This window comes from Chrysoperla carnea, chromosome 2 (assembly GCF_905475395.1).
Source record: "Chrysoperla carnea chromosome 2, inChrCarn1.1, whole genome shotgun sequence".
Classification (NCBI taxonomy): Eukaryota; Metazoa; Arthropoda; class Insecta; order Neuroptera; family Chrysopidae; genus Chrysoperla; species Chrysoperla carnea.
In genome coordinates this window covers 48,296,046-48,368,134 of record NC_058338.1, presented here as the reverse complement: position 1 = coordinate 48,368,134, position 72,089 = coordinate 48,296,046, and the positions used below count along the sequence as shown (strand labels likewise).

At 29.4% G+C, this 72,089-nt stretch overlaps 1 protein-coding gene across 1 annotated transcript; it reads left to right on the top strand.

Annotated features, from left to right (window-relative positions):
• The first annotated feature begins 35,579 nt into the window (after nt 1-35,579).
• LOC123292736 (cationic amino acid transporter 2) lies at nt 35,580-71,837 on the top strand. Its single transcript, XM_044873449.1, has 13 exons — nt 35,580-35,744; nt 43,515-43,668; nt 53,998-54,228; nt 66,442-66,650; nt 67,896-68,067; nt 68,295-68,478; nt 68,543-68,884; nt 68,957-68,998; nt 69,109-69,215; nt 69,651-69,745; nt 69,805-70,043; nt 70,121-70,248; nt 71,314-71,837. Exons 1-13 carry the CDS (start codon nt 35,586-35,588, stop codon nt 71,835-71,837), a joined length of 2,586 nt encoding a protein of 861 aa, XP_044729384.1. The 5' UTR covers nt 35,580-35,585.
• Nucleotides 71,838-72,089: the final 252 nt, after the last annotated feature.

Sequence of the window (72,089 nt, the reverse complement as noted above, 5' to 3'; positions counted from 1 at the left end):
GTGATTTAGAGAGTATATTATGTCCATAAATTAAGTTCCTAGTTCAAAATGTCTTATTTCATGGTTCTAAATTGAATCCAGTTATTTATCGAATTGAAAAAATTTGAAAATATATTTCAACCGTATAATCAGCAATCAGCATCATATAGTATGTTTTGTCTGATGATATGGTCTGACTCTATCAACGATCTTTTTAGCTGAAAAAAAAAAAAACTTCTGAAACAATCGAACAAAATTAGATCAACTTCTTTGCTGAAACTAATGATACAATTAACAAATTTCGAGTAAAAAAATTATTATCAGGAGTACTTTTTCTGTAGTAAATAATTTACTGATTCTAAATTCAATACGTTCAATTCTTTACCATCAAGGACGTAGGAATTCGAGAAATATGCAATTTTAAAATCCTACGTTCTACACCAATGTATGGCTGATAAACTTAATTTTCATGGGAACTTTTTTGTCCTATAAAACATTGTCAGCATACCCAATTTTAGCAAAATAGGATATCGCATTTGGATCTAAGTTAAAAAAACGATTTAAAAATTTTAAAGGTAAGGATGTCTAGTTCCAAAATGAAACAAGTTAGAACCAGGCAAGTTTAACTGCTTCGTCTTATATTTAGCTATAGCAAAACTGGTGGAGCGTTGCTCAGTAAATAGTTCGAAATACAGATTGAGCCATTTAAATATATTATGGCTAATAGCTCGTTTTGTATTTAATCAATCACAAAAGAACTTAAACAAAAGTTGCTGAATTTGATGGGGGACATCTGATATATCAGATTGGACGTAGTTCTCCAGGTCGCTTTAATAATAAATGCAGATCCTTGAAAGGTAAGAGATAGTATAACACTTTAAATTAGAAACTTCATCCTCATGAAAAAAGTAACTAAAACATTTTTTTTCGAAAATCGTTAGCTTTTGGATGAGAAAAAATGATATTTGTCTGCGTTTATAACTTTTAAGTTCAGTTAAATTTTCAAAATCATCTGAAAATCAAGGTCAAATGACCTTGAAACTTAGCTTTCATGTCAATTTCATGGACACAGGTGAATGTCCTTGACAACTTTAGTTGAAGTATTTTTTCGATTGTTTTTGATTAAACGAAATAATGACGTATTTTTACGTCATATTTCCTACGAAAGCTAACGATTTCGAACAAATTTTTTAATAAAATCACTACCACTTACCTATTAGGATCTTAATTTACTATTAAAGCAACCTGAAGAAGTTAACCCAATCTGATGTCAAAAATGATAAACCATGGACGTCTTTCAGTCGTGCACCAAATAGCCTAACTGCGATAAGACGAGTGACCGTGGTGCCCATTTAACAAGTCCAGATATATTATTATAAGACCTTATTTGCTTATTTTGATCTAGAGAATACAATGCATACCTAAAATAGTGCCGTGCACACATTAATTCATCTATTAATTTACACAATAGGAAAATGACTAAATTATTTTTTTTTTTCGTGAAATCTGACATTTTAAAAAAATATGTAAAAGTTGGATTTTAAACTAAATTTTTTTTAACTTAAAAATGAAAAGTCTGAACTATTTTTTTTAATATTATGTAATAAACATAAAAAAAAAAGAATATAAAATCTTCATACAAGAAAAATCGTGGGAGTTTTCATTGATATTTATATAACATATAACATATAGGTAAAAGCAACACCTACACCGTTTTTTTTTACATTTAAATTATTTTAGATACATCAACTTTTTTGTTGTAAAAATCAAAACTCGACTGTCATTTTTTATTTACATTTTATTGAAGAAACTAAGTATAAATAATAAATTAAATAAAACGACAGAAAAAATCTCAATGCGGTGAAGGTTTTTCATTAAATTGAATCAATTCTCGCCATCCAATTTCAATAATTCAATGAAATATTGGATTTTAAAAATTGTATTTTGTTTTATTTCATCTTTCTGCATTCATGTATTTTTTTTGCGGCTTTTAGGAATTTATTAATTATTCTATACCTTAATATTATTTAAGAAATAGGATAAATTTTTCTTTCATCCAATTTTTTGTTTTAAAGAAACTCTTATAAATGAGTATACTTGAACACTTATAAATGAGTATACCGATACTTGAATCAGTGACAAATTATTTTTACTTTTCAGAACAATAAAAGCTTGTTCTGTAAAAAGTATTTTTAATCCAATTTTTCGATTAAAAGTATTTTTAACCGACTTCAAATAAAAAAAGAGGAGGGTATCAATTCGACTGTATTTTTTTTATGTGTGTTACCTCAAAACTTTTGACTAGGTGAACCGATTTTGATGATTCTTTATCTGTTTAGAAGCTGATGCTTCCCGTGTGGTCCCATTTCATTTTGATCCAGTTCTGATAGCGGAATGCATGAGAAAACCATAAAAGTCTTAAATTTTCATTAAGTACGTACGACAAGAGGATGAATGACTCAATATCTCGCCAATCGATTACGATGATTCCCTTTTTAGTGACAAATTAGTTAGTGTACTTCAGATTCAGTAAAAATCACAAAATAAAAAAAAACTTTTCCAAAATAACATAATATGCACTAAAAAGTAAAAAAATAACGAAAATATATGTAGTTAAAATTATTGTTATTTTTGGAGTCGGTGTCAGCCAAGCTAATGTTCTGTCTCTGTAAATTGTTCTGTCTTTCAGACTCCAAAAACAATAATAATTTGAACAGCATTATATTATGGTTATTTTTTTACTTATTATTTTATTTTGGAAACTTTTTTCTTTTAAAGTCGGTTTTCTTTTTGTTAAAAGTTTTGTTTATTCGAATTTGCAAACATATGTCGATATCAAAAAACCACCCTATATATGGTCATAAAGGTATATGACTCGCATATTATTGAGTTCCTGTTTCAGAGAAATATCTATATGCATAGTTTATATATGTTACGAAAATATATATTTGTGGATATTTTCATTAATATTTATAAAAGAATCTACATAAAGCTAAAAAACCACCTACTCTGTTTTTTATTTATTTTTGTTTTATTACATCACCATTTTTGGGTTTAAAATCAAAACTTCGATATCATTTAACATATAGCTGTCTTTACGGCCGAATAATTATTAAGAAAATTAAAACAACTTCCTGGTTGAAATATTTCAGGTTTTTAGAAATGAGCAGAAGTAGGAGCAAGTTTTTAAATTATTTTGAGTCTTTTGTTAATCAAGGTTATACGAACGCTGCCATTTATATATAAGTGATGGACATTATGAACTTTTAATGTATCGATAATAAAATTAAATCAATACATCTTTTAAATAAAATATTTCTATTTAATCTTGTGTAAAACTCTTAAACTGAATTTAGGTGAAAATTTTAGCCTCTCTTTCATGAAAATAAAATAATAATGAATAAAAGTTAGTAATGAATAAATTTGACCAGTTCCTAATTTAATTTATGTACAGTGAGATAAAAACTACTTTCCTTACTCACTTTGCGTTTGTAAAATAGGTCCATGCTCTCAGTGTGGCAACACTTATTTTTTCATTACTGACTGTTTCAACCAATCAAATTAGCTTAAAAAAGAGATACATCATTTCCAACGAATCAAATTAGCCAAATTTCTGTCAAAATCTAAACTAATAACAAGTTACTATAGAAACTTTTTTAATGTTTTTATTTTTCAAACTTTAAATTATAATTATCGTTTCTTTTCACATTTAAGAGGCGTAGATAAAATTTTTTACGTCTTTGATTTCCTACCTCGTGTAACGCATTCGTTGTACAAATTTTCTCATGCGTACGTTAATAATTCTCTTTACCCATTTAGAAAACTATTAGGACGCTGCTGTTCAGCTAATTTGAAGCAAACAGCAAATTATTAACATTTTTAGTATAATAAATTATTAACAATAAATTTAATTTAATTTCAACGAATTATTCTGAACGACAAAGTTCAAAGAGTCAAATAGCAAATGAGATTAAAAAATAATCAAGTTACTAATTTGTTCTGATATATTTACTACATTATAGTTTGTTATTGATTTGTTTACACTAAACTGAACATTAATTTAGATAAAAATCGAAAAAAATTATTTACGTGGGAGCTGCATAAACTAAAAGAATAACATCTTGAAAGTAATTAAAAATAAAATTGTGACTTACTGTGCAAACTTTAACAGCTCAAATCTATAAGTTTAGCATCGTAAGGGGTATTAAAAAATTAAATTGCTTAGAGAAATGGCATTAAAGAGAATGAAAATTGAAGTGCTACAAAGTTCTTTCGAAAAACAAGATTAGAAAAAAATTAAAGTCAAATTAGTAACATTAGTGGTTTTTTTAAATTATTTTGCACAATTCACTCCTGTGGCTTAGTTCTTTTCTCTTGACGCCACCTGCAAATGAAAGTTTAACGAAGGTAATTTTCGGTCATTTATTACGTAAAATCGATTGTTCTTTCAAAATAATTTTACAAAATTGTGTCATTGGTACAAAGGAAAAAGCTAATTTTCGTTGAATAGGAAAGTCCCTAAAAACGAACTTATATGTAAAAACTAATAATTAATAAAATTACATGTTTTATTTACATCATGTAATGTCTAATGAAGAGAGTTGACAATTTTTGTATACCATTTATAGATGGTGAAAACAAACAATTGACTGAGTTAATTGTTGAAATACCATGCAAAGACAGTGTTGATTACTCTATCACATTACACATACATACATGTCACATATACATAACTGATATTCATAACTGATATATAATAAATTATATACAATTTACGCCTAATTTGCGCCCTCACGTGTAAACAGTGATGTTTACGAAAAATGTGTAAAACAAAAGTTGGGTAAAAGTCTATAAGAAATATTTTTTACATTTAAACTTCTGCTCTATCTCTAATGGTTTACAAGATGGGTCCTACGGACCCAAGACCCAATTGACCTATGTTGCTCATTTACGAACTCGACCTCACTTTTTACTTCCTGAGTACGATGCAAAAATTTCAGCTTGGTATATTTGTCGTTTTTGAGTTATCTTGTTGACAGACAGACGGACAGACAACCGAAAATGGACTCATAAGGTGATTTTATAAACAGCTATACCAAAATTTTGTTCATAGTATCAAAATTTTTAAGCGTTACAAACTTGGGATTAAACTTAGTATACCTTGCATATTACATATATGCAAGGTATAATAAACTTAGTATACCTTGCATATTACATATATGCATGGTATAAAAACATATAAGAAGTGGTAGATAAAAATTATTTTCATGTATCTTATGGCCCGGGAGTTATATGCGAAAATCCTTGCAAGATGCTCTAGTTGCAGTTTTAATACGAGTCACGATCAGCAAGACATATAAATCCCCTAAATGGACATAAGAATGCTTTGTTTACCATCGAAAAACACTTATCAGTAACAATGGACCTATACTTTATATCAAATTTTGTCTACTAAATCAGAGAGGAGTTTTATGAAAGTAAGTGGACGATTTGATCGTTGTGTCCGTAGTCATGGTAGGGACAATAAAATTGATGCCAGCGCTTCCAGTGAAAAATTTTGGCATTAAAGGAGGCTGTTATGACTAATTTGCAATTCTTTAGATGTAAATGTTATAGGGAATGTCAAATTAAAATTATTGAAAAACACTAATTAATTATACTTAATGCATAAAAAATTGTGAAAATAAGAAATCAAATTGCATAAATATTATTTTTTAAATATAAATTATCATAATTATTTATTTAAATTTGTGAGACAATAATATAAAATTTTAAATGTTCGTTATAAATGCAATCCATATATAAAAAAAAAAAAAAAAACTTTCAGCAAAAAGAAAACCCACTTCAAAAGATAAACTTTTCCAAAATAAATTAATACGCACTAAAAAGTAAAAAATAACGTAGTTAAAATTATTGTTACTTTTAGAGTCGGTGTCAACCAAGCTAATGTAGCAAACTGTTCTGTCAGAGTTGTTTCCTTGGCTGACACCGACTCCAAAAATAACAATAATTTTAAATACGTAATTTGTAAATTCGATATCTGTATTGTAATATGAGAAAAAACAAGACAGCAGCAAAATAACGAAAGAATTTGCCAAAAATGTTTTGATTGATCAAGAACGAAAGTTATAGAGGTTCTAGCCATAAACGATGTCAGTTAGCGTATTGCTTCAGCTCTAAGTCAGTCTTAGCCTACATTAAAATGCTTTTCCATTTGGTCCAGTTTTTTCTTCTTACCCTCCCAATTATCCTTCATATATTTTATTATAATATTTTTTTCGTATAACTCTCAGTTAATCCATAGAAACGACCACCTGCAACATTGAATATTGAATAAAATTTATTGCTATCTATTCCTGTTTATGTATAAATAGTCATCGAACAGTTAGGCGGTTTTCGGCATTCGATTCGTTAGAGCATCAGGAAATTTTGTGACCTAAATTGATCTATAAGAACTCGGTTTATAGAACTTCCTCGACATTATCTAATTTTTTTCTTCATATCCACATTTAATACAAGTGCTACTCAGGTAATACATACCCTATTATTTTGGAGACGAAATTTGTTCATTGTTTGTGAACAGATCTACCAAGTATATAAAGTTACAAATATTAAGCTTTGTCATTCAATTGGTATTCTAAATAAATTATCCTTATTTCCTCGAAACTATAAATTATATGGATAATTTTCTACCCAGTTTGTATGTTAAGTGAATATCAATTGAATTTTGTGTTTTTTTTTTATATTTTATTCAGTCGACGTTTCTGAAGAATGAGAATGTTGTATAAGGAAAAATAATTTTTTTTTCTATTCCATTGAACAATTTAATTTGGTTACACAAAAAAGTACATACATTTTTTATTTCAAAATATTTTAATCAATTATTTGGTTGATTAAATTAAGTTAGAATGATTAAATTCAAGGGTGGCTTTTGAATGTTTTCAAATGAAGGCAAAAAGGTGTGGTATTGATCTTTCAGAAAAAAAAAGGTTTTTAAAACTGAATAATTATTTTTGAAGAAAATAATTATTTTGGAGCTTCAAAGACCTTTAACTCGGCTAGATGGCATGTGGTAGCAAAAAGTTGCCTTTTTTATTATTATTAAGACGTTTTGTATATCTTAATGTTATTATGCAACCATTGGAACAAACAAGAGATTACTATCACTTTTCATTCATGAGAAATAGTGAATAAAAACACGTCGCCGAACGCACGTATTGGACATGCGCACATAAAGCCATCAGTATAAAAGTAGTCTAAGATTTTCGGACCTCGACAATTACTTTTCTCTATACTGAGTTAAAAACAATGCTTAATATTGGAATTTTTGAAGCATATTTCAAAAACTTGTTAGTTTTTCTTAATTTAAAAATGGATTTTTGACGTATGAAAGTCAAAACTTTATTTCATAACGTTAGTATAATCAATTTTTTCTGTTATTCCATTCTACAGAAAATAAATTTATATCTACAGAAAAACAATAAAATTGTATAGTGTACCTAACAAAAGTACTGCTTTGGTTAAGTTCCTTCCTAACAAAATCCTTCATTATACTCAAGGGTATACAACTATTACAAAAATTGTTATTACGAGATTTAAAACAAAGAAAACTTTTTTAAGAATACACATTCATGTACAATATGTTTCAGAAGTCCTTAGCTACCCTTCAAACAGAAATATTTGGTTAAGTAAGGTACACAAAATTGTTTCATACAAAAGTAAGAGGCGTCTTAGAAACACCTATAATTTAAGTTTGAGTCTGAAAAACATCTATAAGTCTATATGAGCCCGTAACTGTTAAATAATGACTAAATAATAAATTAAAAAGATTTAGCCTAAATGGGATTGGTGCCAGCTGTAGGCCTACGTCCACAATCTTTTTATAGCGGAAAATTGTGTTACAAGCACAAAATCATGTAAAATTGCTCTTAAGACCATTTTAAAATTATCTTAAAACTCACCACGGGTCGTTGTTTATACTGAGTTGACTAAAAGTTATTCAAGAAAAGACCAGATACTTGGAATTCTCCTTACACTGCAGACTTTTAATAAACCGAGTGCATCTTGTTGTTTGGAGTATTTTTTAAATTGTCTGATATTAATGGAAATCTGCGCCCTTTTTTTTAAGGGACAAATGGAGTTATTTTGATCCCAACCGATTAGACATGATAACTATGCGTTAAATGAAAAAAAGAAAGATTTCTAAAATTTAAGAGTGCGTAATTTTACATATTTTCATTTTTTATACGACATTTATTTATCATGAAAATAGATATAATACTTTTTCAAAAGTTTTTTTCGAAGATCCAACGGATTTGGCACAAATTCTAAATGATAAACAAAATTCGTGAGGACTGCAACTACCGAGTCTTTATGAATAAGACTTATAAATTATCACTAAGCGACTTAATTACTACAATTCACAATTTTTAAAGATTAAATCAGTTTTATTTGGCCGAAAACTAGTCGGAATTGATACTCCACATGATATATTCGAAAAATTAAGTATTTCTAAAATCAAATAATAATTACTTCGATCTTATATCGATTAAAATGGTCTAAAGAGCAACTGTGCAAAATTTCATACTTGCAACACAGTCAGCCCTCACGTTTAGATCATTCTTCATTTTTCTTATAACAAAATTAGTAAAATCTTCTGGAACATTCTATACATATTTTGAAGATTTAATATTTTAATACAGTATAAAATAACTTTTAAAACTGAACATTATAAAACCACTTCATTTCTTAACAACCTCATTCTGAATAATTTCGAGTTTCCATGTTTAAATTTCACAAGATATATCAAGTGAAAAATTTCATATAGACTATTAAAGTGCACGCAAAAAAAAATGACTTAACAAAACAAATGAGCATATCTCTCAAAAATTACATTTAAACTATAGCAGACCCGACAGACATTGTCGTGCCTTTAAATATTGAATTCGAATTGGTATAATTAATATTTAAAAAATTTTTATTCAAATCATGAAAGATACTATAATAAATGACCCTCGATGGGTCATTAATTATAGTAGGTGAACTCTAACTGAACTGTAGGGGATATAATAGGTGAACTTCTTAATTTATTTAATTGTAACTATTGATCAGCGATTATTAATCTGAATTAAGCTGCAGCTCCAAGTTCCGCCCGCTAAGTTCGATAAGCCCACTCGCAATCTCGTTCTCTCCTTAGCCCCCCTCCCGCTAGTCACAAATTTTACTACTTCCTCTTGGCCAGGCCTTCGACATGGCTGTAGCCTTCGGCAGTTGAACTCGTTGCGCTAGCATTTAACTCTAATAAATATGGTGGGAGCGCAAATAAATACATTGTACATAATACATGCAATATAATGATTTATTTATATGCGTTTCCACCATTTATTGCATTTAATTTTTTTTTCTTAAATTTCCTAATGTTCCACTCTACTTTCTTCATTTTTTCTCTCATTGACACATTGTATATTATTCCTCGGAATTCATCATTTTGATTTTTGGTTTGTTTGAAAAGTTATTTTATTAATAGGTATGTTTCAAGAAAATCAGCCGTTTATCCAAGATTATCGTGTTTTTTCTCTGTGAAACAAGTAGTAAAGAGGTGATGATCTTCAAACGGCTCCACAGATTTTGGTGAAACATAGCTCAGAGCACACTCAATAAAACTATGATGCTACAGACAAATACACAAACAACGTTAAACTGACAAACCACACTTTGTTACTCGAGGTTAAAAAATATAATACAGAGGTAATCAATTAATTTTCGAAAGAGTAGTTCATGTGGTTATAATAATTAGTTATAAAACATACAATTCGGAATATCTAAATCCGTATTAGTAAAACGAAAAGCATTTTCTGTACGCAAAGTTGTTAAATATAATTTATAATGAAGGTCATCAATTAATGAAATCAATAACTTCGGCTTGTTTAAAGTTGGGCTAAACTAAAATCTGCATTTAACTTTTTGAGGCATTTATTTTGTCTTTTTAAGGCCTTTATTTATTTTTATTATCTAGTTCATTTTAAGCGAATAGAATTTGTTTGGTGTATCATGTTGGGAGATACAGATTCCAAAATTTGATTTGCAAATGGATCACTATATTTTTTTGTGCAAATTTAAAGTTTTTGTGCTTCTGTAAATAACAACAAACAATTTTTCAAAATCCTTTATGTGTTTCAAAATTAATGACAATTTTAAATGTGAAAATAAATCTTCAAACTAACTCAGTTTATTATCAAAATTACATTTTTTAAAGAAGCTGACTGTTCAAACTGTGCTTCAATCACGCTCAGGCAAGCCTTGAGACTTCCACAGTCGAATAGGGCAAAAAAATTCCAAGGAGGGTGCTTAACGTAGCCCAATCCAATATAGTTTATTTCGTAGATTTTTAGTTGGGGATCTCTGTAGATGAAGTAAGAGAAAATTTGACTATTGTGCATACGGTAAAAATTTTTTTGTGGATATCACTTTGCCCGTATCATTGTGAATGCCATACTGTGTACTGTATTGAAGGGAGAGTAACATTAGCAATAGTTATGGCGGATAATGCAATATGGGCGTCCAGCTCATACTGTTCGACAATACCCACAATACTTCTGGTGGATTGCCCTATCAATACTGAAATATTATATATGCTAACATAGATACTATATTATCTATCTCTATACTAAACCAGCATTGTAGTAAACGTCATGCCTTTATTATCGTATAAATATACCGGCATAGAATTTCGCTCAGAGCTAATTATCAAAACATTGTCGTAATTTCAGATACCTGTATTCCCCCAGAAAAAATCCGGTATTGTCAGTATTCATCTCAGTTTTTTTAGCAGTTTTAGATAATTTTTCATACAGATATAGATATTTGAATCTGAAATGGTAAGTTTTTGGATAATTCTATCTGGTAGGAATTTCAAGTCTGTGAGAGCATTGCTTTTATTTATAAATAAGCTTACAAATTCATTCGTCAAAAACAATCACTAATTTTATAAAATGAAATTTAAGCAAAATAGCATACACATCGATAGGTATATCAGTCAAAAATTATGTTAACTCATGAAAACATTATATTCTTTTATTTTTTTGCAATAATTTTATTCAACAGGTTAGAAAAATATTTACACGTCAAGAGTTTTACTAATTTAAAAAACAAAAATAAAATCGTACAAAGCAGAGTGAACTTGCGTGCTTTTTTAAAGTTTACTGGCAATGAAAAATATAAAAAATGCTATATCGTGCATCGTATTTAAATGCCTTTGATGCTTTTGTATTTTTTTTTATTTTTTAAACATTTTCAAAGGATTTCTTTTTGCATTTTTAAATGCTTTGTATTAGATTAAATAATTGTGATGTTTAATTTTGATAGTAAACATATCTACTGTCTGAACTAGCTTTTATCGCTAGAGATTTGGCACGTAGCCCAAATTTAAGCTCATTTTTTACTGTATTGTTCTTGATATTTCAACGGAAAAGGTAGTAAAACACATATGTGGTATCACAATGGGCCTTTGACCTAAGTGTGTCTCTCATGGACAGCCAATATAACCTAACCTATGATTTACTAGATCCATTTAACCTATATTGCTCATTTATGAGGTCAAACTCACTTTTAATGTCCTTAGTAAGCTATAAAAATTTCAGATTATTTTTTTGTCGCTTTTATCGTGTAAAAGAAAGGGCAAAAATGGGCTAATTAAGTGTTTTTATGATAATTTTGTTCGTATATACCAAAATTTTGTTCGTATTATCAATATTTCTAAGTGTTACAAACTTAAGACTAAACTTAATATATACTCTGATATATTGCATATATAGGACATTAAAACTTATGACCGAGTTTCTACAATCATGTGAATAATGAAGACGGGTAGTCCAGCGATATGAAGAATTTGTATTCATTTTAAGCATCCGACTAAATTACTATTTTACGGAACCAACAAATGATCTTTAAAGTATATGGGCAAAGAATAAAGTATAACATCATGCATATTTGACTGCTGTCATAATAGACTGAACTGAATATTATTTCAAACTGTATGTAATGTGAACTCAATATTATTTCGAATATAATAGAGTAAGTTAATAATAGTTTTATTTAGAATTATTTTTGATATCACTTTTTTTTCAAACACGGATGTTTTATATATTTTAATGAATATTTCATATTTTTATTGTTTTTCGAGATATGTAAAATAATATTGTTACTGGTAGCTTATTTACTGTAAGTATAAATAGACCAGGTATATATAATGCAAACATTCAAACTGTCGCATTATAAAGCAATAAAATACACGGAAACAACTTTAAAATTCAAAACGTAAAAAGGTCTTAAAACGTACACAAAATTCATAAAATTTTACACATACAATATTTTTTTTTAAATTGAGTCTTCTTCAAATACATACACTAATTGTAAAAAGTCTCGGGATTACGATTTTCAATTTCCCCAATTTCTTTTATATAATGTTCCTCTTTTGTTTTGTCCCCGAACACTGAAAATGCCATTTTTGGACCTCCAAATATGTATTAATACTCTTGAAAGTCTTTTTGGAAAAAGCAGGGATTCGAAGTTTTTTATTCTTGATTTAAAATTATGAAAATGGGCAGTGCTCTTTCTCCAAAGTATCTGACAAAAATATTTTTACGGATTTCACGCTCCAAATATTCCATTTTTAGGATTGACGAACTAAACATGGAAATTGGAAATAGGCTTGGCAAAAAAGAACACAAAAGGGACCAAAGAAGGTAAATGTTAATACGAACTTTTGTTCATTAAATTGGCTCAAGAATATGTTCTTAAACTTTTTCTTATACTTTCTTAGGAATCACTCTGTATACACTACGTGAACTTACAGCGTGTTTTATTTTAAACCTCACATTTTTCTCCAAGCTCTTACAAAATGTTGATTTACTTGAACAGGAAATAATATTACACGTATCAGTTTTTCATTAGAGATGCGGAGTGAATGTAGGTAAACTTCATTATTTTAAAAGAAAACCATTTTCTTAAATTTTTATCCTAAACTTGAATTTTTTATTTATTTTTTATTTAATATTAATGTTTTTTCCTACGGGTTTTTACAACTCGAAGGTTTGAGAAACTTAGTAAAAGAAATGCTAATATTTCTTAATGTTTGTGAATTTGAAATTGAAGTCTTAGAAAAAAAATTAATCAAACAAAACTCATATTGTTTCTAAAGAAAACGAATAAAAAAATATAGATTTTCTTCAAAAAGTCAAAACTGATGTTCTCCATTATAAGAGGAGGTATTATTGGATAGGTCTTGGATAATTTTGTGGTTTTTATTTTTTTAAAATGACATTAATTATTAAGCGACAATAACAAATATTCATACCTCTTAATGCTTTATATCATACTTAGGGTATTATATGTCATACAGTAAAATGTAAGCTTTAAAAAACAAAGGAAAATCATACAAAGAAAATTTTTTTTTTTATTTTCGTATTTTAAAAAGCTTTATAACGTGAAACCATGTCATTCGAATTTATTTTGCCCGTTTGTTGCTCAGAAAAAAAATACTTTATTTTTCATGAACTAGCTGGGAACTACCCGCTTCGCTGGGAACTTTAATTACAAAGATTATTGTGTTATAACCTTCATTTCATACGACGTCACTTACCCATATTTTGTTCACAATTTCGTTTAACCTCTTAATTTATCAATGTTTCTCTACTATTCAAAAACCTTCCGCTTGAATCACTGTATCTATTAGAAAAAGCCGCATCAAAATCTGTTGCGTAGTTTTAAAGATATAAACATACATAGGGACATATGGATAGAGAACGGGAAGCGACTTTGTTGTATACTATGTATTGATTTTTTATATTGGTTTTGTATGGAATATCCAATTTTCAAATGTACATAATTGTTATAATTTCAAATATAATAAGTTGGTTTACCTTTTTCAATTAATAATACTACTAATAATAAGCCTGCTTATCCGCTACTAAAATACACAATCTGCAGTTCAAATAAATGTAAAATATATCTTATTCTTATGCCACCCACAACTGGGAAAAATCCTCCCCCATTTTCTGTCATTCCACTCAATCCTTTGCCGTTCGAAACCAAAATTTGTCTGTTTTATGTAGTTCGCCCTTTCTCTTTTTCTACCATTCTATTCTTCTTCTTTTTCCATACGACATCCAGTCGTTCACAATTTTGGTCCATCTATTTTCCGCCACTCTCACATTCGGCTCAATTCTCATTCAATTTTTTTGCTTGATAAACGAGGTCCAAGAGTCTCGTCATTTTTCGAAAAGGTCTGTTTTTATTTGATAATTATCAATTTCCAAAACACACCATTATTGTACCTTGTTGTATTGGCTGGCTATTTCTGTATCACTAAATAATAAAATAAATTGAATAAATCGCTTTCGATAATAACTATTTTCGAGTCAGCAATAAAACAAAAAACTCTTGAACACCCAACATTGAACAACACTTCTAATGCATATGAGGTTTATTGATTAATTAAAATATAAATCACATATAGTATATTTTAGTTCATAAAGCTCGTATTATTCGAATGGTAAAATTTCTTTTCGTAGAATTTAAATAAATAAAACCAGATTGAATTTATAAAATGAATACATTCCTGCAATTTTATGATAAAATTTACAGAGTGCTAAAAATATTATGTAACAATGTACTTCAAATAATGTTTCACTGTATCTCTGGAAGTTTGGATATTTATATATTACAAGAATTGATCTAGGCAAAAGTCGAAAGTTGTTTCGAAATATCCCAGAGATCTCATTTATTATCTTTGATAATATTTATATCTTTTGCCTGTTTTTTTCCCTTTTCGATTTTTGGACAGTGAGTATTTTATGTCAGTTGCCAGCACGATAAGCTTGAAAATGAGAGGTAAATCTTGGAATTGGATAAAGGAATAAGGAAGATATCGCATGGGCAGAAAAAAATATAGGCTAGAGAAATAAAATGTGTATCAGATACCAACGTTAAAATGTGATAAATCAAAGAAGTATAAATTTCTCGTAATGATATATTTACTTTTTAAGTGCAATTTTACAGCCAATTCCATCATCGATACAACACCGATAGCTTCATTTTGTGTTTGAAAATTCCCTTAAAAATAACATCACCAGATAGAGACATTGAATGACAAATTTAAAAGGAAATAAAACAAAAAATTTAAATTAATCCATCTTTATTATACAGAAAAAATAACGTTCAAACAAAATAGAGCAAAAAGAAAATCACGATTAAGGGATATATCTATTTTTTAATTCATAATCCACAAAGAAAACATAAAATTATAAATCACCCACATTTCTCTTGTAACATTTATACAAAAGGAAATATAAAAGTTATAACAACAGTATTTTTTGTATTTTTCAACGAATTTTCTTTAGTATTTTTTTCTTTCATAAATAAATAATACATTATACGTCATCTATTTTATTTGTTTACTCATATTATTTAGTACTATAAAAGTCCGAATTATAGACAACTAATTATAATATAGATGCGAAACTTCAGCATGTTTTATCATACAAAGGAGCTATATGAGATCCAAGAAATTATCACTCGAAACAATGAATGTTACTATAGTAGATATATTCTAAATTAAATAACATAGGCAATGACTCTTACAGAAACGTTGTATGTAAAATATAAACTTTTCTATATTTTCTGTGGAAAATGCTTGTAGCTTCGTGGAAAATTTAGAAATTTTTAAAAAATAAAAATAATTCTTTAATCAGCTTTAAGCAAAAAAGTACTCTTGTGATTTTTCTATAGACGCTTAGTTATCAAAATTAGAATTCTTGAACAATTAAAAATGTAATATTCGATTTTAAGAAAAATGTATTATTTTTCAATCTTTGAGGGAATTTGTTTTGCTTACGTAGCTCGCACGATACGAATTTTTTAAATGCTTAAAGGCATTCACCTAAATTCTGAGAAACTTATCTTTATACCTGGCCTTTATGGTAACATATAATAATAAATTGTTTGTTTTACGGTATATCATAACAGTGGTATAAAATAAACTTTTACTTTGACTTACGATTGAACGAAACCTTTTATCAATTAACCTACGAACCATGTAAACTTTATGTGAGGATATTGCGTGAAGAGTGGCTAGACCTTTGCACTATTCTAGTATCTATACAAGTAAAAAAATTATTTATTTCTAATATTCTATTGTTATTACAATATTGTTTTAAGCCTGGCTGGAGATTTTTGAGCAATTGGCCAAGTTTGGAGATATAATTCAGTACATATATGTATTAACTAATGAGGCGATGAGCCACCATTGTCTTGTGAGAGATACAGAAAGTATCTAAAAAAAAGAAATGTTTATTTTAGAAAGTAGACAAATAGCTTTTGTTTGGAAGCTTTTATCATAATACAATCGTAGTTCGTAAATCTGTATATACTTATACAAATGTTTACTTCGTTTGCATAGGTTTAAAAAACTAAAAAAAATCTCCATCGATTGATATCAAATTTTGACACGATATTTGTTTTCAGTTTTTTAGCCCCAAGCGCTGGGATGGAGCAATGAGAAGTAGGACTAAGGAATCACAATTGATTATTTTTAAATAATACACAAGTTGAGAATCAAATAAAAGGATATCTACATTACAAAAGTATACGTTACACTTATATGAAAGTCAGCTCAGCAGTTTAAAAGTTGTGAATTCTTTTATTGGGAGTTTATCAACATTTATAAGATTTACTTGCTCTTGACAAGGTACAGCTGGTACTTTCATACAGCGTGTCTTTTTTAAGTTTACATGGGCTTGAAACTCGAAAAATAAATTTTAACAATAAAAATGCTTCAAACGAATAATGTTGGGTGCATAGGCACACATCATAGGCAGATATTCAACTTGACCTAGGTTTTAAAGGTCAATAAAAAGCTCACTCTACTCTATAACTGGTAATCGATAGATGAACACTTTAAACTAGAAAGTTGTCAGTTTAGGCAAAAACGAACTGAAAACTTTTACTCAAAAATGTTTTTTCGTGGACACTCTTCGAAAAAAAATTTCTAATAAGCCAATCAAAGTGTTTGGTTTTTCTATAAAGACCATTTTTGTTCAAATTGAATGAACAAACGCACAAAAAGCGAGATTTTTTATATCGCTGTCAAAACTATTACAAGAAAATATTTCAAACACAGATTATAATCTATTTTAAATTAAAAACTATAATCTGTGATTTCAAACTAAAAATGGTTGCCTACTTATAAAGAACAGCCTTCTAATTTAAAACGTCTAATCAATAGTCGGAAATAATTTGCGGAATAATGCAAACAAATTTCATCAATTTTTAAATCTCTCATTTGCTTAATTTTAAACTGTTTAAAAAATGGTCAAAATTTGGAGCACGGACTGCATTAAATTGTAACGGCAGCTTAATGCATACCTTTATTTACCGCGCTTCGAGTTATCAAAGAATGACTTTGTATTGTGTTGCGGAGGATTACGAATCCAAGTAGAAAAGTATGAAATTAAAAATGATGCCTAAAAATGGACTTTATTTTAAAAAAAAATAGTTTGGCAAGCTCTCGTACAAAATAAAGGAGTTAAATCTAACCATAACAATTTCTATTCGTCCAAAATGAGGCGAACATAAAAAGGTTCATTCAATTTTAAGTAAACAGATTTAAATATCTTTAATTTTATTAAAAAGACAAATTTTTGTCAAACATTCACGATAACCTTTTTTGCAAAGTATGAAAGTCATTTGAGTTTTTTAAGTAAAATACTTTTTTTTCTACATAAATAAATAATTGCGTGACTTATACAATGTCAACTCTTCGAATACAGAAAAGAAATTTTATATGCATATGTTTCAAAAAATTCTTAGAAATTCTACTTATATATTATTTACTTGTATGTCAAAAATTTGCTTTATGGGTTACTAATTCGTACATTTGTATTCTATACCAGCAACTACTAACAGTAAAATTTAGAGTATTTTGAGAACAGTGGCACCCATTTTCGCAATCTTCAATATATAATTATTATAGGAAACTGCTATCTGACTACTAGGGTTTTTGTTTTCCTGATAGTTTTCCTATGCCATACGAATCAGTAAAAAGATCCCGTGTCTACATTCTTCAGAACTATTCTGAGGTCACCACCTCCAGAAGCATTATATTTATTGTTTAATGATTTCAAATATAAAATTGGGTATAACCCGATTCATATATTAAAAAAGAAATACACGTTAAGAATCTTTTGGTGACTATCACTTTGTCTATGAATAGAAAAGCAACATTAGCAATTGTTATGGCTCTCAATGCTGTATGGGCGTCAGGCCCATATGGGTTGGCGATACCTACAATACTTTTGATGAATAGCTCTATTTAATACTGTCATATTACTTATGCCAACACATAGATACTTTAGTATCTGTCTCTATACCATACTAGCATGGTTGTAAACGCCATGCTTTTCTTAACGTGTATTTACCACAAATTAAGTTGTAAGAATTAAATTTTACTATAATTTATCAATGAATATAACAATTTACTTAATCGGCAAGTTTTCGGCCTGCCTTCTAATGGCCATATTCACTGCAGTTTGTTTGTTTTAGTGTTTCGGGGTATCCAAAAATAGATACTGAAGATACCTTTACCATACAGTAAATTTCAAATTTATACAAACATGCTTAAAACACTGAATTATTATAGTTTACTAACAAAATTTTAAACATAGGTACTTGAAAACATGGAAAATGGGTCAGAACAACCACAAATGTAAATAGAATTATTACAATAGAATGTATCTTCTGTGCAGGATATGTTAGAACAATATTATTTTACATTCTCCAGAGAAATAAAAAAAATTTTATAAGAAAAAATATAAATTATAATGTATGTCAAGTTCTAGTGGGTACGTGTGAAAATTCAAAAATTATCCTAGATTTATTTGAGTTTGATAAGATTGTATATTTGTATACCAATAGGTACATATAATATTGCTTTTTTTTTATTGCATATAAAGTAGAAGACGGTCTAATGTATGGACCTGGGGTCACCGATGAATCCAAAGTGAGTTACATTATTATTCGAGTTACTCAACCCAAATTGTCTCTCAAACTTAAAACTACATTTTTCGAAGCGGTAGACATGATATCTCAAGTTCTACTCTACCGATTCCTTTGAAATTTGGTGGGAATCTCTTTTATAAACCTCTCTATCATCTGAACCTCTTTAAAAAAAAAACTCCAATTTTAAGTATTTAAAAAGAATTTTAAAAGAAAAAAAGTGCCAGATAGCCAGTTCAAATAGTCAAAAACTTAAAAAGACAGAGAGCTTCGAAGGTCAAATTATAAAACCATTACACATGTCCATCACTTGAATAACAAAAACCCCATTGTAAATAATTTCATATTTTTTCAGAAATTTCTAATTTTCCATCCCAGAAGTTTCATAAAAAGCGCTTTCAATGTTTCCCGAATTTTTATATTCTCCTTTCTATTGAATATTTTTGCATTAAACTTGCAGAATTATAATATTTATTAAAATATGGAAAAAATGAGTATAAGAAGTAGCGGCAATGCTTTCTTTGTTATTTACGTGCTTTTCAAGAAAGAGTAATTTTTCATGTCGGTTTCAACATCTCATACCTTGTCAACAAAACCTTGTTGCATCGTAGTTCACTTGAACTATTTCTTCGCTTTGTGAAGAAGACTATCAAGTTTATTGCACTTTTTTTTTCTTAATTAAATACATGGTATTCACTTTTAAATTTTCTTCATGTTTATAAAGATGTCAACCCGCATATAAAAAAAAAAGATGGAATGGAATTTAATTTAGACAACTGTCAAGGTCAGTCATACTTTTGATTTGGGGATTACCACGCTAGTTGTTCACTTCTATGCCCAGCCATTTGAGTGAAATACTAGCGAAGTAAGACGAGCTTGTGGAACTGAATGCTTCACATAGGCTAACTTAGACGAGTATATTCGAAGAGGATACTACGCAAAAGCGGTTCTTCAGGGGTTCTTGTTTTACACCCCTTTGCAAGAAAAGCAGAGTACACCCACGCCTTCCTAACAACAGGGCTGTTCTATCAAGTTAAGCAACATTGAACACACTGAGTTCTATATGCGCTTGAAAACACTGCAGAGTGTTGTTGCTTTGCAAGGCAACAGCTTCAAGGGCATAAACCCACAGTTAAATCGACCGTAACATAAAATCGAGAATTTGGATTTGACATCGCCATCAATTCACTCTGTATAAACGCAACTTAATCCAAAGAGAAGTTGATATGGCACTGCAGATGTGACAAAGCATGTTACATACTATACATACTTTTACAGCCCCCATAATGTAAGTGGGCGTATTTATAAAGGGATATATGTTTACCAACCCCACTTGTTATATTTATATTTCTATATAGGCATTTGACAACAATTTTCAACCATAAAGGAAAATTATCAAATATTTTGTTAAAGTATTTTTAAATTAAATATTTGTACTTTATACAAATAGTATCAATCTATTATAATGTGCATCCGTTCTCTCTATTTTTGTTCTGAGACATAAATACTTGTACTGAGTACGATATAACTAACCTATGATCTTATCAGGGTGAATCTGCTAAGAATGTTCTTACATTTGAAATACTTTTTTCAAATTTGAAAATTATCGATATGAAGTATTATCATATCTTCAAATATTTTTGGAGTCAAATTGAAGATGTACTCACACAGAAGTACTCCACAAAAATATTAGCGAAATTTAAAAAATGTATACCATAATATCGGTTTTCCACTAAACGGACAAAGAAAAACAAAACTCAAACTTAAACAAGTGAAAACAAAATTAATACATACTATAAAATTTGCATCTAATGTGTGCCCTCGAGAGTAAACAGTGAGTGATGTTTACAAAAAAATGTTTTAAACAAAAGTTGCTCATTTACGAACTTGACCTCACTTTTTACGTCCTAAACACGCTATATTCAGTTTAATATCTCTTTCCTTTTTTGAGTAATCGTGATGACATACGGACAGACAGACGACAGACATACAGACAAGCGGAAATGGACTAATTAGGTGATTTTATGAAAACCAATACCAAAATTTTATTAATAGTATCAATATTTTTAAGCGTTGCAAACTTTGGACTAAACTTTGTATACCTTGGTATATTTCATATACATAAAATATGATATATACGTATGATATATACATGAATAAAATTGAATTGAATTGAAGAAATTATGTAGTCGATAATTTTCACAATTTCAAAATGTCCATACAAGCTTACTACCAAAGTCATTCCTAAAACTAATAAATATATTTAAAGATTGGGAGATTGATGTTATTATTAAGTAAAAAAATGAATAATTTATTTATTGGTATTTTTGTAATACTCAGAATTTACGTACTGTGTATATGTTTTATGTATTTACTTGCGCTCCCACCATATAACTCTATTCAAGTTTTTTCAAAAAAATTAGGAAAGGGTGCTTTGTTAAATGATTAAATACAAACTTGAAACTTCGCGAGTGACTTCCTTTTGGCGTGTATACCAAACATCTATCTCCGACTTTTGGCGGAAGTGTTACGTTTTCAAATGTCGATGATAACGGCATATTTAAGCTATCGGTCTGAAAAACGTGGCATAGAATTTTTCAGACACTATGATCACTGGAAACCGATTTTTGTATTTCTATGTGAATGAATCATATCGACAGATAATTGCAGTTAAATACATGTAACTTCATACAGGGTGAACCATTTTAATATATTATGGCTAATAGCTCGTTTTGTAGTTTTGTAGCAGAGTTTGATGTAGGACATTATGTTTTAACATCAGATTGGACCTAGTTCTCTGGGCTTTAATAGTCAATTTAAATCATAAAAGGTAAGAGATAGAATAATAACACTTTCGCGAAGGATGATTGGTAACTTTTGTCTAAAATATTGTTCTAAAGCTAGCGAATTTTCCTTAGATTAAATGCAATAATGACATATTTTTACATAAATTTTCTCATGAGGATCAACTAATTTAAAGTGTTATTTTAACTTTGAGGATCTAAATTGACTATTTAAGTAACTTGGAGAACTAGGTCGAATCTTACGCCAAAACATGATGTCCCCCATCAAGCTAAGCAGCTTTAGTTAAAGTTATTTTTTTTAATTGATTAACAGCAAAACGAACTTTAAGTCATAATAGATTATAATGATCCACTCTGTATATATACATACAAAAAATGACGTCATTAGGAAAAAATAAATAAGGCGACAGAAATATGCGACATACATCGTTTATAAGAGGTATAGTTTTATCTCGTATAACAACAACCGTAATTTAACTGTACGTATGTTCATCTAATTTTCTTTTATATGTTATGTCGTTTCCACGAGAACAAAAAAGAAACATTACAGACATAAAAAACTTCCGGAATAAAACGAATATGTACATATGCTTCGCTTTGTACATAGAACTGTTGATTGTATTCGGGTGGAAAATGTAGCATGTATAACCTACCTATACATACATACCTACATTTACGAATAGATCAACGCTTTAAACGAAGGATTTTAGAAGGGGTTCTCTCTACCTCTCAAAGGAATTTCCTATGGACAACTATGAGTTAAGCGCGTAATTTTTCAAGAACGAATGTTAAATAAACATAAAAATGTTCACGAAATTTTGATTAACTCCTATGCGTATGAGAATGAGCGTGGTTTTAAAGTTTCGGTATTGTTTTTGTTGACTTGCAGGGCAAAATACATGTAAATCCATACCACTTTAGTTTTTATGACTCTAATTTTTCGCCAGCCCTTGACTTTTGTATCCTCCAAAAACCTATTCCTATGTATTTTAAGCTCGTATAAATGTAAATAATAAGGAGTCATAAAAGCAACACAGTTATTATCAGAAATAAAATTTTTTAAATTAAACATGCAATATTTTTATATAGGCTGCCGGTTGATAAAATGTGGTAGGTTTTGGCATATTCATAAGTATATTTTTCGTATTAGTAGAATATGCTTTATACTGAAAAATATAATGTTCTCATATAATATATAACATAATATTCCACAATGTAATATAAAGTGTTTCGCAGATGAAGACACGGAATATCGATTTGAAATTCGTCAAAATTATTACTTTTATTGAAATATTTGATAACACTATTAAATTATCAATCTGTCCAGTTTTTACATTCCATAGCACACTAGTTATAAAAATAAAAAATAAACTTGTATAACTAGTGTACTATGGAATGTAAAAACTGGAAAAATTGATAATTTAATAGTGTTATTTATGTATTCAAATATTTCAATAAACTTGTAATAATTATGAATGTGGGCCAAAATAACGAACAAGTTAAAAAGGGCTAATTTTGCGACACACTGTATGTTCCCAGTAATTTTAAGTAATTATCAATAATTTATTTGATATATCTATGCCTAACTACCTCTGGTATACAAGGTAAATAATTTTTTTTATGATAAAAAAGTTATAATTCTCTTCGTAAAGTTATTTTATATTGAGTCCCGCCTGTCCACGTTAACGTATTATGTTGTAAAATAATACTATAATTTTACTAGAAACACCTACAGAGTACTACAAAGAGCGTTCGATGTATAGAAACATATTCATTGAATAATTTTAATGTTCATAAAGCATGAATTTCTATTTTCTACAACACTATAAAAAATATACAAAGTGTTTGGCAATTCCACGAACAAGATGACGTTGAGAATATTAAAGCTCATTTTCAACAAATTTGACATGATAGCTCTAGATCCAAAATTCACGGATCTCGAGTTCGGGAAACTTTTTAATTTTTGCATATATTTCACATTTTAGTGCTATAACCAGAAATTATATTGATATTTTATTCAGTTTTAGTTTTATTCCGAACTAACTTGATACCCGCCCGCATCATCTCTCTTGATCTACCTTATCCCTTTCCATAACACTTGATGGAATCTTTACACTGCTACAATATATGCACATTTTTCAATTTTTTTAAGTGTAAAATAATCATAATTCATTGAGAGTATATCAGAAAAGATGGCCATGAATTGTTTTACATTTACTATTTTAAATTTTTACAGAAATCTTTCTATGGATTGATAAAATTTATGGTTCAAAATGATAGCCATATATGGAGCAATAAAATGTTAGATTAAATAATTTTTAATATATCTTTATAAATTATAACTTATGTGTTATTCTGATGTATGAGCTATATTGTTGTACAGTATCAGTCAAATCCATTCGCTAGTTTTTAACAAACAAGCAAACAAACAAATACAAACAAACATTCTTACTTTTACATTTCTAATATACTAGCTTGATGCCCACTCGCTTCACTGGTTTAAAAGTAAAAACCATCGCTTTATAGCCACCTCTCTTGATCTCACCTATCCCCCTTCCGTAACACTCGAAGGGATTGTTTTACACAACTAAAATATTTGCATAGTTTTCAATTTTTTAAAGTGTAAAATAGTCAAAGTTCATTGAGTAAATCAGGAAAGATAGGGATACTGATTGAAAATGCATAAATCCAATTTAATCACTCTATACTATAAACACCCTACAAATACCGTGTATATAATAGAAATATCAGCTTAGTCACCACTAGAGTATACGCCTAGAATGAAATATGAACCAAATTGTATTATATTGAAATTCATTTTTATTTTATATGTGCTCCAGTTTGAATTTTATACGTACTTCATACTGTAACAGCCGATATAAACGATAAGGCTCAATTCAAAGTGTCATACATATGGTTGGATGTTCGTTCCGAACTCGCTTTAATATTTATTAACTTTTACTCACGACTACATTCGTCTATAATTGAAGTAAAATTCCTGTTATAGTGAACCTACTTCGATTAATTCATTTTTCATTGTAAATAAATAAAATCTTTTATCGTTAACTTTTATTTTTTGCAAGCTATTTCAGCTACAATTTTTACCTAGGTAATTCGCAAAATGAAACATTGTTTTGAAAATAAAAATATGCATCGGTGATTTAAAAATTAAGGCTTAAATTAAGGGTTGTATAAATGCTTTCCACTGAAAATTTTATACTATTTTTTATTAACAACTGTAGTAAGTCATTTTGTTAATTTACATGTAACAAATATTATTTAAGCAAGTTTAATTAATACGGTAGTTGCTTGATGTCGAATTGGCCATGTAACGCATAAAAATGTAAAACTAGACTTGATATCTTTAAAAATTTGAAAGTGAAATTAAACTTGATTTAAAAACGAAGAAGTTATAAGCATTCAAAGATTGTTGCCCACCTCCTTTTAGCAAAGCAAATATATGTATTTTACGTGTATTTCTATGGTGATATCAATGACTTCACTAACCTTTGTCTGCCTCTTTGTTTAATTAGAAATTTGAAGCGTTCATATGTTGCGTACTTCTAAAGATTTTGAAAAACAAACTTCACTTTTCTGAAACCATGTATAAATGAAATATATCAAGTTTACTAAGTTCAGTCCCAAGTTTGTAACACTTAAAAATATTAATTCCACGAATAAAATTTTCGTATAGGTGCTCATAAAATCACCTAATATCTAAGTGAACTGTGATTCGATAAAACTTTTTAATTTGTATAAATATTATATTAATTTATTTGGTTAATTATCTCTCAAAGTAGGCCTCCGAAAGTTGGTAAATAACTTTTCCCTTCGTCTTTATGACCTTTTTCTGTATGCCAACGATCTGCAGTCAATAATAGAGCACTCTGTATAGATATATATAAATTCGAACAATCACCCGTTGTGAAAAATATAGATTTTTACTTTTGTTCTACTTTTTAATGTGATTTTAATGGATGTAATACTAGACAGAAACTGTTTTATCATGCTTAGATTGGTTATTCAAAACGGAGACGGCATCAGATATTTCTTATTAATTATATGGTGCTTTTATATACGATCGTCATCGAAAAGCTCATGCGGAAGCTTGGATAGCGAACGTTTCTTGTAAACGGTCACGCCAAAAAAAAGTATAGTCAAAAATTAAGAGTTTCTCGGTATGATGCTTTCTGATTTGTATAAGCAAGCTTAATAGACTGTTTTTAAGTACAATGTTTTTAAGAATCATCACGCCATACTGAAATAGATAATTTTTATGTCTCGTATCTTTAAATTTTGCTTACCATCATTTTTTTCAATTTTGCTAAAAGTATGACACCCTTTTTTCATTTCAGAGAAATATGACAAATTTATTAAAGTCTCGCTGCATCATGAACTTTCTACAATTAATTTTCCACGATTCAGTATATCTCTATGTCTGTGTATAGTACTTTTCAGAACCATATAAAAAGTATGGTTTGATGATTTGGCCAGCAATAGATAAGTTTAAAATTGAAAAGTTAAAGTGTGTGCTTCAAGCGACGTCCGATAATAACAATTACTATTGACTTTCGAATGCGAATTATTAATCGAATTCCAGAAGTAATAACAATTTTGTATAGCTTGCGTAAAAGATATTTGATTGTTAGATTAAGAACTAATATCAGTACTTTTTAAACACTTTCGTGTGTAGAGGCACACTGTAAGAATAACAGAATTTAACAAAAACAACAAGTAGCTCAATTCAAAAAACATTTTCTCGATAGCAATCTGCCTGTCTATAAATCAAACAAATCCGAAAAAAAAAACGGTTCTTTCTTGGCGGGTAATCCTACCTTTATAATAACCCCTTTTAAAACTAATGGTAACAAAACTTACTATAAATGTATTTTTTACGATTAGTAGTAGGTGTATTTGAAGAAATTCTGTACTTCAAATTTGTGTTTATTTATTTATAGGTACTTACTTATTTAATTCTTAGAATTAATTAATAATTGAAAAACTGAAATGATTTTACACATGCATATAATGGACGGCAATGCATGTTTTGTTTATAACTTCCGTTATTTACTAATAGTTGGGGAATAAATGTAGAAAATTGTCATCAGTTTTTAAATAATCGGTCTAGTTCAGTATTTCGGCGGTAAGGAAAATTTGTAATTTTCTTTAAAAATTGTCATCTGTAATTTAATCTACCTTCTTTGGAGGAGGCTTAAAAAAATTGATTCTCGAGTCTCTTACGAATTCGAATCGATAGAAATACCACGTGGTTTTCAATTGAAATTTTGAAGTTAGTCTTAATATTGTTACTTAAGATACTCATTACAAAGAAATTTTTTTATGACCTTTGAAAGTTTTTTCAAAAAATGCTGTTCTGGATAGTTCTTGGACCACCATTATACTTTCGTGATATCGTGTATAGAGTCTTTCCAATTTTCTTAGAAAACGATAATGGAATTTCATATTCTAGCAGGTACTCTGGTTGTAAATCGACAAATTGCATTTTTATACTCGATGCTTTTAGCTACCATTATGTAACTGGAATTTTTTATTACGCCATAAAATAGGAGAAAAGCAATTTTTATAGATCCAAACTATGGGTTTCATTCAATTTCAATCAACTTATCATATTTATTCATTATATTCATTTAATATACTATTGTTTTATAAAAAAAACTTTTAACAAAAAGAAAACTGACTTCAAAAGAAAAACTTTTCCAAAACAAATTAATATGCACTAAAAAGTAAAAAAATAACGATAATATAATGTAGTTAAAATTATTATTATTTTTGGAGTCAGTGTCAGCCAAGGAAAGCCAGTTTGCTACATTAGCTTGGCTGACACCGACTCCAAAAATAACAATAATTTTAACTATACATTATATTATCGTTATTTTTTTACTTTTTAGTGCATATTAATTTGTTTTGGAAATGTTTTTCTTTTGAAGTCGTTTTTTTTTTGTTAAAAGTTTTTTTACTTTGAAATTTTTAGTGAATCTAAAGTACACTAACTAATTTGTCACTAAAAAAAGAATCATCGAAATCGGTTGACGTGATATTGAGTTATTCGTCCTCTTGTCATGCATACTTAATGCAAATTTAAGACTTTTATGGTTTTCTCGTGGATGGCGTTGTCAAAACTGGACCAAAATGACATCGGTTCACCCAGTCAAAAATTCGGAGGTAACAAACATTAACAGGCTAAAATCAAGATCCAATAGGCGTCGAATAATATAGATGAATATGAAAAAACTATAGTGATTTACCACAATACTAATTCAAATTTATGAATGAATATGAATTCTAATAAAACTTTGTTCCTTTATACCGCCCTTTTTTTCTATTTTTTCATTTCATAGGCACTGCTTTTATTATACCTGATTATGACTAACATATTGTCTGATTGACATCATAACTGATTTTTCCAATAGATATATTTCTAGTGAGTGTATTTGAGAAAATGTAGTTTTTCGAATTTTTTATATTTTATTTTAAAATAATAGCTATAATTCTTAGAATTAATTATAATTGAAAAACTTAAAAAAAAAAACATTCAATTCAATAAATTATATATACTTAATACCACGAATACCTACTGTAATATTTATATCTGAAGCCGTAAAGAGTAAAACCTGAAGTAATATGTATGTTAGGGCATTTCTATTAATATAATAACTCGTGCGAACTCGACAGCACTGTAATATCTCTTTTATTAATATTATAAGGGGATTATCGAAAAAAATTCTAGTAAACCTTTACATTAATAAATGCTCTTAAATACAAAATTTAATATCGAAAAAATTTTAAATTTTGTGTTTGAACGTTAATCGTTAATTGGTAATATTCACTTTAAACAACAAAAAATTTTGGGGGATAATCATTAAATTTCATTTTCTGTAACTTTGTCGTAGTTCAATAATCAATTTTATTAATATTTATGGAATTGCAAAGCCATTATTCAACAAAATCATACTTTGTCGATGGTACATCAGATCCCAGAACTGCAACAAGTTTTGGTGGAAATTCTGTACAAAAGTGTTCTTATTCTTCTATCTGTAGTCATATGGGTCACTCATTCATTCATGTATTCAGAAACAATGCATGTCAAAAACGTATCAATACACAAACTGACAAAAACTGAAAAGTTTCATTTAAAGATAAAATTAACTTTTGATTTAAAATATATATATATTTATGGTTTGAAAGCTCTTTTGTGCAAGTTTTGTATCCATGAATTTGTTCATTTTGTATATAGTAAATAAAAGAGAATAATAGATATAGCTATCATACATATACCTATCAACATATTCAGTAAAATAATATAAACGATATTATGGTTTTTGTCCACTTGTTTTCATAAAAAATGAACCCAAATTGATAGTCAATAAAAATATGCTTTCATTTTATTTTCATTTGGATGCAAGCGTTACACAGAAATGAAAAATTCGTAATATGTTTCTTTTAACTCAATTAGCTTTGGACTTGGAGTGCATGAAATGCATTAACTTTTTCAAATTATTGTTTTGAAAAAATCGTACCTTAGTGGGCAAGGTTGACAATACAATCAAGGTCGGTCAAGCATTGGTTTCATCAATAATTCATTTGTTCGTTTGACAACCCTTGCCCATGTATTTATCGAGGCTAATAGATCAAGTCATGATTTTTCAGCCCTTGCTTAGGCCAAAGCTAATGAATCTTATTTGTTACTATTTCATATTTGTGTTCTCTGCTGATATGATAGTATGGAATAGTGTCAGAGTAAATGCGCCGAAGGTCCATCCAGCGGGAGATCCATTTGTTAAAAAATTCGTAGCGCAGAAGCTGCGTTAGCTCAGCAAATTCCCTCAAAGATTGAAAAAATAACACATTTTTCTAAAAATCGAATATTGCATTTTTAATTTTTCAAGAATTTTTATTTCAAAAACTAAGCGCCTAGAGAAAAAATCACAAGAGTACTTCATTGCTTTATTTTCAACATCAGTTGCACTTCCATTCATCTGATAAAAGCGTAACAGTCAAACTTCAAAAGTACCCCTGATACAAGACCTAATATTGAATCCATCCAGGCTTGTCCTAATAATAAGCATAATAACATCATATTCAAGCTATCGGTTTGAAAAAACGCAGCAGGGAATTTTTCGGACACTATGACCATTTTTTTTCATGTTCATTTTTGTTCAATCAGTCATTACATATCTACATCATTTTATCTATAAACCTATATCAGTTTAATTCAAGCTTTCGCTTTCGAAGTATGTATATGGGTGAATGATATAAATACAATAATAATAACAAAGGTTGTATTTGTACTAGGAAAACAAATGATGAACAGTGATAGATATAAGTATGGATGTTTAAATGTGTAGAATCACAAGTGTTAAAGTCTAGTCGACAAGTTCAAATTGGTGAAATATAGAAATTAAAGTCGTAAAAATACGTGTGATAGCTCGATATGTCTAGAAAAATGTGCCGAAAGCGATTTTCAGCTCATAAAAACTTTGTTTATAATAATTTTTTTAACTCATCTCTTAACGTGATCTTGTTAAGTATAAATATAAGAAGGGATCCTCGAACCCAACAAATTTTAAGCCAATTAGTTAAACAATTTTTTTAGTTTTCAATGAAAACGAAAATTCAAAAAAATTTTGATAATAAAGAAAATCTAACTATCTAACTTGTTGAAAAATTAACGTATTTGATTCATATATGTAATACTAAAGGTATATGGGCAGTTCCTATAAGTGGAAGGCGTTCGGACTAAGTGAAACAGATAGTGTATCGTTCTCTCACTCTTCCGATCGCATTTGTCAGCTCTGCGCATTTTTCGTGCGCACTATTTAAAATTTTTAAATGGTAACCATGGTTACCATATTTTAGAGAATTCTCAAGCATGCGCAGTATAGATAAAATGTCTCGAACGAGAGAGAAAACAAATATTGTCGACACCGTAAAGTTTGGACATTCTTTCCCGTACCAACTGCCCATATACCTTTAGTATTACATATATGATTTGATTATGTAGTCAAATAATGTGTAATTTTTAGCTTTATAATGCCAAGAAACTACAAAAATATATGATTTATCATTTTTTCAGTCAACTTTGAACGATCAAAATAATAATAAAAGCCCGATGACCTTGGAATTTTTTGTGAAAGGAAATCTCTAGTATTATGCAATCCTTGCATATCTCCTTAAGATAAATTTCCAACGGTAATAAATTAATTCTTTAAAGTGTTTAGAACAAGCGTGGGCGAGTTATTTTAAATCAAAGCCACCATTGTTATGAGTTTATTGCGTGCCATAAAGTTTGTTGTGTGTCTCTTTATGCAAGCCCGCATTGCTCATAGAGGAGGAAGCGAGACAGGTATATACGGCTCTTCTACCTATCTCAGTTTCTCTAATAATAATGAGATAGGTAAAAAAAAATGTTTTCTCTCTGTCTTACTCGTATTATTGGTTGACACTGGTTAGGGTATCACGGTCTTACTCTTATGTTAGTTACAGAAGTCTGAGTGGCTTTCTTCGGCCACGTTTGCCCATGGATGGTTTAGAATACACCATAATTTCTCAAATTTTTAAATTAATATTTAATGACTTTAAATTAATTTGTTTGAATGACACAGAATGACCTATTTTCAGCTTTAAATTAAAATTATAAATATTGGAGATAGACTTTCGGAAGTCGGAGTTTTTATTGGAAATTCTCTCTTCTTTTCAAAAATCTTTTTATGAAATATTGGCGAAAAACGAAATATCTTTTTCTTTTCATTTAATTGTTTATAATTTTTTATGTGCTGGAAAACGTTTCCGATACATTTTTCATTAACATCATTCCGAATCCAACGATAGCTATCACACGTATTTTTACGACTGGTATTTCTATATTTCAACAATTTGACTAGACTATTAGGACGGATGATTTTATCAATGAAACAGCACATTCATATATCAAACACATAATATTAATATAGTAGATAAATACATATACGATGATTGAGGTTGAATTGGATGGGTAGAAAATGAATGAAATATAGAATTTCACAAAAAAATATTCTATAGAAGTAAAAGTTAAAAGTTTATCCTATCATTTTTATTATGTTATTCGTACATAAGTATATATTTATTTTTTTTTAAGTTTTTGTAATTATTAGTTTTTATAAACAAGGAGAGCTTGTAATTTATGCCACCAGTTACTAAATTGATCCATGTACGAACTAAGCTGGACAGCAAAAATCCCCGCTTAGCGGTTAAAATGAAAGGTATTCCTATTTGAACTCAATACGTATACTATACATATAATTTGCGCCTAATTAGCAGCCTCACGGGTAAACAGTAATGTTAAAAAACAGAAAAAATGTTTCAAACAAAAGTTGTTAATTTTTCTATAAGAAATATTTTTTACATTTAAACTTTTTTACATTTTTACATCTCTAACGGTTACATTGACCCAAGACCAATTTTTACGTCCTGGGCAGGCACACAAATCAGCTTGTTATCTTTTTTCGTTTTTGAGTTATCGTGTTGTCGGACGGACGGATATATTCCAAAATTTTGATCGTTGCATCAATATTTTTAAGCGTTACAGACTTGGGACTAAACTTAGTATACCTTAATGTATATACATTGTATAACGAATAGAAGACTTTGAGATTTTTTTCAGTGCTATTTGAAAAAAAAATTCGAATGCAAAAATAATAACCAATTTATCAAATGACAAAGCAGAGATCCTAAGTGACTATCCTGAAAGTTTAGACAAGGTTCTTCAATTCATCAGAAAATATAATCTCTCAAGCGAGATTTAATATCAAAATTTGCACCATATTATGATTATTGTCTGTTGCAAATATAGTATAATTTAAAGATTAAAAAAAAAGTGTATTCCATTCCATCCCTTGGCTTAACCCTTGTAAATATGCTTTCAACACACACTTGGTCGATTTTTCTAATCCGATCTAACCGTTTGCTCATATTACGGTTGTTGTATGAAATCATCTTATAATGAAATCGGTAATAAATGTATAGAAAGGTAAACCACCGCGCGTAAATCTAGAACTATCGAATACCAACGCTACACTACGAATTCAAGTCAATATAACTCAACCCAACATATTTCTACTGAATTTGAACCTTTGGCATATATCTATATAATGATTTGAATTTATTTTTCAATCAAAACAGGAAGTCAATGAGAGGCAAAGAGGAAACTGGGATAATAAAATCGAAAGTTTATTTATAAATAAAAAAAATACAAGAAGTACACTTGTCATTCGTTTGGAATGAGAGATGTTATTTTCTGATGTAATTGTTAATCAAAAATTACTTTTATGTGCTTTTACTCGTACATGTCATACGTGAACCTATACAAGGTGATTGAAAATGGTGCGTAGATAAACCGCTTTGGCAAAATAAATGTTCGCTAGCTCGACTTGTGTGGAATGAGCAAAAAATCCATCATTTTAATATTGGCATATCTTGATAAATTTTGAAGTTCGAAAGTCTAAAAAAAAAATTCCCACCATTAAATTTCCATCAGCTAGAATAAATTTTTTTTATTTCTTACATAGTTTTTTTGAAATCTATTAAAACCCCCAACTATTCCAAAAAAGGGGGTAGAGCCCGCCAATAAGAGGTCGACAATTTTATACAACCGAACGAACGAAGTTTATACAACCTAATAAGGAATTGTGGAAAATTTCAAAGTATTTTATATTTTAATTTTATATTGTTGTGCTATAAATAACACGTTAAAATTGGTATTTTATTTTTTGTACTTATATTATTTATAACTAAAAATTGATTTTTTTAGTAGAAAAGATCTCTCTTTAATCAAGGAAATTATGGAGTATCAGACTGATTTTTGCAAACAAATTTACCAAAATACTAATTTTCGCTTACTAAATACTGTAAAAAAGTTTTACAAAATACTGTAAATTCGACATTGGCTAGAGTATTCTTGAATTTCCACTAAGGGTACCGCATTATAGCCTTCACTTACCTTACATTTACTTATGCCCACTTTCGTTCACAATTTCATGGGTTTTAATTTTTTTATTGCAGAGTCCTAATTTATTTGATAAAAAAAAACTTATGTTAATCTTTTCTTACAAACGTTCTGTCCCTTTTAAATGACCTTAGGAATGAAATTTTCAAAAATCCGCTCTTAACGAGCATCTGTAATTACATTTGTGTTAGCAATTCAAAACTTTTAATTAATAAAACAATAAATTACTTCACTCCACAATATCTGTAATTTTTTATTCGTTTAATTTAATAGTGCCCATAACTCCTTAGCTATTGGGTTTTAGACAAAATTATATATAGCACTTTCGACTTAAAATTGTCCAAAAAATACGTTCTTAAGCTATGTCCATCGAGTAACTAACATCCTGTATATGAGCGAAATACTGACTGACTGACTGATCACGAGATCTGTAAAACCATAAATGATATTGTTTTTTAAACCAACGAAATTTAATCCGAAGATCTTTTATAACAAAAGAAGTTGAGTGAACAGAGATCAGCGGTGGTTCCGATAATTTTTGAAAACCTTGTATATATAACGCGAACATTAATAATGTTATTTTCTTTATATGAAAGCTCTGATAAATAAAATAATATCTCTTTGATAAATCAAGTGTTTGTTTAATACACTTGTAAAATGCCTATCTCTATCCTTTACAATTTAATTCTACACAGCATTCTCATGTTGATGTAATTTTCCCTCTCTGTTTATGGTAATTTTATGAAAACAATATTTAGAAAATTGTTTTCATTTGTGTGGTTTGTTTTGAAAATAAAAATATCTACCAAAATGACTATATGTGTAGAGTTTGAAAAACAAAAGTAATAAGTGAAAACAAACAATTGACTGAGTTAATTGTTGAAATACCATGTATAGACAGTGCTGATTACTCTGTCACATTACAAATGCATAAATGTCACACATATATAACTGATATTCCCAAATAATACATACTATACAATTTGCGCCTAATTTGCTCTCTCACAGTAAACTGGTAAAATTTTTTTTATATGGAACATTTTTTACGTTTAAAATTTTGTTTTATCTTTAACGATATATAAGGTGGGTCCTACGGACCCAAGACCCAATTGACCTATGTTGCTCATTTACGAACTCGACCTCAATTTGAACGTTCTAAGCACGCTATAAAAATCAGCTTGATATCCCTTGTCGTTTTTGAGTTATCGTGATGACAGACGGACAGACGACAGACAGTGGAAAGACAGACAGACAACCGGAAATGGATTATTAGGTAATTTTATGAACCAATATACAAAAATTTTGTTCATAGCATCATAATTTTAAGCGTCACACACTTTGGACTAAACTTAGTATATCTTGGTATATTTCATATACATGGTATAATAAGAGAGTCAATTGAGAGTACAAATTAATATGTAAAAATTTGTTTCAAATCATGTAAAATTTCAAAAAATATATTCCCATAAATGCATTGCAATTTTCTTACATATTTTTGGTTTTTCTGAAAATTGTTCTTTACAGAAAATATATATCTTCGAGGGGTTTTCCTCGAAATTTTCGTTTGGATATTCTCATTAAAAATCCACATTCTAAAATTTACATAATCACAGCAATTTTAATCAAAAATATCCTTAACATGAGTTTTTTATTCATAATTTTCTTCCCTTTTTTTTTTTTGTTACGTAACGTTAATAATATTTATTTTTTTCCGTTACAGATAGTGTCCTGATCGTTATATATTTTTAAAAATGAAGCTGGGAATGTTTAGTGGTGATCGTGAACAGTTACGGCGTGACGGTTTACAATTATTCGGTAAATTAATTCGAACTAAAAATGTTGATATGTTACAAGAAACACAACCACACCAACGACCACAATCGCCGCCAGGTGGAAAACAAAAGTTAACGGTAAGTTAAACTTGATATTGTTTTGATAAAGGAAAGTTTATTAACTTCCCAGTATAGAAAGTTATTGGAGAAGAAGTATATATATGTGTGTGTGTGTGTGTGTATACGTACATTCGTGGTCATTTTTTTCCTTGATCGATATCATATGGGAAAAAAATATATCGATTTCGTTGAGGTATCGATCGAAGCGTATTAACGGCAATATGATATCAACAGAATTTCATAACATTCAATCGAGTCGTTTTCAAAAAAAAATTCGAAAAATACAAATTTTTTTAATAACTTTTTTATTATGCTGGGACATTATTAGTTCCTCAAGGATCACACCAGACCCACTCGCTAGTTTAACTCCATTTTTACGTACAATATATCATATTTTATCATATGCAATTATTTCAATGGCAATGAATATTTTATTTACTTCCATTTTTCCTTCAAATAAGTCACAACGATTTTATGTCACACAAGTTCATTTTTTAATAAATATTTAATGAAAAGTTATGATTTTCGAATAATTTTCGATTGTATAAAAAAATGTATTGTTTGAAAAAACATTATATCAAGTGTGTCAAAAGTTTAGTTTCCAATGAATCTGTTGAAGTTGCCAATAAGAATGTCCTTATATTATAAACAGATTGATTTTTTAAAAACGATTTGGAATATCGAAAAAACCGCAAAATGCTGATCTTCTTATTTTTAGAGAAAATGAAAAATAATTCCGTTTCAAACGATAATCAACTTTTTTTTTTTAATGGAACTTCCTATTTTTACAAGCTTTTATTTAACATATTTTATTAAAATATTTCTATCACAGATTTCGATTCCTTGCCTTAGCAAATTGACTAAAAATCTGTAAGGGAAATTATTATTTTGACAATTTTTTTGTTAAAAATTTTCTTTGGATAAACTTTTTAACCTTGAAATAACTGATATCAGATGCCAAAAAAAGTCTAGGAAAAAAATTGTACAGGTAAAAGTTGCTTTTTGTCAGGAAGGAACCAGCATATGTCCCATGAGTATGCAGTTCCCTTAGCTAAAACGAAGTCAATCCGTTTGACCATGTGGAAATTTTACTCGAGGTATGGATTTTTGCCTATGTTTCTTGTTAAATCCTCGGAAAATTGTTAAATATGTTGAATCTAAAACCATTAAAAATCGATTCTGCGAATTAAAAAACATAGGAAATAGTCTATCTTTCCACAGAGCCTCTGCCAGCTAAGCCACAGACTTCCTGAGCTATGAATTCCTGCAATATACCTACTTTTTCTGTGGGTTCACTTAAAATACTTTTTAACAACGTAAGTTTTGTTTACCCACTATGTTTATATTTTTAATATGTTATGAAAATTGTGTCAAACATATGTCGATAAAATATTGACGATCAAAAAAACTTCGATATAAACACATTCACTCATGTCGGTATAAAATATTGCAAGAGAACATGAAATTAAATTTTTTCCTTACTCCAATCTTTATCACCAAGTTGAAACCTAGCCAACATAGTAAATTTTGTATTCCCATTTCCAGAACGATGCTATACTTTACTTTTCTTTTATAAAATCTGAGCTTATAAGTTTTTATTTGTGTTTTATAAATTTTTTGGTAATATGTACATGTGAATGAAAAGGTTTTATAAAATACTTTATTAACCTTTTTTCAATTTTTATTTTTGTAATTAATTTACTCTTTGGAGGATAGACAAAAATCTATATTTCGATTCTAGAAAATTTCGCGGAAACTTTCAGTTTTTTATTCTAAATTCTGTCTTCATTCTTTTAAATTCATGGATCATCATTAGTTGGATTATCAATATATAGCTATAAAATAATGAAAAATTAACAATTAACAATAATCACATACTTAAGGTAGAAGACCAAAAAACTCGCACTAGTTCGACACCATTACAGGCTCGGCCAACTCAGGCTAATTCTTTCCAACAACATTATACAAAAATTACAAAATTTAAAAAACCTTCGACCAATTTATTCCTTGTTAAACACTTTAAACTTATAACACTCCTTCTTAAATCAATATCAAAGTGATGGTCAAGGACATCAAAGTAGATGAAAAGGATACTTAGAGAGCTATCATTTTTTGGGACAAATTTTTGGAAATATTTTAATTGAAATTGATATATTTGAGTTGACTTTGTTCTTTTGAATTATTGTTTTAAATTACCTCATTTCCATAGTAATTATTTATATATTCAAAACCCATAATTCGCACTTGAAACATAGCTTAGAACACTCTCCGTTAAATTACCTTTCAAATGAAACCATAAAAATTAAAATCGGTTCATCCGTTCAGGCGCTACGATGCCACAGACAAGCAAACACACAGACACACACACATAGCGGTCAAATTTATAACACCCCTTTTTTATTCGGGGGTTAAAAATAAAGAAATAAATAGTTATTATACAAAAAAAAAATTGTTACAAAAATATAAAGTACAATGCTTGATCCAAAGATGTGATGAATAGACTAGAAACGTAGTACGACATATATTTGGATTTATTAAAAAAACTAAAAATAGAAAACTAAGCCTTTGTCACTAATATAGATTTTTTTTAAATTATGCTATTTTTCATGAATTACCGGAAAAACATAAAATTTAATACAATTTTAATCGGAAATCGGAATCGAAAAAAAAACGAAAAAACTTGATTTTACAAGCAGGAAAAGCTCTGAAAATGAATTGTTTTTTAAGTCGAAATATGTTTTTTTTGTCAATCCATCGAGTAATAGATAATACTCGATCGTTTTTAGAATAAAGTTGGCGAGTTATGAGCAATTCAATTATGAATATCGAATAATATCTCAAGACTACTCAGTATCGAATTTTTCAAGATTTTGCGTGGCATATTTTTTAAGACTGTTTTAAACTTGCCGATTTCACTTAGTTTACCAATATTAGAATGTTAAGTAAATAATAAAATATGTTATGCAATATGGAGATACAGTGATAAACACTTTGTTCTGTTTAGTGAACAAAATATATTCGATCACGTATTATTATAAGGCAAAGCAAATGCCATATAATATTATTTTGATATAACGGATATGGCAGTTTATATCAAATAATTTGATACAAACGACTTTCACGTCTATACATGTTAACACGTTTTTCCATAACTTTTTCGTTTGCAAGTTTTTCATTTTTTTTATTCGACGTAAACTTTGTAATTTATTTGTGCATGTTTACTGCTTTCTTTGAAATGTTGACTTGTTTTGCAAATCAAATGTTATTTTCGTTTACCCCTTTTTAGAAGTAAAAATTCCGATCCACTTTTGAAGGTTTGAAAGTTTATAAAACAAAAGTGTAGATAAGATAGAAAATGGCTTCTTGTGAAACTTTTGCAAATCGACCCTAAAATGTTCTTCGGATTATTTTGATCAAAAACCTTCACGGCCACAGAAATTTTATCGGATAGTTTTCGAACTACCGCCGATCAAAGTTACACATATATTATAGTTAAGTATATGACTACCGTGTGTGGTATGTATGAGTGTAACACTCACTGCTGAGTGCCGAGCATAGTCATGCATACTTGTTCAATGGCTGTGTTGGCTTGTTAGTAGTTGGTATGCTGTACGATGTATCATTGTTAAGACAGTATTCATATACTAACTTTAATATATGTGTCACCCGTAGCTCGATAACTACCCGATTAAACATTTTTTAGGGATAATTTGAAAAAGTTACACAGAAAGCAATTTTCCTATCTAATCTTGTGGGGTCCTTTAGCAATAAAGAAATGTAAGAGCTTCACCGTACTTCAAATTTGTCTTTTTAAATATTGTGAAAAGAAAATTAAATACTTTTATTTTTCAAAAATTTCGCACCTTTTACTTTTTTTTCAAAACTAATTTGATTTTACACGACTTTCTTTCTAGCTTATATGGTAGAATAAAAAAGAAAAACTCGGTTGCCATTTGCAAGAATAGTTTTTTTATACCAAACTTACCTTCATAAGAAATAAAACCGATTTGAATAACAATTTTTAACTTCTTTACACGCTCAAATGAGAAAAGACAGATGTAATTATTGCATCGATATAAGCATTTCCTATCACACAAGTTCAAATAAAAAAATCCTTTAATATCAAGGCGAATAACATGAGGCTCACAAAAAACTTTGCATAAATTTTGCGATTGACCAAGAGAGATTAAAGACTTGAGAAACAAAAACAGTTACACATGCCGAAAAGTCAGAAATTTTTCATCATTCTAATCAACACATATTTTTCGTGTACCCATTTGCAGCGGTTGCGAGAAAATAAGGTTAGCAAATATGGCACAATCTTTCGGTCTATTTGGTCATTCACGAATTTGAAACCATTTTTATTTCAAAAACGTACGCCAAAAAATCAGCACTTTATCTTTTTTTATTTTTGCAATATCTTGTTGATATACAAGGCAGAATTTGATTTGGGGAAATTAAACTAATGAGATAATTTTATGTACATCTATATTACGTTCCTACACAAAGGTAAAACAATCATTTGGTTAATACAATTTCCCCGACTGTCAAAGATGATAAATCCGCCCCTGTCAAAAACATAATTTCAAATTTACATGCAATAAACGAAAGTAAACATTTACCGATTGATTGTAATCAATGAATTCAATAATACGATATGTATTATAGTCAAGTTTGATTTGAAGGGAAATGGCTATGTTTTACGGAAGATATAGAAAACAGATTATATCCTTTCATAAAAATTGAATAATTTTTCTATTATATTTATATATTTATGGGTATAATTATTTCAGAAACAATTTATGCAAGGGAAGCTGCAAATATTATTTGTTCGTTTACATTATTCATACTTCAAAATTGTATCGGCAAATGTTATATAAAATTAGTATGCCACAAACATTAAAAGACAAATTATAACAGTTTGGTTCCCTTTGAGATATGCAATCTGAATGCAATTTTATCTGAAAATAGGTGAATACTTTATGGAGGGAGAAATATGCTTCTGAAACTGCAAGCCGTGAATGGTCGAGTTAAAATCGGAAGATTTACTTAAGGCATTCAAGGATTTATTCATGCATGTCTAAAAGCAATTTTGTAGCAGACATTACAAAATACTTTTATATGATTTTAATATATCTTAAAAACTCACCTCCGTTAAAAAATTTTTATTCAAAATATTAATGCAATTCATTTTAATGCAAAAACTAGCCGTTGGAGAAGCTTTGGATTTTTTGGTGGTTCAAATTATATTTTTGTCGATGTCTTAAAAATCGGTACATACCTAAGCAAATCTTCCTTTGTATAGAGGACAATGTAGTACCTATAATCAAAATTTATATTTATCTGCTTCAAGAAGAAGGTAAGAACAGTCCCGGCTTCTGTATAATTTTATTCGTTTCTTTCTATTTGTTTAAATAAGTTCATGATTATTATATTTTTTCTTATATTTCCCATATAATATAATTTTACGTTTTATTTTTTTCACAAATTACTTTTTCCAATTTGATCGAATCTTATTACCATCTAAATGGAAATTCATGTCATGAAATAGAAATGTATAAATCTATATATAATATGAATAATTTGCTTTTAAATCATATATTTATACGTTTATATCGTTGATATTTTTTTTACTAAGCAAAGAAGTAATATGTAGAGGAAATAAAGAATAACACGAAAAAGGTTGCATCTTGTGAAAGTATACCCGCTTTCACAATAAAAATATTTTGCTAGATTTAAACAATAATTATGATTTAGCTAAACCGATTTCGACTACTTTGGCAATCCTCTTCAGTAGCATTAATTAACCCCTTAAAATTAAAATCAAAATAAATTACCAAAACAATCGAAACTGGTCTAGCTATAATTAAAAATAATTTTATAAATCTAGCTAAATATTTTATTGTGATTCCTGAAGGGGATTAATTTTAAAAAAAATTTTGGATAAAAGGATTTCTTTTATATGAAGTTGGACTAAAGAAAAAGTTTTAAGCAATTCTGAAAATTTTAAGGAATTTAATTAATCTTATGGAAAAACGGTAGATGGATTATATTTTTACATAGATTTCTCCAAAACTAGTATTTGAAAATTAAAACAACTATTTAATTTAAAGTTAAAACCTTAATAAATAATTGAAAACAAAAAAACCGTTGTTCCGACTAATCGGAGATGTATATACATGGTGGTGGGGACACAATTTACAAAAATATATGTTTTTAATTTTGATGGTGAATTATGTTATAACTTGGCAATATAAGACGAAAAGTAAGAATATAAAATTTTTCGATATCTGGAGTAATTTTCAAAATATCGAAAATTAAAAATTTTGTTTCATTATTTAGCTTTCGATATTTCGAAAACCAAGGCAGATATCGAAAAATGTATTCTTATTTTTCGTCTACATTCATCAAGTTATTACAAGATTCACCATCAAAATTGAAATGAGGTACTACCTTAATAGTTTCAATAATGTCGGTCATCAGATTTAATCGGTAGTAAGACGTAGAATGGTTATTTGTTGAATACATGAAAACTTCGAAAAAATCATTGCGAATATGATGCTAGCAAATTTTTTGAAAATTAAAGCGGAAAATATATTTGGAAATGGAAACTATGTGGGACACAGATCCCTTATCAGAATACGTTATGCATAAAAAATTTGCAAAATTCGTAGGAAGATGGAAAATTCACTATACTTTATTTATTCCGTTATTTCGAAAAATATATGCAAATTGTGTAATTGCGTTGACCTACATAACATGTCTGAGGGGAAAAACAATGTACAGAGTGTGATAAAAATACATGGCTGGTTATATTGTACCATATTCTGTACGTAAAAGGAATCCTTAGATGTTAAGCAACTTCGTATGGAAGTTTAATTTAATATGCCCCCATTTTCAAATTTACTGGGATTTAAAATTTTAAAGACATTTTAATTGTTTTAAGACATGCATCTAATACGTGAGGGTTCTGCTGAGTTGAATAACTTGGAATAACTTGATAGACTTAAGACTTATGAAATTACCTATTTTCCAAAAAATTCGATTACGGCTGAGCTAAGCCGAAATCGAAAAAAAATTACAGTACATATTTGCTTGTTTTGGATATAGAATAATGCGATAATGCGTAGTCCACTGCGAATTTTTGTAACACCTTTTGTATTCTTGAATTTCACCAAATTTGGTTTAATTTTTGCGTTGGTTTTGCATCACTTTATTAACTTTAGAGGCGAATATTTTTAATTGATATAAAATTTATGTATTACTGTATAATCGTATACAGTATTCCTGCTAAAAAATTCAATCAGTAGTTAAATAGTGGTATAGTACTATTGATATGGCACTGTTAAAATGTTACTCAACAAAAGAACAAATTAATGATAATTTTTTACACACTAAATTTTACCCAAATTTTAAAAACGTTTATCTTTGCGAAAAACTATCGAATCTTATAGATTACGAATAGATTTATTAACCAATCAGAAGCAAGATAATTTAATTACAAAAATAATGATGTAGGCTTGCAAAAAAACCGTTGAAAATTTAACTGTAAATAATTAACGAAAATTTAATTAACTAAAAATAACTATAAACACTTTACGATAAACAACATGTCATAGTCGTGTTTATCAATCAATAAAATTTCATTTAAAATAAATCACATCTGGTTATCAGAAAGGTGAAGATCGACCTTATCGTCTCTTAGACTATTATTGCCGATAGAAATCTGTTGACTCAATAATATTTCGAATTAATTTTGGTGCCTGATTTATTTTTTTTTTTTTACAGAAATGTTTAACCACCTTAGATTTAACGTCGTTGGGTGTGGGTAGTTGTGTTGGGACTGGAATGTATTTAGTAGCTGGTATGGTAGCAAGAAATGTTGCGGGGCCAGGTGTTGTTGTTAGTTTTATTATTGCAGCAGTTGCAAGTATATTTTCAGGTATGTGAATTAATTGTAAAATATAAAGTTACAAAAGTTACAAAGAAATGCGAAAAACAGAAGATGCAATTTTAAAACGAAGTCCTTTCACGGACTTCATTAATTATTGTTTAAGTTTAATATTTACATAAATAATTGAGAGTAAAAGAGAAAAGTGATTTCCCTAAGGAAAAAGGAAAAAATGTATAATACAAACTATTCGAAATATGGATAGCGCCGAAACAATTTTGGTCTCTTTATTTAAGTGTCAATTTTTTTTTTTAATATTTAAAAAATTTCTTTAATGACTTCAGCCGAATTTCATTCCAACTCCATTTAAAGCCGAATTTCTTTAATAACTCCAGTCCTCAGGTTCCAGGCGTGTGGAGTCAGGCAGATGCATTATATGAGTACAATCCGTAAATCTATGTGCTTATAAGTATTCTAAAAGTGAAAGCTTAATGTCTTGAAAGTCTTAAGTTGTGGTAAACTTTTTTTATATTTCTTTTCAACTTCAATAAAAAACTGGATTTAAACGTTTTGTATTTGCGTTGGAAAATGATTTTCTTGAAAATCTAGTGCAAAGCAATGAGCACTTGACGACGTAGCAGACCTTGTAAGAAAACTTTCTTCCTATTTCTATATTATGTTTATGTGCAGTATTTATATATTTTATAAAGGAGTACATTTTTCAGTTTATTCAATTGTTTGCTAAGTTTGAAAAAAATTAAATCACTAAGATAATCAGATCGTTTCATTTCGATTGTGCAGGAATGTTTTCAATGGTAGTTTATATGGAAAACAAAAAATATCTGTATTGATAATTCTAAAACGGACAAAGATATTCAATTATAAAAATAATTGAATTGAAATAAACAAATAGTATTATTCCAGGATATAGCAGGTTAAAAGATCCATGAACCCTAAACTTCTGCCACGTGGTAAATAAACTTCTAAGTCGATGTGCACCATTTTCTCTCACAGGACATATATATGGCAGAGAGGCCATTTTCGAGATAGAGGGGGAAATAAAATTAGTAAAAATTGAGTTAAATTTTTGTCCTTTACCAAGAAAGCTCCCCATGGATCGCCAAACGTTAAATACTGCAGGCAAAAATTTTGCCCCTCTCCCTCGTCCCAAACGCACGAAAAAGGGTAACATGGTTTGATTGATATTAATCGAGAAGGGAAGGGGGTCGTTAGGGAACTTCAATTTTTACTTATTTTATTTCCCCCCTTTTTCCCCTATCTCGAAAATGGCAACTCTGTCACATATATGTCGTATGAGAGAAAATGCTCCACATCGACTCGGGAGCTTATTTACCACGCGCTAGAAAGTTAGGGTTCATGGATTTTTTTACGTGCTATATCCTAAAATATATGACAGTATCTATACATCTACCCCATCGTCCCCCACACCATTATAAACAATGAATAAAGCCAACAATATTTAAATCCCTTGAATATACAACACAAAGTTTTGAACACAGTTCATATAAAGTTCAACAGTTAGATTAAATTAAAAAGGGCATGACTGCTTGTAGTATTTTAAATATAAAATACGATAATAGTCTAGAAGCTGAAATGCGTTCTTGTGTAATTATCCTAACCTTGCGTTAGTTGATTATTTGTTACTTGGAGATAAGATGTCACTTATGTTTCCTCTACACCCAAAAAAAAGGGTAAAATTGAAATTTTTCTCTGCTGGTCTGACTAAATGATACCCACAAAAACAACCCTCTACAGTAGTCCTATTAGCCCAGTTGGTTAAGGCGTAACCAATTCCGTCCGCGATATGCTTGGGGTAGCGGTTTCGATTACCACCGTCGCAACATAATTAATTTAATTGATAGTTGTGAGGGACTGGTGTAGTGTATGGTATATGCATGATGGAGGTGCACTCAGCCTCTGAATTGAGGAACTGGTAAATGAAATTATCAGCGGAAAGGTGGTATAGCACATATATGGTATCACATTGGCCTCAATAGTCTCTAAGTGTGTCTTATGGACAGCCAATATAACTTAACCTAACCTAACCTAATCCTCTACAGTAAGCTCAATATCTCGAAAACAACTAGGTTACCAACAAAATGTGTGGGAAACAAATTTCTCATTTTATCATTAACTATCAAATTACCAACTAGCAAACTTTTTGGTTTTTTACATCAAAATGCGCATCAGCTTCTAGACTATACGTATATGATAGGTATTAATTTACTCGTTTAAATTACTTTTAATCACTATAGTTCACTAATTAATGGCTTACTACATAGATAGCCTGAATCAGTCAAGTGATAAAAGGATTTTTTTTTTATCAAATCGAAAGGGTGATTCTTTATCCATGTAATTATACACTTCAATTATTTTTACAACGATGACCTTTACAAAAAAAATGTAGTAAAAATAGTAATTTTAAATTTTAGAAAAAATTCCCAATGAGTGAGCAAATTGTTCGTATAATCAGAAGCAAAAACAATTGTAGTTTTGATGAAACTTAGAAATAAAAATTCAAATTCGTCCAAATACACAGTGGTACCATCATAGGACAAAATAAAAAATTTACTTTAAAATTCTTTCCATTCTAATATCTCGAAAGTAACTTCATGAAAATATAAATTACACGTAGTTCGCTTATTATTTTCATTTCCATTATAGCATGGAAAGTGCACACGTATACATTACCCGTAGTAAAATTTTCAACTACCAACACAGCTATATGAGTGAATATTTCTGACTTTTCTCGGAAATACAATTCCTTTGAAATTTTTTACAAATATAAAATAGTTTGTTTAGATACATGATTATTGAATGATGCTTGAGAGTGAAATTAGAGCAGAGAAATAATCTAAATAATTCAATTCATTTTCACTATTTTCCTCATAAATAAAAGAAACAAAATTAATAATTGCACCATATATCTATCACAAGTGTTTTTAATTTGCTGAATACGACTTAAAAAAACAAAGTACACGAATCTGTGATGAGAGAAATTCTCACAGTTTATGAAGGACTTGAAAATAATATATTTAAAAAACTGTAGATAGGATGAGAAAATTCATAGGTAATTCGAAAATAGATAAAATTATATGAAGAAAGAAAAAGTTTGAACCATTTATACCATTTGAAAAATATAAGTTATTTATATTTTAAATCGAGCGTGAGCAAAATGCTCATAACGCGAGTGCTGATGGGTTAAAAAAAAAAGTTCAAAATATGTACACCGTATTATTCCCGCCAATCCCTCATTACGTCAAAGTCTATTGAAAGAAAAACTCTCTTGTGATTCTAAAAGATAGGTATAGTCATCATTGGCGTTAAAAAAAAATTTTAAATAGATCAACCGTATTATTCCCACCAATCCCTCATTCCGTTGATTTGCACGTTAAGTTCATAAAAAAAAAAACTCTCTTGTGATTCTAAAAGACAGGTAAGGTATAGTCATCATTGACGCAGCCTCTAGGAGCATGCCTAAGGATGCACTTCCCACTTTAACTACATCCAGGAAGCAGTGTTTTCATACAAAATTATAGCAAAATCGTACTATAACTAAGTGCACCTTCAAATAGTAAATAAAAAATGTCTTTAGTAAAAAAAATGATTAAAGTAGGCTTTAAAAAGTTAACTGTCAAAAAATATTAAAAAATTTGTTGCAATAGTTTTCAACAGGGTATTTACAATTAAAAATTGGTTAGGGGTTGAATCACAAATTAAAATATTACAAAATGACAACGTTTCAAATTAAGTAAGAAAAATTAGGATAAATTATATAAACTGAAATTAATTGGAATCATAATTAATATTATTGTTTTAGATTCTTTGGAAATGCCGTTGCAGAACGGTTTGAATCAAATAATTTTGACATAAATCAGATGGATATAAGCAGACAACAAATGCCAATCTATGATCAAAAATATTTTTTGCACATTTTTTGTGAATTTATCATATTAATAATACAATTATTAACTTTTGTAATTTGTGGATGGCTATTAAATTTCTTGATTTATAAATACTATTTAAAACAGTTTAATTATCCAATACTAAATCGTTTTTGTGATTTGCCTACGAATAATTTATCACAACCATCTGAACGGTTCAATGATATTCGAACAGTTGAAAGAACTCTGTACGAACATCGTTTACCAAATCTATTAGCTGTAAATTGTGGAAGAGTAGGAAATGAAGCTGCCCTTTCTCCTTCGTATATTAGTTAAAATTTATATATTATTCAATTTGTGTTATATTTAAAATATATTTTTGTGTGACAAAGTAGAAATTTCGATTTTCTTTTTGGGCGGGTTTTGATATTCCTTTTAGGATGATCCATTTTTCGTTTTCTAATTTGTATACACGAATTACTCTTCAGGAGTTTCAAATCATTGTGCTCAGCCTGGCAAAATTGTCCTTGTCAATCAATTGCTTCAGTTTGATTACACTCCATCACTCCTTCGTTTGAGTATAGTCTGCTTTATTATTATCACTATAACCACCTTTCTGACTTAGTAAATTACATTTAGAGGATACTACTCGCTTTGTAGGTATACAATATCTTTGTTGGAGTACAATATCTTTGTTGGAGTACAATATACTTAACTCCAAGACACCTGTGGTCATATTCCACATTTTTCTCGTACTAAGAAATAACTGGTGTATTTTATGTTTCGTCGTTAGCTGTTTGGATATTTTCCTCTCTTTACCCTGCAGTTCCGTGGACATTTTCTTAAGCGCTTTTTGGTTTCTAAATCTCAAATATTCCATTGAAGACAATAATTATTACAGCATTGGATCAACTTTTCTGTGTCTAATGAACAGGCTATCCTGTGTCTAATGAAAAAGAGTCAAAATGGCCTTATGCAGATAAAGATGTCAGGGCAGAATATTACTTGCTGATGTCTATTTATAAAGTTGTGAAATTGTGGAGAAATTTTCGAATTAAATATTATCAAAACTAATTAATAACTATCCCATTTACAGTGCATGGTACCTATTAAGAATTTACAAGGAGTTTTCTACAAAGAATTTTATTCTCTTTATAGATTATATTTTATTCTCTTTTTAACCGACTTCAAACAAACAAGCAGGAGCTTATCCATTCGACTGTATTGGTTTTTTTACTGTGTGTTACCTCAGAACTTTCGACTGGGTGAACCAATTTTGATGATTCTTTATCTATTTAAAAGCTGATGCTTCCCGAGTGGTCCCATTTCATGTTGGTCCAGTTCTGACAACGGTATATCCATGAGGAAACTATAATAGTCTTAAATTTGCATTAAGTATGCACGACAAGAGGGCGACTAACTCAATACCACGCCAAACGATTACGATGATTCATAAAATAAAAAAAAAACAAAAAGAAAAAGAAAAACCGACTTCAAAAGAAAAACTTTTCCAAAACAAATTAATATGCACTAAAAAGTAAAAAAACAACGATAATATAATGTAGTTAAAATTATTGTTATTTTTGGAGTCGGTGTCAGCCAAGCTATGGTAGCAAACTGTTCTGTCTGAACTGCTGAGTTATTTCCTTGGCTGACACCGACTTTTATTATATTATCGTTATATTTTTTCTTTTTAGTGCATATTAATTTGTTTCGGAAAAGTTTTTTTATTGTTAGTTTATAATTCTACGAAAACAAAAACGTTAGATTGTAAATCTTATTGTTCGTTCACAATATATCGTCGGTTTAAAATCTGGCAATATTTATGAAAAACTAACGATTCTTACAATAATCCGATGACAGATATACCTACTATACTAAATGTTAGTTTTGAAAAAATTAATCTTTACGCTAGCCCTACCTACTCTTTTGCTTTTATACATTATTAATATTTCAATAATAAATATTCTTCTTATTTGTTTCACCCGATGAAAGCTCCTACACACATAACAATAAGCATAATAATTGAAAATATATACGCCATTTGTACTTACTTGGAAAAAGCATAGAAATATTGAATTCTGCCTACGTACAACATATTTTCATCAAATGTTCATTGAAAATCAGAAACGATCGTTTAACTATAATAGGCGTTGTAGTTAATCATATGAACTGTAAGCGAAGTATAGAAGATATGATCTACTAAACATCATCCTGCTTACTGCCCGAAATAAATTCAATTAAATTCTTTTCAATATTTCTATTCTATGGAGTGATAATTTATACTCAATACATCGAACATTTAAAAATGTCCCTCTTCTATAGGTTGTTTTTGTTAACAGTTCAGTAGATTGTCACCTCTAAATCTTCGTCTTGGATAATTATCAATAAAAATTATTTGCTTTATATTTCAATATTTTACAGACCTTTTCAAAAATTAACCAATTTCTGTCTTTAATTTACAGTTCCCATGCTGTAATCGTAAAATCAGCAGAAGTTATGTGGTATACAGGCAGTAATAATCAAAGGTAACTTGCCAGATTTAGAGCACAGGATAAACGCCGTATACCATCGTAAACCCACAACATTACGTACATCCAACTTAGTTGGATTGAGTTAGCACGTTTTGAATCGGCATGTCTTGATAACTCACATCTGAAGTGTTCTATGTTTACAACAAGCACTGGGTTGAATCTAGTGCGACCCTTGAGGTCCACACAAATAACTTCCCAACATAATAAATAGTCATATAAAAAAAATATAAACAAAATAAAAACTCGACCTAATCGAAAAGACTGGACCGAATATTATGAAATTCTTTTCGGATAATAGATAATATTCCCGTTAATACGCTTCGTTCGATACCTCAACGAAGTCGATATCATTTTTTGTTCGCGCCATATCGATCAGGAAAAAAAATTTTTTTAAAAGTCGTTTGGCTCGATACGACTCGACCGAATGTTGAAATGAAATCTTTTTAGGATCATATTTCTGCTTATGCGCTTTGATCGACACTTCAATGACCTCGATATCATTTTTTGTTCGCGTGATATCGACGACAAAAAAATGTCTGCGGGCGTACGTACGTGCGTACGTGTGTACTCACACACCTATACTGGGTTTTAAAAAAACTCTGTCACGATCGTGTACGTACAGGATTAATTATCATGCGGAACAATTGTCGCGAATAACTATGACGTACCCCGTAAAACTAAATAGGCAAAAGTTTTCCAGCCAAAAAATGCGAGTTTTCAGTGGATAATTTTAAGGCCTCCTGATTACATTTAATATAAGTTAAGCATAATATTGATTGTTAGCAGAACCGAATTTAACGCGAAAATACCTACTTCTATATGTTTGAGTTGATTTAAAAATAATCATTTAAGCAAAATGGTTGCCAGCCTTAATCACTAATGATAGCAGTTTGAAATTTTGAGTGAATATTGATTTGATACCGTAGGTGTCGTTTAAGAAAATATTTTTCGAAATTCATCCCCTACAGGGATTGGAATTACTTCCATTATGATAATTCGTCATTTTTGAGTCCACTACTTAACCGGTGTTAAAAATTGTTTCACCTAAAGAATGTTACATTATCAGCAAATAAAATGGATTGTATTTTATTTTCAAAAATTTAGGGATCTGCACCAAAAAATTCTACTGGATATCTTCTAGTCAATAAGTAGATATTAAAAGCAAACATATATAATATCAGCTTTGGTGTCCAACCGATAGTAATCCGGAATAACTTACCTGTCACCTCCACCGAAATTCAAAATTGTCAGCCAAGCACCTGCCTGACGAAATTTGGGTTTTTAAGACGAATATATCCATACCTTAACTTTCGAAATCTATCGAGCCGTTTGGAAGGTACGAGATGAAAAAGAAATTCAGAAACAAATATATATAGTTACATACTAGCGGCCCCGACGGACGTTGTCCCGTAAAAACGTAACTCCAATTCATGAATACCTATACTACGTTTAGCCTGTCCGCTAAACCCATCCCGCTAAACCCCAATTTAACTCCTATTTATTGGAGTGGCCTGACCTTCGACCTTTGGCCTGACCTTTGATAGTAGAGCTCGCTGCGCTCGCATATGGCTCTAATAAATGCCTATTGACAATACCTGAATACTATTAAAAATACATAGTACATATAGTATACATAATGTGATATGATTTATATGCGCTCCCACCATTTAATGAAATTTCATTTTTTTGGTACGAAGCCCTCAAAAACAGTTGTACTGGACCAAATTGTAAATCTAAATCATCCTCGAATCCCCTTGAACTCACACAAAAAATTTCATCAAAATCGGTCCAGCCGTCTTCGAGGAGTTCAGTCACATACACACACACACAAGAAATATATATATTAAGATAAGATACGCGCGTAAACATAACCACTCCTTGACAGTCGGGTAAAAACTAATAGCCATTGTTGGATAATTTTTTCGAAAGGCATTTTGATTTCGTAGAAGTCATACAAGAAAACAATACGCTATTACAGTGACCCCCATCAGCTATAGTAGTCATCCTATATAATATAAATTCAAACAATACTACTTTCTATATATTCGTTATTAAATTAGCGTCAGTACTCAGAATACTGCCGTCTGCAGGTTTATATCAGTTGAATAATTACAAAATCAATTTACTAATAGTTGATTTTCAATTCAAGTGTATATTCCATCGTTGCGTTGGTATTCAAAAACATTCGAATCAATTAATTTATCTTTCATAGGCAATCGTTAACATAAAATGATAAGCATCTACCTACAAGTAAAAGAGAGCATTCAAACTCATTCAAAGTTTATATGTATTCACATAGGAAAGAAAAACTTTATCTTAATAATCCATCATTTATATAGTTGTAAAAGTTATGGTCTGCAGTGAAAACAAACAAGCAAATTATTGTTGAGAAATCAAAATTTAAAATTATACTCAACAAAAACTAAGAATGTAAAGGGTTTTCCTTTAAGGCTGTACGAGCGCCATTGAAATTTCGATAAAAGGTTTGATTTTTTTATGTGAAATTGGACTCAGTTTAAATCAATTCTGAAAATTTTAGGGGGGATTGCCCGCTTATTTAAATAAATAAATGTAGGCATATTTAACATTAGTTAAAACATTAGTTTAAATTAAAGTTAAAACCTTAATAAATTATTCAAAACAACAACAAAAAACAAAAAACCGTTGTGTCCGACTAATTAAGAATGTATGAGCACGGTAGTGGGGACACAATTTTAAAAAATATGTATATTTTCAATTTTGATGGTGAATTATGTTATAACTTGGCAATATATGACGAAAAGTAAGAATGAAATTTTTCGATATCTGGAGTAAATTTCAAAATATCGAAAATTGCATTCTTTTTTTATTATTCAGCTTTCGACATTTTGAAAATCAAGTCATATATCGAAAAATTTATTCATATTTTTCGTCTTCATTCATGATATTATAACAAAATTTATCATCAAAGTTGAAAATAAGGTACAAATAATTTCAACCACAAGTCTAAACTTGCCTTGGCGCTCGTACTATCTTAAGAGTTTTAAACTTAAACTACTTGTGTATTATATATAAAACGTACTATTTGAGGGCAAATCATTTTCTCCACTGATATGTTCACATTCTGTCAAAGTGTCATGACGCTATGAACATCACGAAATATTTTATTGCAATGAAATGCAAATCGTCTGTATATATCACACGTATTTGACGACCATTATTTCTATATTTCACAAATTTGAACTTGTTAAGGATGTATGAGCACTGTAGTGGGGATACAAATTTAAAAAATATATATTTTCAATTTGATGATAAATTATATTACCTATAGCTTGACGATATAAGACGAAAAGTAAGAATACAATTTATAATACAATAATACAATATCTGGCGTAATTTTTAAAATATCGAAAATGGAAAATTTTGTTGAATTATATAGCTTTCGATATTCGTCTACTTTCATGTAGTTAAAACAAAAGTCATCAAAATTGAAAATAAGATAAAAATAATTTCAACCCTAAATCTACCCAGCTCATACATCCCTTGTATGACTGGAGACACTTGGTTTTTTTCTTTTCTATGCCATTGCTTATATCGATTTTCAATTTTTTTCTTAAAAATTTGCATGGATATCTATGTGGAAATTTTAACCACATCTTCTTTGAGTAAAAGTCTACCTTTAAAACAATTTTGAGCCTATAAATCGATCATTGTTGTCTTGCTCATACATCCTTAACTAGACTAATTAGCGCCAGTTAAGCAGTTCATGTGACACAGCAGGTAACCCAATTAGTAGCATCATAATTAACATTTGTCCTACCAATTTTAATTGATAGTAAAGAACGTGTAGAATTATAATCTCAAGCAATAATTAATTAATGCATTTCGATTACATATCATAGAATTACAATTTCAATTATATCAAAATATAAATCCCTGTTGATGAACGTGTTTATTTCCAGGTGCATGTTATGCAGAGTTTGGTGTACGTGTTCCACATACGACTGGATCAGCGTACATGTATTCATATGTTACAGTAGGTGAATTTATTGCATTCGTGATTGGTTGGAATATGATATTAGAATATTTAATTGGCACATCGGCTTGTGCTTGTGCGTTAAGTGCATGTTTGGATGCACTAGCAAATGGTGCAATTAGTGATTCAACTAAAAATGCTGTCGGCACAATATTTGGTAAGTTTTATATACTTTTAAATAAATAATAGTTTTAAAAAAACTAAAAAAGATGTTTTTGTAACAAGCTGTACTAAAAGGTAGAAAATAATTTCTCTAAATTCGAAAAAATCATTTTATTGCAAAAAAAGCGTGGGGTGCTAAATTTCAGTTATTGTAAATATTTTATAGACAGATATTGATAAAAGTAAAGTCATTTTAAAATATTTTTAAAAGAACCCCACGTAAATTTTTTATAAAAAATGCCTTTTTTTCTTAAAATGCAAAATAAGAAAATTTACAGTATAGTTACCTGTATCCGGGGACACACTGTATGTACTTTTGAGTGTTTTGCAAAACATATGAAACGAACTTAACGTAGATACAAATTAAATTTCAATCAATTTTGAAAAAGACTTTATAAAAGCACTCATAGCCTGTCAAAAATGCTTCAAAAGAAAGAACATACTATACGTAAATAAAAAAAAATTTAGCCAAAATATAACCGACTCCAAAAAAATGCACAAAAAAATAAAATCTAATTTTAGAGTAAATGAGCAATAATTGCTCATTATGGTTTTAGGACTGCTTTCGTACGTCTTACCTAAAATCTAAAATATTAAACTTTTACAGCATCCCTTTATTTTCGATTGATTTTTATCTCCCCTAAAGGTAGAATTTTTTCTATAAACAAGACCACCGAAAAAGCATTAAAATTGCTAGTAATTGGTAATTTCTAAAAAAATGTATTTTTCCTTTTTTTAATAACGCCCTCCCTCCCCTTAGAGATGGAAGTTTTTGCTGAAATTATACAGAACCACGCCTACAAAATTAAATCGAAAACAATCATTAAAATCGGTTCATAACTGGCGGAGATATTCTGTAACACACACACACAAATGCATTCGATTTGATGACCTCCTTGTTTTTCATCGGTTAATAAAATAGCTTAAATTCAATTTAAATATTTACAGAGAAAAATAATTGATATGCTCACAAAGTAAGTGACAAACATTTTCAATACAAAAAAGTATTTTATAAAAATGTTTCCTTTTTTCCGTTGGTACTCTAATAGACTAATAATCGGAATGTACCTAATTCTTAGAACATTTTAGCTTGCAGGGTATGAGGAGCTAGGTCTGTTGACTGATTTATATACTTGAGAGCCTCAAGACCCAAAAAAACCACATTGCCAATGTTTCCAGACAGTTTATCTCGCCGCTTTCAAAGCAGGTGATAGAACATATCATCTTTCTAACCGACATAGAAATGTGTTTCTCCAGTTATAAGTATTCATAATTATTTTTGCTAAAATTCAACCATTTTCGAGATATTTCACCTTAACAGTAATAGGATCAATACTCGATCCCATAGGTAAACATAGGTAAGATGTCCAACTTCAGAAGTAAAACAACTTTTGCTCGAATATTTTTACAAAAAACGCTGTTTGAAGAAATATTCAACTAAGGAAGTTAAAATTAGGCATCTTATGCTAGGGCTCATTTTTTACGCATTTTACCCATAAACCGAGGGCGAATAACGAAAATATGAGTGTCTTCATCTTAAATGCGACACACTGTATAAATTCCATTTCAATAAAAAGTAGCTTTTAATTAAAAGGACTTCTATGATGGACTCTTCTACTCAGTTTTTTTTTTTCTATTTTTGGTTGATAGCATAAAAATTTTCAGCTATCGAATAAGATAAAGTTTTTAGATTGGAAATGTATACATGTTTATTACCTATATGTAATACCTATTATATTAACTTCAATATTAAACTCATTTGATTTATTGAATAAAAAAAAAAGATTGACCTTTCTGTGTGATATAAAGTGCTTATACTTACATAGAGTATTGTAAAAGGCCTTTGTTAGAACACTTAATAATAAATACAATTACTGTAGTATTAGACACTAATTCTTCGTTCTATACTCTGTGTATATATCTACATTTATATTATACATTTTACACATGAATAATACAATAAACTCTAAAAAGAAATTTGTTTATTCCGTAGTATAAAAGGCTAAAATAATATGAATACGATCTCCTCGCTTATCAAAGTATTATGAGATAAAACATGGGAATCTAAAAATGACTTATACCATACTTTGCTTTACCATATACAAGTTGTATAGGAAAAGTATAGTTAACATGCAAAAAAAAGGTTATTGAGAGATTTATTAGCTCCAGTGAGAGCTATTAGCTCCAGTTTTTGATTAACGTACATTTGTTGTGCAAATTTCGATCGCGTTCAGTAATAATGCTCTTATGCTCCACTAAGAGCAAATATTTTAGCATGATAGTCTTGTTAATCAGGTATTCGATTTCCTAGAACTTCAATCTAAATTATAGCCGCCTGTGTTTTTGATTGCGCCACTTTTTAATTTGTTCATTCAGGCTACTTATTATTTTCCTTATTTCCAGTACAATACTTTTGAAGCTCTCCACCAAAAGTATCCACCCTTAATAACTCTTGACCTTATGTGATAATTATTTTGAGTAAAAACACATTGACTTAGATATCGAAACTTTAAAATTTCTAATGGCACGCCCTACCTACATACATCAATTTGACTGAAAATCCACTGATTTAGATATCGACGAGGAAGTTTACGAGATATTCTACGGCTATTTAGATATTTAGATTTGAAATTTCAAATGGTACCCCTTACCTTGTAATATCTCATTTGAAAGGGCATAAAGTTTTCTTTTTAGCCATGAAATATATAAAATTGAAATTGATCGATTGGTTCTTAAGATAGACTACACAGAATGAATTCCATCTTCTTATAATCTCATGTAATAAAAGGGGAAAGTAATTTGCATTATAACATGGCTAAGAAGTATTATCATCAATACGACCATTTCTCTGGTCTCATTATGATTAAATTAATTTTTGAGCCTCCCCTCCCTCCAAAACCACCAAAAAAGGGACACTGTTAAAACAAATAACAATTATCCTCAGTTTCTGCGAGCCAAATACACATTTCAAGGGTATACAACAACACCAACCATTTACGAACTTATATCATACTTTATCAAGTATCATATGCTAGATATCGGCAAAAACAAGTGGAGACGAAACTGACTGACACCAAATATGCTATATAATTTTAATTCCAAATTCAAAGTAAAAAATGTACAGAGACCAATATAAATACAATGTATTTATATAATAATTCTTATACTAAATTAGAGTTAATCTATTTTATGTTGGTCCCTAAAAACAAAGAAAATAAATAATATTACAAATGTATATATGTACTGTTATTTATTCTCTTTGTTTGTAACGTCCAACATAAAATAAACCAACTCTAACATTATTTTTTAACAACAAAATGATTCTGTTAATAAAAAATCCCTGTGCGTTTTTCGTGGTATGGATAGAGATATTTCATCAGCTGCCCATAACTGTCTTTCGCCTGATCCATTAACTGCGTAGCATACAAAACCAATTGTGTAAAACCAGCTCGTAATAATAAACATAATTCGCCATCCTGTTATTTGCTTCAAAAATAAATAAAGGATTATTGTTTATTTATTGTTTATAACCTACTTGTACTTGTTAGTTTTAATTGCACCATGCTCCAAGATTGAAAGCGGGACAAAAATTATTTATTGTTTTTTTTCAAAGTAAGTTCGCTTTAGTAAAAGAATAAAATTTTTTAATAAATCGTTTAAAAGACAAGCAGAAAATTTGCACAAATTGTGTGCCACTCTTTACACTTTTTTTTTTTTTTGTTTGTTTATACTATTAGCGCGCATTTAAAATGTGATTTTAACTACCTAAAGTTATATAATAAATTAATCATCTTTGATAATTTTACATTACTCATATACTACTTTTTTAAACTTTAAACATTAAGTCTCGTAAAATGTTCACTCGAATAATACCATCATTTTGAAATGTTATTATTTACGAGACACGTTCGTTACACTTTAAAATAAAGGAATTTTTTATTTATAAGTTACAAAATTAAGGAGTTACTAACATCTACCAGAGAACCATTTACGAGATAATCTACAATTGCTGAACTTAACAAATAGGGTATAGTTGCGAAGGTATTGGATATTCCCATTAAAATACATGCATATTGTGGGCATAAATCCAAAATGTTCACTCTAAAAATTAACAAATTATATTATAAAAACTTTCATTAAAATTGAAACAAAAGAAACCATTACTCAAAAGTTGTCCAAGAAAATGCTCCAATGCCAATAATTAAAGATATACACGTAATACTTCCTTCTGGTGTCATCCAACAAGCTGCCGCTACTGCAGCAAATGTTTGAAAAATAAATGCACCACAATTAAACAATTTTCTAACGTGCGTCACTGATAAATATTCATTTCTAATTAAAAAAGCAGATAAGTAACTACTTAAAGGAAATGAAATGGATGTTACGCAATATGGCAAGGCTTGTAAATGAGTTTCCAATCCATACAAATCTAAAACAATCGATTAAAAACAAAAATAGTTATCCAAGTTCATGCTGTATACCTACCGATGGCCCGAGCAGTGGTGTAGCGTAACGGGGGCAGTAAGAGCGGTTTACCCCAGGGGTTACTTTTGGGGAGGTAAAATTTTTGTAATAAATGTGATCATATTATGATTGTTTCCTGGACCTCAATTTTCGATACCTGATTTTACGATTTTTAAGACTATAAACTGTAGGAATATAATAGAATTAAATTATATAAGCAAAAATGATTTGTTTTTCGATAAAAAATTAGAATCTTTATAAACAATATTATTTTGAAAATTTGTTATTATTTTCTTGGTGGAAAAGCTATTAGGAAACTCGAATTTTACAGCTTTTAGATATGCATTCGTTTCCGAAAAAATTTGAAGAAACTTTTTAAAAAATCATCTTGTATAATAATACTAGCCATGCAAGCACTATGTTTCAGAAGTCCTTAGTCTCTATTTTAAAATTTTTTTTTTTTTGGTTTGGTGTTTGCTGGTTGGTTTTGTTTTGTTTTTTTTTTTGTTTTCGTAAGCACCTTGGATTGGACCTCGACCTTCACGGTTGACCTTAAAGGTTAAATCGTTTTCGCTACTGGTGAGAGATATTAGACCACTTTTAATTAGTAAGATTTTCCTTATAAAAAAAATATTTTTTTGAACTATACAAGGATTCAACAGTAATTGAATGTAAAAATTTATTTATACATGAAAATGCTTTGGAATGGAATTTTGAATCTCTGTTTGGTCATCAGATAGGGTTGGCATCCGAATAACAAATCAAAAAAACGAAAAACCATTTTCAAAATTTACGAATTTTGTCCGCGAAAAAGGTGCTAGCTTTTGTTTTCTTTTAAAAAAAATAAGAATCAAGAAAACAAAATTTAGTTAAGAGTTGAGCTATTTTCCTCGGAAAAATTCGAATACTCTTTTTCCCTCGGTTTTCCAAATATCTACCCTCGTAATTCTTAGATAAAAACATTTTAAAAAAACAGTCGAGCTATCTGCTACGGAAAATGACCTCTAAAAATACCTTTCATTAATTGAGGTAATCGAAGAATGACTATACTAAATCCAAAAGCTTGTCCACAATGTGATACAACTGTTGCCCAAACAGGCAAAGATGTAAAAATGCGCTTCCATGGTATTTTTTCCCGAACTATTACAGATGTAATCAAATTGTCCTGTAAGAGTGTTAATTCATCTTTACTGATTCTTTTGTCGGTAAGAGGTGATTCACTTGTTAAAAATATCCAAAAAATGCACCAGAGTAATCCAAAAGAGCCAATCAAATAATATACCCATGGCCAACCAATTCCAACGCTTATGGCATTAGTTAGAGGTATACATATAGCACTGCCAATATTGCTACCATTCATTACGTGAATAAAAAGTTGGCAACGCTCTGCAGGTGTAGTCCATATATTTATAATAACAAAAAGAGAAGGGAAGATAACACCCTAAAAATATTAATTTTTGAATTACTGGCTTATTTTGTTGTGAACAATTAAAGATACAATTAATTCGGGTATTATAACGTCAGTCAACCTACAAAGATTAAGCAATGAAATTCGGTAGGATTATCTATTGGACATCATAAGTACGTTTTACGAAATATAACCATTGTCGCACACGCTAGGGTAATTAATACAAGAAATTGATCAAAATTATTTAAATTATTAGAGTAAAACACGAAAAAAAAATAGCTTAAATTTACTTTAAAGGAGTAAAACCGCCCAGCTTTCAGTTTTCGAGATAAAAACAGACTAAATCGTCAAATCCTATTTTATCGTTTAAAAAATTTAAAAAACTTTATTGAGCAAACATTTTTCAATTCTAATGGCTTAGTTTTAAACTTTAAATCAGGCTCGAGAAGAAACAAAAATTACTGTAACGCGATAAATTTTTCACTTAAAAAAACTATTTTTTGATTAGGTACTCACTTTTATTGAAAAGCAAATTCGCTAAAACTTGCAAAAACTTAAGTATCTTTTTTGGGAAAATAAGAAATACAGTATTAACAAATTATAAATAAAAAAATAATAATTCGGATTATAAAGTAGCCACAAATTTGATTAAAGCCCAAAAGACCAACGAATTTTTCATATTGATTTTGTGGTCAGATAATATAATGTTCATACTCTCAATAAAATTTATACAAATTTTAAAAACCGAAAAAAAATTGATTTTTTCAATTTTCTTTTCTTTTTTTTCTTTTTGCAACTTGAGTTGGGCAAAAAAATCTCGGAAGAATTCATTTAGATTGGTCAGACCATAGATAAATATTATACAAATAAAAAATGTGTCTTGAGTGTTTTGCAAGTTTTTCTAAAAAGTATTTCGTACAAACGTCGAGGAGGTAAAAATACCAACAAAAACTTGAATAAGTCATTCAAAATAATGATGGTTATTCGCGGATGTATCTTAACTGGAAAGATACAAAATTATTTTTTGATTGTTTGGAATAGAGTATTGAAAAGTGCAGCTAAAAATAAACATACTTGAGCTACTCCTAGTAAGAAACGTGTTGTTAGAAGAGCATAAAAGTTCCAATGTGCACAAACTGGGGTTAGAAGTGTTAATATAGATCCCAAAAGAATACTCCCCAAAAACATTTTTTTACCACCAATTCGATAAGATAGATACCCTCCAAAAAAATTTGTAAGCAAATATCCGTAAAAAAATGATACCAATAATCTTGATTGTTGCTTTTCACTCCAATATAATTCTGCTTCTTCAGTTTCATTCAAACCGAATTCTAAATTTTTTTTAAACAATCTTGTTGAATAATATAATATTTAAATGTACAGAATGATTATTTTTTAATTTCCTCTTTAATATTTCAAAAAGGTAAAGGAAAATGAATGAACGCCAAATATAGTATTTAATTGTTTGGCCATGAAGGATCATGGCCAAACAGGGGTAAACTCTTTTTTTTAATGGAATTATTATTCTTTTCCTTGTTTATTACTTTATTTACCTTTTTTTCAGCAGATATTACCTATTCTTTGAATTGACTTATTCTTTTATTCCTAGACGCCAATTGACGGCATTTTACTTAAGGTACATTCCGGTTAAACACTGTAAGAATAGCAAGGAAAAAAATTTCCTGTTTTTCGAAGAAAAGATAGAAATTAATCTTTGAGTATTTGGATATAATAAATGACCCTTGTTTGGCCTTAAAACTGTCCCAGTATTAAAAAAAAACTAAATATTGTATTTTCATTCGAGAAATGAGGAGATGCATGTTTTCTAATTTTTTTAAATTTTCCAACACGTTTTCGAAACATTAGGTTGGAAACATTTTGAAAAATCATCTATAATTAAATTTATATGTGTTCTACTTACTTACACGTTTATCTATATCGATATTGGAGGGATCTTTTTTCGCCATTACATTCACGGTATAAGTGAAATCTAATCTCATTAAGTAAGTCATGAAAACTCCAACGAAAGCAAAAAAGCATACAGTATACCGACGCTGCTTCCAAAATAGTATGCATACGTTCATATTAGCGATTTTCTGTGTTTTAATCAATTAACTACATTATGCTCTTTTTAAGGATGCTTCCTAAAAGACTAGTCATAAATATAAAATGACGCTTTTTTATTCAAAGCTTATCTATTCAATTCAAAGAATTTTTGTTTTTAAAATTTTTCACAATCCAAAATAAATTAACAGTTAAATATTTTATTCTAAAAAACATCGCGGTTACCTAGGTGACAGACATATTAAGGCGCAATTCCACTTAGTCAACATTTCCGAACCAATCTATGTTTCAAAAAATTGTTTCAAACAAACAATTAGCATTTTTATGAGGGAAAACTTTCTAATTTAAAGCGGTCTTCTATCTCTTACCAGTAATGATAACGGATTGGCCTTTAACGGACCTTCAAGCTTAAAGTTCAATCCATATAGTGCTTATGAGATGCCTCCTTAGATACAAACAATTTTGGCTTGAAACGTTTATCTGCATCTCAAATATATTAGTAGAAAATCTCTTATTAAAGGGTGGCTAAGGACTTCTGAGACATACTGTACATAGGTGCTAAAATAATATACTTCCTAAATTGTTAAAAAATTGTTAAAGCTAAATAGCTGTCCTGCATTTCTCATTTTATCAAATTAATTTTATCGGTAAATGAGACCTTTCAACAATTATATTTTTTTTCAATAATATTTTTACGCGTATTTAATATTCCATAATATCAAAAGAGATTATTAAATAACTGTATTTATTAACTGCGGTTTTTATTCTGTTTTATTTTTGTTATTATTGTAATTGAATTAACCCCATTATATTACAATGTGTTTAAAATATAAACCTAACAACACTCCGATTGTCGTACAAACTAATGCCTGCCATTGAAACATTTAATTATTGTAAGGGTCATTTAGTTAATAACTAATTCCACAATCACACTCTATCTTTCAGACACAGAAGGTTAACATTCACCTATTGTTCGTAACTAATAAAGGATAGAAGAAAATTTCAATTTGAAAGTTTTTCATTATAGAATAACTTTCTAATTGAAATTTTCTTCTTTATAGAATAACTTTCTAATTGAAATTATCTTCAATCCTTTATCAGTTACAAAAATAAGGTAAATTTTAACCTAGAATGCGACTGTGGAAATAGTTATTCTATAAAGAAGAACTTTCTTATTGAAATTTTCCTACGTATCATACCGGTTACGAACAGAAAACAATAATTTTTAGCCCTATCTTAATGCTATTCATAATCTTTGAAATAAGAATTGGTAACGTTTTAGAGAGTGTGAATTTTGAAATTAGGCTGGGATAAAATATGCCTGGCACCTGAGTATTGTCGGGTTTACTAGAGTATCCTCTTTCTACAGGTAAAAATTGATTATTTTAAAATAATTTAAAGCAATTTTATAAAAAAAATTTTATTGCTTTGAAGCAATATAAATTTATAATTTCCAAGTTAGCGTTACTAAAACCGCGCACTCTTCTAATAAATAAAATTGTTAAATAATTTTAGTATATCTGTAATTTTAATATAATTTACTTTTAGAGCAAAGATTACGATTTTAATTTACTAGACATAAGCTTGGTGGCTTAGTTAGAAACTCGATTAATTAAACCGTCTGAAACCTTATGTGGGTTAGAAAAAGGAAACTAATATACAGGGTGGTCTAAGTTATAATAGCAAGACATGGTAGGCACATTTTTGTACCTCAATCTATTGGTCAAATTTTTTTTTAATGTTCTTGAAGGTGCATAAATTAAAATCTAGATCTAACTTACTTTCGCTAGAAAGTTTGGCCATTGCTATTGGCCAAATAGGCCAATTATTAGAATCCATTTCTGACATGATTTTTGAAAATTTGTAAACGTTGAAAATATTCAATAAAATGGGTCAGTAAAGTATACATCGGGATAATTCAAGCCTCAATGCAGCAATGTAAATATTCAACAAAATGGACCAAAAAAGTATACTCGGAGGTTTTCAGGGTCGCTGATCACGATTATGTATAGTATCTGTTAGTTTATTGAGGTCATGTTAGATGGCATCAAAGTATGATGACATTCATTGTCTTAAGTGAAAATTTGATAAAGTTTCTTGTTTTAACAGACAAAATCATGCCGTCTTAATATCAACTTTTCCGTGACTTACACCACTTAGCTTTAAATACATGTATCAATGACAGGCATAAGGTAATCGAAACTGCTATTGGCTGCCAGTCTAAGCATAAGTGTATAATATCGACAATTTTTACCCGATTGCATCAGGGTATTGTTTTTCGAGAGTAATGAACTTCCATTCTCCTGGAAATATTCCAATTCAAAGAATGGAAAAACTATTCTCAGAGTGTTGCTGAGAATGTGCACTTACAAAAATAAAAATGAGAGAAGATAGAGAAACAAAAGAGAATCTCGATTCGTATAGCAAAACAAACTACTTTTGTGATACTATGTAATATAATTTAACAGTTGAACGTTCATATACGTTCAAGGAAAAAACGCAAACGAAACTGTAATAAATTTTGACCGTTCAACAATATTTTATTAAAGCGCTTTTTTACAATCCAATTAAAAGTATTTGTATATTAAATTATAATTTTTTATTTTCAATAAAATAATTGAATTCAAAGTGATGTTTGGATGGTTGTTTGAACTTCAGTTCATCGCATTTAATGAGTTGAGAAATAAGAAATGGAAAAAAATGTTTCAACAATTTCGAGTGCAAATTTTGATTTCATGTATCTTCTTTTAAAAAGATTATTGCCAAGTTTTCCATAGTATTTTTGAATAACCTTTTACAATTCTTATCACCTTTTTTTTATGTAGTCTAAGAGGCGGTGTAAGATCGCCCTTCATCCATCTGATAAGCAGATGGGACATATTTTTTATAAAATTTTATTGATTGATAAATACGCCTGTGATAGTTTGCCTATCAAAAAGTGTACATGGGCAGTTTAATTTTTATCAATTTTTTTTAGCATAACAGTTATTTGCAGGCAAGCCTGTAATATTTTTGTAATTAATACCAATTTCGATTGGTTGACAAATCAGTTTAGTTCCTGTATACCATATGAACATGTAAGCCAAAATAGATAACTACACAGATCTGTGAATCAATCGAAATTGGTATCAGAAGAAAGATAATTTTATTACGATAATAATAGTATGTTTGAGGCTGGCCCTCAAAAAATTGTTACGAAAATTAATTATAATGATTAAAATTAATTTAACTAAGCTATCATAGTCATGTTATCAATCAATAAAATTTCATAAAATATTTGTCTCATCTGGTTATGAGGAGGGTGAAGGTCGACCTTACTGTGTCTTGTACTAATGTTACAAGTATAGATATTTAAAGCTCAAAGATTTCAGGACCTTGCTGAAAATTTAGTTATAAATTTAGTAGTTGAAAAATAAGCTGTTAAACAACATATCAAAATTCTGGGCTCGTAAAGCTTTTGGAAAATCGAAAAATAGAAAACGAAAATTTAAAATTAGTTTTCCTCTAACAACTTGAAAATTATCTACACCTTATCTGAAAAAAGTTCTGAACAATTTTTTTTTTACTTTTTTTCATTTGATTATATCTTACTTAATCAAAAATCACTTACGAAATCCCAAATTTTAACAATTTTTCGGGAATCACTCGTAAATCGGTCATTCAATCAACAGATTGTAATATCAAAATGAAGCTTATAAAATCGAAAAGAGATTCGATTGGCTTTCGTTCCTGTACAAATAATTCTTACTGAGATCTAAAAGTGAAATCGAATTATTCAATTTTTAAGAAATATTAATTGGCAAATATGGAGCTATGAAGAAAATAAAATTTTTTCGTATGATTTAACTTGTTTTCGATTATATGCACGAAATGTTAAGTGTAAAAATAACAAATATCAACCAGTCTTGATGCTAGAAAGTCGAACAAAAAATGATGTGTAACTGTATATAGCTTTCATATTGTTGGAGAAAAACAGTTTTTTCATTTACAATTTCCCAATTTTGCAAAAGCTTTCCATTTTATTTTACATCCTACCAAGTACCTACCATCAAATTTTCAGCGAGACCCAAAAATTGTTGGGACTACTTTTAATAATAATTACTTTTAATGACTCAATAATTTTAGCTTCTCTATTCCTGGTGCTATTTATTACTCATTATGAATAAAATACATTAAAATATTTTAGGGTTAAGTTAATCGATTAATTTCTTTCCTTGTATTTATTGAATTGCATATTACTACCCAAAAAATATATTTGTAAAATTGTTTCAGGGCGACCACCGGATTTTCTGGCATTTGTTATAACATTATTGATGATGTTACTAATGGCCGCTGGAGTAAAAAAGTCCCTTATATTCAACAATGTATTAAATGCAATCAACCTTGCTGTGTGGGTGTTTGTTATGACCGCAGGCTTATTTTATGTAGACACAGATAATTGGACTCAACATAAAGGATTCCTCCCATACGGATGGTCAGGCGTAAGTTTTTCTTACATTCACTCTTACAATGAACTATTTTATAAAGAGTGTTAATTTAAAATCTGACGACCATTGTGTAACTCCTTCATTGTCAAAAAAAATTGCAGCTTAAAACTTAATCTATGTAGCAGCTGGATACGATACAAGGGGCGTCCTAATATTTCTTGTTTATATCGTTATCGTCTACAGTACAGAAGAGGTATGGTTTCGTGAATAACACGCTTACGAAACTTCGGCTTCATTTCAGTGTAACCTAAAACGTTTACATTTACGAAAACTTTGGTTTTTATTTTTTTATAGATTACGACATATGATTCAATAAAGTAGGCCACTACATTTTTTGTTTATAAAATAGCTCAGTTTTCATCTGTTTTTCGTGGTCTACAAGTGTTAATAATAAAACATATATTCTTTACATTGACATGTTTAAGGCGCAGGTCTGAGAAAACGACTCATGAAATTTGTGGGCCAGTAATTTTTCCTACATGTTGGGGGTGAAAGCAAACGGCCCTATATTTTTGTAGGCCACCATTGTTCTCTCTTATTATATTCAAAGCAAATGGTTGTTTATATTTTTTCAATGGGTCGTTTAGTTGACATGTTTACCGTTTTCTACATTGAAAACGCCCCAATTTCAAAGTTTTCGTTAATGTGAACGTTGTATTTTATACTGAAATATGAAGCCACTCACGAAGTTTCGTAAGAGTGTTATTCACGAAACCATATCTTCCACTGTACTGTAGACTATTATTCTAACATAAAAAAATTGGTAACCAAACTTGTTACATTTTACACAATTTTGTGTTCAGGCTTCAGGACATCCTTCTCTATCTTCACCCACCGAGTTTTAAACTGCAATTTTATTAAGCTTACAAACTTTATTAAGTTACATAATGTAAGCGATAATGAGGATTAATGTATTCAAAAACTATACCACATAATTTTGATTAGCTATTGTTCACAAAATAGCGTCTCCATCATATACCTAACACAACATAAAATTGACACTTTATAAAAAGCTTTTTACCTTAAATAATACAATAAACAATACAGCTTTTATCTATGAAACATTGAAGAAAACGAGGATTACATTAAGAATAAAAATAAAATACAAACATATATAAGAATAACTTATTTTTGTTCTTTTCTTAGCAAGATCAGTTCAAATAAACATTTAGTACAGATGCTTTAAAAAATTTTTTTCTTCAATTACGAGAATTTATCGTTTTTTAATTTCGTTTTTAGGTCTTTACTGGTGCGGCAACATGTTTTTATGCATTTATTGGTTTTGATATAATTGCCACAACCGGAGAAGAAGCTACAAATCCAAAGAAATCAATTCCACTTGCAATTGTTTCCAGTTTAATTATAATTTTAATTGCATATGTCACCAGCGCAATGATGTTAACATTAATTGGTAATTTATTTTATTATTTCTAATATAATATATCCTAAGTCCACCCTAAAACCTACCTACGTTTGTCGAAGACTTGAGATTAGTGATAAAAGTACAATTAAAAGATTAGTGATAGTCAATTTAACAGAGCAAAGATTTGTATTCCAAAAAATAATGGCCAAAATTGCTTATGTTGTATCTTAGATACTACAAAAAGAATGTTTCAGCCTGATTAATTTGTATTTTAGTTCCTTATGAACAAGTTGATCCAGACTCTGCCCTTGTTGAAATGTTTGGGCAAGTTGGTGCCTACAAATGTAAATACATAGTAGCTGTGGGTGCTTTAGCTGGTTTAACTGTCAGCATGTTTGGTTCTATGTTCCCAATGCCACGAATTGTATATGCAATGGCACAAGATGGTTTAATTTTCAGGTAACTATTTTGCTCTTGCTAATAAATTTTTCAAATATGATTAAATTGTAACATTTTGTTATAGATATTTTTCACAAATTTGGCCATTAACAGGCACGCCAGCAATGGCCACATTATTAAGTGGTGTTGCAGCCGCTTTTGCAGCGTTAATAATTCGTTTAGAAGTATTAGTTGAAATGATGTCGATTGGTACATTACTCGCATATACGTTAGTGTCCACTTGCGTTCTAATATTACGATATCAACCTCATTCGAAAAATTTAATTGAATTATTGCCTCAAAGTTTACGAACACCAAACATAGGCTCACCAACCAAAGAAGACTTAAATAAATCAAATAATGGGGGTCAAATTTTGTACAGCAATGAACTACATCCAGATACATTAAAAAGTGCGTTAGATTCATCGTCAATGGTTGGTGGAAATATGCATTCAGGTATTTTGGGGGATATTGGATCCGGTATGCACATGAATACTAGTGTATCGTCACAGCGAGTTATGGTTCGGCGTGTTACACGCAGGTATGAGAATTAGCTGACTTAAGTTTCTGACCAGCCTAGTTACTTTAATGGTATTTGACAGGTGAATGGTATTTAACAGGCTATTATCATAATGTGTAAATATTTTTTAGTTCACCTGATAGTGACGACACGTATGGTGGTGAGGAGCCCGAAGAAGAGTTTTCAATGAGGGACGACCAATTTTTAGTGTCGGATAGAACTGAAAATAAATTTTATGGTATGTACACTCCACATAAAATAGTGTACCATAAATTCATAATAAAAATACCCACAAAATCAGAAAAAGATCCCTGAGGTAAAATATCCACTCAAAAAAGCCATTATGGAAAATACTTTTTAATTAAATTGAAGTAGGTAATGCTAACACAGCTAACCATTCTCGAGCGAGTGCGGGGTTTTTTGCCTTGTAATACTCAAATTTTGCATTTTATTCCCAAGTTTGGAGTGGTTTTGAAATCTTTCTTCAGTGCATACTTTTCTCAGAGAGAATTTTTCATATATTTCATAGATTAATAGCACCGTTTTTAGAAATTTGTTGATTTATAATTAAATGAATTCCATTAATTTTCCTCACTTTCATATACGTATTTTAATTAAACTCATTCGTCCATTTATTTATTTTCTTTAAAATATTATGTTTTTTATCTCTAAGGCACATTACATGGTGCAGGCAGTGCTACTAGCACTGGTGGTATGATGAGCTCAACTGTGGGTCCAAGCCTGGGATACCTTGGAAGAAGATTGCAGGTAAGATTAGTTTTGTATATGTAGTTACACAAAAATTTATTGGATTCATTTTGTTGTAGGCTGCAACGTATTTATGTCCTGCAATATTTCCATGGGTCGATACTGGCCCAGCTACCGAAGAGTCGGGGATGTATGTTATGAAAGCTGTTGGAATTTTATACATTTTAATATTTATTTTTGATATAATTGTGGTTTGTGGTATCCACAATATGACATCAACAATAACGTTTTTTCTATTCTTCTTCTTTTTTGCAATTGTTGCCGTACTGTTAGCCATTTCAAGAAAACCACAAAATAGGTAAAAAAAAATTCAACCAAAGTTCTTATAAGTTTCCCATTCTAAGTAAACTTGATTTTAAATTAATATTCTTTTAGAAATGCTGTTGTATTTATGACTCCAGGATTACCGTTTGTTCCTGCAATTGCTGTCACAGTTAATATTTATCTAATATTCAAGTTATCAATCTTAACATTAGTGCGTTTTGTTATTTGGATGACTTTAGGTAAGTTTTCATGTTTTTACAGATAAAACTGCATTATTCTCATTAAACTGATATTACTTCCAAAAAGAGACTCGAAGAAATATTCAGGAGATTTTGGATCAATTTGTTCCACTGTTTCTGTATACGATTTGTTTTAGACTATCCAGATAAAAAGCAAACCATTTACTTTAGATCATGTGGTCTATTGTGCTCCAATAATTATCACAAAATCATTATAATTAAGCATTCATTATCTTTTTAGAGTTTTTTCGTTGCTTCCTTCGGTTCTCTCAAAAAGCTACCCTCACTCTAATGAAGCGGTCGTTTTCAACACTGAACGGTGGTACAACATAATATGTTCAATTTCCTTCCATCTATCTCCTCAATGCAATCACTGCCATCAGTAGCTGATTTTCATCCTCCAAAAGTAATTAAATATTCAGACAAGAATATGTTTTATAGGCCACGATGGACTAATAATTTTCGCCACTACGTACAATAATCGCCAGCTGTGCAGTTTTGTCATCATTCATTGTGCTTTATCGATATAATTTTATTTAAATATTCTTTAACGCGTTGATCTATCAGATGTAGAGAGTCTATAGCATCCTGCGTGTGTTTCTCCACTGCTTGCTTGGCATATTTTAGTTACTGGCTACTAACTTCTCCTTTACCAGTCCATGAATTCATTTCTCTACAAGTCATTAACTTTAATCCAGTCGTTTTATATGTTATAGGCTTCATTTCTACATGACAATCGGCTTTGTCTTGTATAAATTGCAATGGCGGCTCATTATCTTTTACGGCAGAATTTTTCTCCTAGAAGGTGGAGAAACATGTATTCCTTTAGAATTATTATTGGTAACTAAATATTCAATCGGTTGTAACGATAATTATATCGACAAAATTTCTCTAACGCATCTGCTTCTATTATTCAGCAAGGCCTTCAAAAAATTTCAGCAGATGCTTCCGTTTTCTGGAAAATACTACAATTTAAACTCACATTGTTTAAATTTCTTAATGCTCTTCCCTGAAACATAACTAACAACAATTACAAACTTTTAATAATATATATATATTTTTCAGGATTAATTATGTACTTCTATTACGGCATTAAAAATAGTTCACTAGAAGATCAACCCGTCGATGGTGATTTAAATAATATTGAATTAACAGTGACGGCCGACGAAACCCAAAAATACAATTCAAAACAAACATCAGATGCATCGTATATTGCACAAGAGCAACCAGTTTATACATGGGATGATCCAAATAAATTATGGGAACAATCTGAAGATGCGTGGTCGTCACAAGCACCAAGTAATCCCACATATCAACCACAAAATACATCAACAATAGGCTATACGGGTGCTTGGGCATCATCAACACAAGATACACGACCTCCAACACAATTACCTCCACCGCCATCGAAATCAACAGCAAAAAAAAATCAACAATTTAGTCAAATTGAAACGCAATATAATGTAAACACAAATAATACAAGATCTGTGATTAATAGGCCACAAGGAACAAGACCCCCACCGCCACGTAGAGTTGATTCTAAAGATTTGTTTATAAGTGAACAAGAGTTCCCGAAATGGGATGATTAAAGTATTATTATTAATTGAATAGTATTATTATATATTTATATTGTAACTTAAAATATGGATATGTTGACGATCAGGACTCAACAAAATTGTCCGGCTCTAAGAAAATGTAATGTATAATTAAGAGATTGTTTCATTTGCAACTCTAAAGGTGCCTAGGGGAGAGTGTCTTATAACGATCCCCCTCAAAAAATGTAATTTATAGCCAAACTATTCGAGATATGTATAACGTCGAAATATTTTGGGTTTCTTTAA

Excerpts from the sequence above, each read along its gene's own strand:
- LOC123292736 (XM_044873449.1), top strand. The coding sequence starts at position 35,586 with ATGAAGCTGGGAATGTTTAGTGGTGATCGTGAACAGTTACGGCGTGAC. Across the intron at positions 54,229-66,441 it reads TGCTGTCGGCACAATATTTG|GGCGACCACCGGATTTTCTG; the intron begins GTAAGTTTTATA and ends AAATTGTTTCAG. Across the intron at positions 70,044-70,120 it reads TCAAGAAAACCACAAAATAG|AAATGCTGTTGTATTTATGA; the intron begins GTAAAAAAAAAT and ends ATATTCTTTTAG.